The sequence below is a fragment of the Populus alba genome, chromosome 9 (assembly GCF_005239225.2).
Source record: "Populus alba chromosome 9, ASM523922v2, whole genome shotgun sequence".
NCBI lineage: Eukaryota > Viridiplantae > Streptophyta > Magnoliopsida > Malpighiales > Salicaceae > Populus > Populus alba.
In genome coordinates, this window is record NC_133292.1 from 11750273 (window position 1) to 11821246 (window position 70974).

General features: G+C 33.4%; 8 protein-coding genes and 1 non-coding gene across 11 annotated transcripts; 4 read left to right on the forward strand and 5 right to left on the reverse strand.

Annotated features, from left to right (window-relative positions):
- Positions 1–4230: 4230 nt before the first annotated feature.
- Positions 4231–9695, reverse strand: LOC118045503 (uncharacterized). Of its 2 annotated transcripts, XM_035054162.2 has the most exons (19): positions 9418–9695; positions 9306–9343; positions 9182–9204; positions 8985–9091; positions 8850–8901; positions 8569–8653; positions 7726–7816; positions 7119–7157; positions 6913–6980; positions 6769–6831; positions 6582–6637; positions 6428–6501; positions 6082–6174; positions 5886–5987; positions 5614–5694; positions 5308–5399; positions 5160–5175; positions 4750–4860; positions 4231–4649 (listed from the first exon to the last, which is right to left on the reverse strand). In XM_035054162.2, the coding sequence occupies exons 1-19, from the start codon at positions 9529–9531 to the stop codon at positions 4548–4550; spliced, it is 1407 nt and encodes a 468-aa protein (XP_034910053.1). In that variant the 5' UTR covers positions 9532–9695; the 3' UTR covers positions 4231–4547. The 2 variants fall into 2 exon arrangements, with proteins under 2 accessions (XP_034910053.1, XP_073267597.1); XM_073411496.1 differs by lacking the exon at positions 9306–9343.
- Positions 9696–10267: 572 nt separating this feature from the next.
- On the reverse strand, positions 10268–11156 carry LOC118045504 (18.1 kDa class I heat shock protein). The gene has a single exon (XM_035054163.2). The coding sequence runs from the start codon at positions 10899–10901 to the stop codon at positions 10419–10421; it is 483 nt and encodes a 160-aa protein (XP_034910054.1). The 5' UTR covers positions 10902–11156; the 3' UTR covers positions 10268–10418.
- Positions 11157–12804: 1648 nt separating this feature from the next.
- On the reverse strand, positions 12805–13694 carry LOC118045505 (18.1 kDa class I heat shock protein). Its single transcript, XM_035054164.2, has one exon. It carries the CDS (start codon positions 13477–13479, stop codon positions 13003–13005), a length of 477 nt encoding a protein of 158 aa, XP_034910055.1. The 5' UTR covers positions 13480–13694; the 3' UTR covers positions 12805–13002.
- Positions 13695–18305: 4611 nt separating this feature from the next.
- On the forward strand, positions 18306–18950 carry LOC118045507 (stress-response A/B barrel domain-containing protein At5g22580). Its single transcript, XM_035054166.2, has 2 exons — positions 18306–18465; positions 18554–18950. Exons 1-2 carry the CDS (start codon positions 18332–18334, stop codon positions 18750–18752), a joined length of 333 nt encoding a protein of 110 aa, XP_034910057.1. The 5' UTR covers positions 18306–18331; the 3' UTR covers positions 18753–18950.
- A 9813-nt stretch (positions 18951–28763) lies between these two features.
- On the reverse strand, positions 28764–30100 carry LOC118045508 (uncharacterized). The gene has a single exon (XM_035054167.2). It carries the CDS (start codon positions 29853–29855, stop codon positions 28953–28955), a length of 903 nt encoding a protein of 300 aa, XP_034910058.1. The 5' UTR covers positions 29856–30100; the 3' UTR covers positions 28764–28952.
- Positions 30101–39319: 9219 nt separating this feature from the next.
- On the reverse strand, positions 39320–41572 carry LOC118045512 (probable ribosome biogenesis protein RLP24). 2 transcript variants are annotated; one of them, XM_035054170.2, is made up of 5 exons: positions 41419–41572; positions 41123–41213; positions 40121–40234; positions 39856–39992; positions 39320–39763 (listed from the first exon to the last, which is right to left on the reverse strand). In XM_035054170.2, exons 2-5 carry the CDS (start codon positions 41201–41203, stop codon positions 39589–39591), a joined length of 507 nt encoding a protein of 168 aa, XP_034910061.1. In that variant the 5' UTR covers positions 41204–41213; positions 41419–41572; the 3' UTR covers positions 39320–39588. The 2 variants fall into 2 exon arrangements, with proteins under 2 accessions (XP_034910061.1, XP_034910060.1); XM_035054169.2 differs by having other exon boundaries at positions 41123–41238; positions 41419–41567.
- A 5010-nt stretch (positions 41573–46582) lies between these two features.
- Positions 46583–55124, forward strand: LOC118045513 (nucleobase-ascorbate transporter 12). The gene is made up of 10 exons (XM_035054172.2): positions 46583–47399; positions 48116–48213; positions 48316–48486; positions 49212–49312; positions 50284–50419; positions 50563–50613; positions 51142–51429; positions 52674–52908; positions 53605–53891; positions 54509–55124. The coding sequence occupies exons 1-10, from the start codon at positions 46868–46870 to the stop codon at positions 54728–54730; spliced, it is 2121 nt and encodes a 706-aa protein (XP_034910063.1). The 5' UTR covers positions 46583–46867; the 3' UTR covers positions 54731–55124.
- Positions 55125–56223: 1099 nt separating this feature from the next.
- TRNAN-GUU (transfer RNA asparagine (anticodon GUU)) lies at positions 56224–56297 on the forward strand. Its single transcript has one exon. It is a non-coding gene; the product is annotated as a tRNA-Asn (tRNA).
- An 11733-nt stretch (positions 56298–68030) lies between these two features.
- Positions 68031–69710, forward strand: LOC118045514 (arogenate dehydratase 3). The gene has a single exon (XM_035054173.2). It carries the CDS (start codon positions 68171–68173, stop codon positions 69509–69511), a length of 1341 nt encoding a protein of 446 aa, XP_034910064.1. The 5' UTR covers positions 68031–68170; the 3' UTR covers positions 69512–69710.
- Positions 69711–70974: the final 1264 nt, after the last annotated feature.

Genomic DNA, 70974 nt, shown 5'->3' on the forward strand with positions numbered 1-70974 from the left:
AAACACTAAATTCTATATAAACGTTAATCGAAACTAAATCTAATTTCAAAATGATTTTAAATATACACCCCTTTAAGACGGCCTCGCAATTGGATTTGATGACCCCTTGTGTTTTTTTTTTTTTTTTTTTTTTTTGAACATACTCGGTCTTCACTGCATCCTCGTGGTATCAATAATTTTCCTGTTTTTGTGGCAGGGCAGCTTTATATATAGATAAGGAGTTTTTGTCAATGTTTTAAGGTGAAAAAATAGAAGGAACAAAACTTTCCTTTCGTATAAGGAAACGATGCATTATGCTGGCTACTAATGCTAGGGTAGTTGTGCACGCCATGGAAGGTTCATTACCTCACCCATTTGGCATTGATTAAGAAATATGAGTCATGACTCGGCCGAGGTCAACTCCAACAACACCCACTTCCATGGCATCTTGCCTAGCTATCAAGGAAGGCCAGCCGAAACCGCGTAGCAGCTACATTTTAATTAGGTTATGGGAGAGCTTGATTTTGCTGTTAACACGGGCCACAAAGGAAAGGTTGAAGAATTTAGCTGACTCGGTAGGTTGCCCAGTACTACAAGTTAACTACATAACTGCAATGAAATGAAGATATTTTATTTAATAAACAGCTTGATGTAATTGGTTTGTAATTGACACAATATTAAATCGATGCTTGTTGGTATTACAGTCAAGCCAAACTTGTAAAGATTTATGAATTTTTTTTTAGCTTTAATTTTTTTATTTTTTTATGTTTTTGAATTATTTTGATGTTCTGATATTAAAAATAAATCTAAATGTTTTAAAAAATATATTATTTTAATACATGAAAAAACACTTTAAAAAAATAATCTTTATCACATTTACAAACATATCTAAGCTTTGGTTCAGATGATTTCCATGTAATTTTTCACTCATTTCATTCTCAATCCCAGAGTTTAGCCAAATATATATAAACCTTGTCTTGCAGAATGTGAACAAGCAACAGGTTGAAAGATGCCTTTAATTTGTTTTGCAAGTACTGACACATAATTTTAAACCAAAAACTCTATTTTTTAGATTTAACAACTGAATTTTATATCGGAAATATTGCAGAAAAAATAATAATTTAAAGCTAAAATAAATCTAGAAATTTCCAAAATATGGTTGTGACGGAGCTTACAAAAGTAAAGTAGGAATTTAAGAAATTTCCGGTCCCTTGCCAAGAAGAAGCCAAATTCAAACACCACCAACTAGGTAAATGGCTCGGCCTTTGTATCCACGAAATGCAAGCACGAGTTGATTTTTTCCAAGGTCAACCCTCTCAATTTCATGTCATAAACAATGCTCCAGCCTCCGGTCTATACGCTTTGCTTATGCTCTACTTCTGCTCTAATCTCCAGTCAAAGGAAACAGCCATTTAATATATATATATATATGTTGGCAACCCCTTTGTCTTGGAACAAGTCTCAAAGCAAAGATCTGACTGTGTGGGAAATGGTTCGCCGTAGTCTTGGTGCCGGATAGGCTGTAGCGTCTACCAGGGACCAGAGAGTTGCATTCTTTCTGGGACATGGAAGTGCACCAGACGCTGATGAGGAGCCTAGCTCATCAAAACACGAGTTATTCAAGGTGAAAACTCTGGAATTGCGAGGTGCTGGTGGTGCTAAAGGTGGAGAGGGATTTTCTACTAACTGATGATCATCCTCCATTTGATTCCTATTCTCAAGGTCCAGGTATTGATGTATTTTCGCATGTGTTACTGTTTGGGTTCAATTTCCATGAATAAAAATTGTTAGGGTTCAGTTTGAATCCTATTTTTATAATAAATCTCCTTTTTCCATGTTCTGTTATCTATTTTTGCAGAAAGCGGAGAAAGATCTTCTCCTAATTTATATTCAGACTTCCATGAAAATTAATTTGTTACTCCAATGATGTGTTCGTGAATTTAGGTGTTTGTTTTCAAAGCTTTTGATTATTTGGAAAAATCTTAGTCTTCGATTAATACACAAACTAACTTGAAAATATCTTTATCATCAAACCAAAAGAAAAAAACCTTCAGAGCTATCTCAACTGTGTTTTACGATATATTTAAGAAGATGATCAATATCTCCTTCTGAAGGTAAATCCTTTACCCAGAGATTTTTTCTTGAAATATATTTCTCTTTAATATTATGATGTAACATTCGTTTGGAACATAATTCTTACACCAATAAGATCGTGACATATGTATATTGGTGGAATGGGAAGGAAATCAATTTAATTGGAAATCTATATCACTACTGCTGGATAATTTCTGATATATTTTTAAACAAAAGTGTGTTAGACGAAAGATGTATATTTCTTCCTATGCATAGGCATCGTTGAATAAGTATTTTTGGCGACGAAGCCTTATTCGCCACCAAAACCCTCTTCTCATCTTGTGAGTTCTTCTTCACCGAAGACTCCTATATTCAAGTTTCTCAAGGAGGCTCTTACTGACCAGATTTGTCTCCATAGAAACAAGGCCAAAAATAGTTGTCCTTGCGCTGTCCAACGGTGACCAAATTTGATTCATTGGCGATGGAGGTGATAAGATAAAAAATGAGGTTCCCTTTTTTAATTTAATTGTTATGGATTATGTAATCAAAGCAGGGATCCTCTTAATTGAATTTAATTTAGAAATTTTTATGAAATTTTGTATTTAAAACTATTTTGAGTGTTAAAAATTGAGTTTCAAATCACATTTCATCTCTAAAAATTATACAAAAACAAACAAGAGGTCAACCCTTCTAAGAAATTAATTAATGTTAAAAACTAGCTTCCAGGAAATATTCATATTTTTTTTCAGAAATATTTAAAGGAATAAGATGAAAATAATAAGATTAATATATATATATATATATATATATATATATATATAAACAAAATGAATTGAACAATTTGAACTTATTTATCAATTGAATCAAATTACAATAAAGAATTTATTTCAAACATGTAACATCAAAATTTAAACCTTGGCATATTTTAAACCAAAACTTGGATTTATATATTCATCTATATCCCACATGAAATTAATCCCTAATACTAATATGATTGAGCCTTAACTACTGTTGGAACTTGAGTTTTAATTAAACAGTGATGGATCCAAGTTTGAAATTAGATTAGATCTTCAAACTGAATGTATTAAAAGTTACATAAAATATTGGACCTAAAAATATGAAACCACCTTGATATCATCTAATTTGTATAATTAAGTAAGTAATTGAGTACATTATTATAAGAAGAAAAAACAGATGACCTAGTAAAAAACCTAAATTAAACCAATAAAATCCAGTCAATTAATCTGTCTACTTTTTTTACAGAACAAACTAATTTTGACCCATTTGTTTAAGAAAATAATTATGTTGACTTTCTTTTAAAAAACAAACTAGTTTTTACCCATTTGTTTAAGATAAAAAATTAAGTTGACCCGAGCCTTGCAGACCCTCAGTAACTTTCCCAAAATCTTTCTTTTTTAAAAAAAGAAAAAAAAGAAAATGATCATTACTCTTTTAACTATTTTATGTCTATTTAATTAATTCAGATTTAGAATTGTATTATAATTTCTATTAATAAAAAGATTAAACATAATCATATATTATTGCTATAAAACTGAGTTTAATTTTGTAAGTAATACCATGTGTGACAACGGGCCTCAAATTTGCTAGGATAACGATAAAGAATTTTCCACGTTCACAAAAATGGTTGCAGGCTGCATGCTATAATAAAGGAATGGAAATGACAATAACGCATGAATTCTTCTAATAAAGATAAAATAATAATTAAAATAATAAAGATTAAATTTTAAAAAAAAAAAAAAATTAAAATAATAATAATTAACATCTCATAAATTATATCAAATAAAATAAGTAACAATAAAAAAAATAAGGATCAAATATAATAGATAAAAAATTTCAATAAAAAAATGATAAGAAAAAAAGCAAATAACAAATATAAAAATAAAATAAAATTAATATAAAAATAAAATTTTAAAAGCTGAAAATTAAAAAATAAATATTTAAACAATAAAAAGTTTGAGGATCAAATTCGATATAATCAACAAATAATATGATATTTTTAAATTTTTTACAATTTCCAGGAAAGTGTTTTCCACCAAATTTTTTAGAAAAATACTTTTCTGAAAACCAAGTTAAAATTTTCTGATTGAAAAGTGTTTTCCATTAATTAATTTTTCTAACGGCAAACAAACACAGAAAAATAATTTTTCAGAAATTACATTCCAGAAAACAAATATAGATGCATCTTTAAATCACTTCGAGAAAGCAGTGTGAATGTTCAAGATGTTCAATGTGAGATACAATTCACCTCTCATCATGCTTCGTCTCTCTAATCCCTCCTACATTCGCAATGATGACAAGAACACCAGCTCAATCTCATGAAGATCATGCGGGTACAGGGATACCTGGATCTACACTGCTTTCCGCTATTAACCAGGTATATTATGTTCCCTCAAAATGTTGAAAAAAAGAAATCATCTTACATTCATTTTTCCTTGCTAGATAGAATGGACAGACAATCTACACTTTGTTAAACCTTACATTCGTCGTTTCTTCTTCTCTGGAGTTGCATGTACTTGCGCCTTAATCCCATACTTGTTTAGCTGGAAGTTTTCAAAAGCCTCAGAGATTGCTCCTACCTGTTACATGATGTTCAGAAAAAGAAATGTTACTGGAAATAGTATGATATGGTTAGGCATCCATTTGCAATCAAACTACTATGTCATTTGGATCTCAAACCAGTTCAGGCTTTTTGGCGTAGACCCTGACTATCATATCTTGAAAGCATGTAGGCAGCAGGTGACTGATGCGATCATCAGGTATGGAAAACTTTTCTTCACTCTCATAATCCTAAACAGGAGAGAAGAAAAAGAAATAAAACCATGTGTAAAAAATTGAATATTGTATGGGTTCTGGCTTGAGCATATAATAATGTTGAGTTCCACTCTAATCCTCTCCTAAACGTTCATCTAATTCATTACTTTTAGATGATAAAAACTCCTGCAACTTTGATGACAGTGTGAAAATGCCATCAACTAGGCAGAATCGTGAACAAAAGTCAGATGGTCATTTTAGGGACCAGATAACATCCAAGTAAACTAAAACTAGAGTGCATGACAGATTGAGGTTAACAAAGTAGATTAGATTACCTTGAAAAAACTGATTCTGCAGAAGATTACAAGTACCAAACAAAGAGAAACAAAAATTAGTAGAATTTACTGTTCAACCCAAAATTACAACAAAAAAGTGATGCCGTGTTCAAATATAAAATAGTTTCCCTTGTACTTTGTCAAGTACCTTTCAAGAGGATTATGCCTTCCACGAGTCAAATCAATCCTCACATTGCTTACAGCAACATCCTCCTCCTTCAGTAGCACCCCGCCATTTTTCTGCCAAAAAAAAAATAGCCTATATAGTAAAAGTTGTGCTCGGCACACACAAGAAAGGGAAATTTGACATACCCAACCCCCCAAACACACACACACACACACACACGATAAATGGGGAAAGGAAGAAGCAGCAGCAAGCACACTCCCATATTGTATGGAAATGTTTGTGCGATGACCTTAATTCTCAAAGCATAAAATGAAAGGTGTGTAAAACCTGGGAACAAACAATATCCTGTGCAGTGACGTCTTTGAAATTTTCTATCTTGTCCCTTGGAACAGCATACTCATTGCAAAACTGCCACAAGGAAAAGGGAATTGCTTAAACTTCACCACCCACACACCGTATCTGAAACCGTAGTGTAAAAAGCATGCTAGCATCACATGCAAATACATGAATTACTATGCTTCCTTCAAAACAATTAACAACCAAAATAAAAGGCAAATTATATTATTTAAAGAAAGTGCTAAACAGCATAAATTCACTACCTGGTAAAGATTTCTCGTGCGTATGCGTCGGATCAAATTCCTGGATTCCCTTAGTTGTTGGTTTGGAGCTGTCTCGATAGTTTTGATTATTGAATCATCTAGCTGCATCCTCGATAACAAGCAAAGCACAACATTATCTTATAATAGGAAATAAAACTATTCACCCCAGCTTCTTATAGAAAACAGCTTTCATTACCTTCCAGTATTCTGAAGGATCTTCAATGAAAGATGAAATTTGCAGATAATCATTTGCTTCCACCAAGGCATCTACAATCATCAGCTCTATAGCCTGCAATAGCATTAACATCATAATAGCCGCTTTGATCTTCAAATCAAGTGAGGAAAATGAGCAATAGAACAAAAGGAAAAAAAATAATAACTTGACAGGTAAAGAAAAAGAAGGAAAGAAATGTCACAGGGAAAACATGTCAACATGACAGAAGCAGCTGAAGAATACTACACTTTTCTGTTCTTTTTTTTTTTTTTTTGAGATTAGAAGGGACGTGCCACCATAGAAGACAATAACCAATCCTAGTTTATACCTTTACTTTTGGGTGAACATAAACTGTGCGGTAAAGATCCGCACGAGTAGCAAACAACTTATGGACAGTGAGATCTGCCAAAATACCCAAAATTACGAAAATGACAATAAAGACCATAATTAAATTTCTTCATGGATGGATAGAAGATACTAACACTCCTTGGCGCGATAACAAATCTCATCACCCATAACTCGCATTGTCTGCATCAACCTACAAAATGAAGAGCATATAGCACTGGAAAACTATTCCAAAATATTACTGATGCTTTGCTAGGTAATAAATTGTATTAATGCACCAGCTGCAGAAAAAAAAAAAACTGACTTAGGGATATTAACAAAAACCTCTGAAACTCAAAACTGCATCCCAGACCGCAAGCTCGGCTGTCACGGACAATATAATCAAACCTGTATATCAACAGTATCATCAATCAAAAGATGAAATGTAGCACATAATTTAGTAATGGAAAATCCCTAAACTTCACTCACTTGTCCACATCAACTCCATTTCGACCATTCGCAACAATATCATACAAAAAGCGCTTCTCACCTGCATCCTGCACATCAAAGCAAACCCATAAATGTTGAAAATAAAACTAAGATGATAAAAAAACAATATGTTTCAACAAGTTTCTTTCACCCCCATTTTATCAATATTTTGCAACATGATGGAGCACCTAGAAAAAAGACCTTACATTTTTTCGTCCTGATCCTGAGCTAGCTAGTATCATCTCCTGTAAATAAATGCAAAGTATATATAAAAATCATGACAAAAAGAAAAAAACTCACAAATTTTTTTTGTTTTTCATCCTACAAAGTCCATGAACCACGTTACTTTATCAAAATGATAAGGAAATGTAGGAAATGTGATGAGAACATACAAGGATCAGATTACAAGATGGATGTCTAGATGAGAAAAAATGGAAGGCCCAAACTATCATCACAGGTGCACATACGAGCCTATAAATTAGTGTAGCATGACCTTACACGCATATTATAATTTGAACTGTGGGCATAGCTTCCATGCATGTGATCTAGAAATACGTAGAGGAGCTTCCAAACATGTTAAGAGATTAGAATAATATGATATACAGTATATATGGCTCAAATTACTGTTGAAGCATCAATTAGAGAGCGAAAGACCCTTTATAAGATCCATTGTTTCTTTCAAAAAGTCAATCCACACCTTGTCTTTTGATTTTACTTCACATGATTCATTGAACCTGTAGCTTGCATGTGAATGCTGGTCATGTATTCACAAAAGATAATGTGAATTAGAATTTCCAAAAAATATCAAATTACCTTAACTTTTCTCATCATTTCAGAGTCAACGTCTATATTGTGCTTATCAACAATATGATCAACCATTTTTGTTGACATTTGCTCATGTGACCTGGTAAGTATAACAATGTCATAAACAGATATTGAAATGATTTTTGAAATAATATATAAGAAAAGAAGAAGAAGAAGCAAACACATTCAAGCTTTGTTACCTTTTTATCTATTAAGAAACAATATTTTAAACACTAAGATTCAGGAGAACAAATTCACACAAAGAAAAGCAAGCAAAAGACCTAAAGACCCATTCAGATTTGTTATTTTGGAGTATAGGTTCAGTATTTAACATATAGTGGTTGGATAAAGCTTAAAAGGCAGTAAAGTTATTGATTAGGAAAAAAAACACTCAAGTGGACTGGTTTAGCTATATATCTCTTAGGAGTTTTTGCAACTACCTTTTCATAAGAAGATTAAAGGAATTTATGGTAAATAAAACGTGACAATTCAATACATCCAATTTTATTAGAGTTATAATATGAGGAAAATAAAAACAATGTGAAGAACATTCATGAGGGAGAGTTAAATGTTTAATGTTAGTACCTTCATTAATTAGTAGATTCCAAGTGGCAACATCTCCCTGGGTTCATTTTAACACTTGTCGAGTTCTGATTGGCTAATATGGTGACTTGACAACAATTAATCCATTGGATTGATTTAGTCTTGCACCTATATAGATAGATTTCTGGAATGGAGGTCGTTTCTCAAAAATTAACCCCTCAAATTTAGGCTTCTAATTCTAAGGCATCCATCCAACAATTGATTTGTATAATCACAACACACACACGCTTTCTAAGATGTAAAATGTACCATTCCGTGCCCTTCATAACCAGAGGGAGAAACTCGGATTGAAACAAGTGACTGAAGGGACCGTGACCCACATCATGTAGAAGTCCTACAAATTGAATAAAAAAATTACAAAACAAAAAACCTTAACACCAGCTAACATTAAAGAGAAGCACTTGCCTTGCATTTGGTTAGTGTCCTATAACAAAACAAACAGGATAGAAACATGTTTGGTTGGGAAGACAAAGATATGAAAATAAATCTTTCTCCGGGGCAACAACGCTATATATAACATGTTGAACTACCTGCAAGTTTCACCGTCTGAATATCAAAATTATCAATACCTAGCTCCAAACCCTGCAATCATCAGTAGCAAATATGAAAAATAAAAACACTGCAATTAAGAGGATAGGTGCTAGGTAGGTGTATGACTCTATTACCTGGTACTTTTTGAGCATTTGAACAGCTTCACCAGCAAGCCAATACACGCCGAGAGAGTGTTCGAACCTGGTATGCACAGCCCCAGGATAAACCATATGCGCAGCACCTGAGACACCCGGAAACCGTAACTAATTTTCATAATTAAAAAATAATTAAATAAGAAAGTTAATTTTCAGGAAAAGAACACAGAACTCACCAAGTTGTTTAAGGTCCCGCAGCCTGTAACAAATAAATAAATAAATAGACAAGCATTAAGTGAAATTGCATAATTCAGGAAAGAAATTATATATGAAAAAACAAAAATAAATAAAAAGCAAAACCTTTGAAACTGCTCTGTATCAATGAACTTTAAAGAGAGCTGCAGTCCAGGGAAAAAAAATTAAAAAAAATGAAAAAAAAATAATTACAGAGAGAGAAAGGTAGTAAGGGTACCGGATCGAGGTAAATGTTGCCGTGGACATTATCGTGGACGTGTTTGGATAGTCGGGTATTTGAAAAATCGGAAACTGGAGGCAGTGGGAGTTCTTCGTTGCTATAAGCTCCCATTTTCTTCAGTGGAAATAAGTGGTGGATTTTTTTATTTTTTTGGAATGTAAAGCCTAAAGAGATGAAGCCCTGCAGAATTTAATTTTATACCCTGACAGTCCGAGACAGATGGGAATTTATTAATGGAGAGTTCGCTTGCTTACGAGGGTTTTCTTTAAAAAAAAAAGGGAGGAGGTTTTGTTTATATTCCAGGAAAAAGGATTTGTTGGGTAGGAGGCCGTAGCTGCCTCGCTAGTGACATTTTGGGCCCTTTGCTACACTTGTAACGAAATCCAGCACATGGGCTGGTATACTAGACGTCAGTGGTAGGTACAAGACGGAGAATCGTGTAATTTGGACCATAAAAAAAGAAAAGCTAAAATTGGTGATTTTTCTTCACCTTTTGAAGTCCAAGAAATATCCAATTTACCTGTTTAAGGTGGAGATGTAACTTATTTTTTATTAAAAGAATTTTAAAAAATCATTCATTAATTTTCTGAAAATATTTATAATTCGAAAATATAAATTTGTTTTGTCTTATTATTAACATTTTATTGTTCAGCAATAAGACACAAGCTTGATTCAAATTATTTGTAACGAAAAATGGCACTTCTTTCGTTCCCAGCTGGTTCTCCAAGTATTTATTGCCCTTTTGGCTGATGAATTTGTCCTATCAAACAGGAGCTCATGTTATTGCCGTCAATGTATCCAGATCACGGGTTAATCATGTAAATCAATAATCTCAAAGTTCAGAAAATCACAAGGAAGACAGGAAATTTGATTAACAAAACTGTAATCTTACATTGCAATACACTGAAGGCATGTGAATGCTAACATGGAGACCAAGATTCCTAGTATAGTTTATAAAGAACAACACATACAGATGTTACAAGTAAGGATTGATTGTCTCATTCAGAGATTTCAACAGTCTTGACATCATGTTTCTCGACTTCATCCTTAGGCACGGTGACAGTAAGAACCCCATTCTCCATTGAAGCCTTAATTTGGTCCATCTTGGCATTCTCAGGCAGCCGAAACCTCCTCGAGAACTTGCCACTGCTACGCTCCACACGATGCCATGTGTCGTTCTTGTCTTCCTTCTCCACGTTCCTCTGTCCGCTAATCTGGAGCACTCTGTCATCTTCAATTTCTACCTTTACCTCCTCCTTTTTAAGCCCCGGAAGATCTGCCTTGAAGACATGGGCTTCTGGGGTCTCTCTCCAATCAATGCGGGTGTTGACAAAAGCTGGATTTTCACCAGAAAGGAGAGAGTTTGAAGAGGAAATGAAAGGGGTTAAGTCCTTGAATGGATCCCAGATGTCTAATGATGAGAATGGATCGAAGATGCTGCTGACTCGTTGGTTGTCAAAGAAGTTTGGAATCAATGCCATCTCTCTCTTCTTTCTTTGTCGGATACAATCTTTTGGTTTGATGACTAGCTGGGGAATTCTCGATTGCCTCTTGTTCTCAGATTTTTCTTGATGATGTGAGAACGATGAGACAGGTCTGGTATACTTATAAGACGTAAAGGAGGAATCTGGTTTGTTCTGGACAATGGAGTGAGAACTGATTGTGGAACATTCTGGGTCCAACGTCGGATTAAGAACTGGAAGTTCGATGAGCTTTCTAGTAAATTCTTCATCTTTACGGCCGTGGATTGAAATTTATGGACTTGTTCGATAGGGTTTTGAACCTCCAATGGGCTCAAACCCATGTCTCCCTTATTTTGCTTTTAGGCCCCTATAATCTACATGACATTAATTGAGGTTTTTTTATTAAAAAAAATAGAGTTAACTGACTAGCATAAAGTCAATTTAAATTCAAAATATTGAATCTAACAAAGTTGTTGATGATTCCATTTTAGTTTTTGTTTTTTTTTTATTAGTTTTCGTTATTGATAAATAACCTTTTAAAACTATTCATCATATATTTTTCTCAAATCATTTTATTTAAGATTATAATTCAATTTTTAAAAATTAAAAATTTAATTTAAGTTTAATGATTGTTTTGAAGATATACTATCAACGTTGTTAATTTATCAAGTTAAATTAGATTAAACGAAGTTGTTAATGATCTTATTTTAATTGCTTTTTTTTTCTAGGATTAGTTGTCATTATTGATAAATAACTTTTTAAAATTATTCATCATATTTTTTTCTCACTTCATTCTATTTAAGATTATAATTCAAATCTTAAAACTTAAAAAAATCTTTAAGTTTGATGATTATTTTGAAAATATAATATCAACATTTTTTATCATTAAACAATGTTTAATATTGCGTTTTGAAAGTTTTTTTTTAAAAAAAATTATTTTAAATTAATATATTTTTGATGTATTTATATTATGTGTAATATTAAAAATATATTTTTTAAAAAAATATATTATTTTAATATATTTTAATTAAAATATTACAACAAATGTTATCGCTGGCGTGTGGAAACGTTTTGGAAATCTGGTATTTGCAAAATAGGAAATTGGAGATAAAGATGGTCTTTCATTTCCGTAAGCTCCCATTTACAAGACGTAAACCTTCTGGTCAAGGAATTAAATAACCATGAAAATATTGGGTATGTCATTTATCTCTACCATCCCGATGAGTTGGTAGTGGAAACCTAGAAGAGGATTTTCCATGATTAACAATGACATCGCATGGGTTGAGATATAAATTTTCTAGTGGATGTGATCACAAATTTGTAAGAATAACTTGAAAACGTCAAGAAAAAAAACTTCTCACTACCGTCTGCGTTCTTCAAGGTGAAAACTCCAGATTTAAGAGGAGGGGGAGACGGAAATGGTGGCACGCAGGGGGGAGCAGGCTCTCCATTGTTAACTGGTAAAATCTGCATTAATTCAATATTTTCTGATGGGCGTCAACCTGAATGCAAATTGTGAGTGTGATGAAGCGTCTGTTAGTTTTACTTTGTACAAGCAATAAAAACAAATCTGTAGTTTTGTTGATTGGCTTCGAACTTGGTCCCGTTATGTTGAATATATCCGTTCGAAATATATTCCATTTTTGTTTTGAATTACCAATTTTACATCATAAAAACAAAAATAGACATTTCAAAGAGGAAAATTGTCAAATCTGTCCGAGAATTAATCCAGGAAAAGGCCTCGTTCGAATTTGAATCAAATCACTAAAATCATGAATTGTACCATATCAATACCTAAACTAAATCAATTAAAAATTCAATTAAGCTAGAGTTTCGAGTCTTAAATTTGTAGGATTAAGCTGGTAGACCGGATTGGGTTAACAAATATGCTTCACGGAAGTGAAAGAGTGAACATGAAAAAGAAAAGAAAGAAACACATCGGGATGAAAAATTTTATTAGCAAAATTGTTGTGTTATGTAATACATTGAACACTTTTGTGCATGTTAACAGGGAGACCAGAACTTCCAACTACTTGAGAAAAACAAACACACAAAAGAACCATAATTCTTACAAACAGGGGATATTAACCAATAGGTATCCAATAGGCATCTGTCTCCTTCAACCAAAGATTTCAATTGCCTTGACTTCAGGTTTCTTGACTTCCTCTTTAGGCACGGTGACAGTAAGAACCCCATTCTCCATTGAAGCCTTAACCTGATCCATCTTGGCATTCTCAGGCAACCTAAACCTCCTCGAGAACTTGCCACTACTACGCTCCGCACGATGCCATGTGTCGTTCTTGTCTTCCTTCTCCACGCTCCTCTCTCCGCTAATCTGGAGGACTCTGCCATCTTCAATCTCAACCTTCACCTCCTCCTTCTTAAGCCCTGGAAGATCTGCCTTGAAGACATGGGCTTCTGGGGTCTCTTTCCAATCAATGCGGGTGTTAACAAAAGCTGAATTTTCACGAGAGATGAGGGAATTAGAGGAAGTGAAAGGGAAGTCCTCGAGTGGATTCCAAGTGTCGAAAGCAGAGAATGGGTCCAAAACGATACCGCCTCGTCGATTATTAAAGAAGCTTGGAACCATTGCCATCTTCTTTTTCAGAGAATCAATATCTGCTGGGTTGCTGCTAATATTTTGATTGCTTCTTCTAGTTCTTGATTTTTACGTGAGAGAGACAGTTACAGAACAAGTCGGGTATTTATAAGAAGTAAAGGAGGCATCTGGTTTGTTCTGGACGATCGAAGTTGTACGCCGATGAAGAAAGATTCTCGAGGGCAACCAAAAACATCAGATAAAAATTAGAAGATTGACGAACTTTCTCGTAAATTCCAGAATCCTCTCGGGTGTGAATTGAAATGTGTGGATTTGGTATTCAATTGGGTCTGACTTATTAATGGGCCGAAAGCCTTTGTTTTTCTTTTTTTGGTCTACTAATCATATAAATGTTGTTCCGTAAGGACCCAATCGATGGCCCAAGGTAGTCATGAAATAATGAGGTCCAAGTCAACATGGCCGAGAAACTCACACGACTCAGAGCCCAAAACATATCAGGGAATTTTCCTAAGCAGCTATAATTGTCTTCTTCTGTAATCAGAAAATAATTACATTTGAAGTATACTCTATATTGAAGTTCAAACTTCGAAATGAGCAAGAATCTACAAAATATACTACAGGGAAGCCGAGTTAAAAAGAAACATGATAGGGGCAGTGTCTGGATTGCAGTTAGATTGTGATTTAGAGAATTTTTTAATTAATTGTTGTTTGAAATTAATTTTTATATTGTTTTTATGTGTGTTTTTAATATATTTTTATTATTTTAATATATTTTAAAACAAAAAACATTTTAAAAAGTAATTTTACTACACCTCAAACAGATAAATTGGGTTGTGTTCCTGATTTTTATTTTAAATTGTTACTCATACTGCATTTCATACGTGACACATGAAGGAGAGAGGTGAAAGCAGAAGATGCAAATTCCAATTGATTATGCATCTATCTAAGGTTGATATTATAGTTAGTCATATAATTTATTACCTTCGCAAATTGTAGAATGTCAGTCCATTTACACCGACATCTAAATAAATAAATTACATTGGAAAAGAAGCCAAAAAAAAATAAAAATATTCTAGAAATCTATGGTTTTGATTTTTCCTTCAATTTCTCAGAGACCAAACACAATATGTCGAATATTTTTGAATGTGCGTGAAGTTTGGTGCAGTGGTTAAAAACTGGGAGGAAGAAGGAATTTACTTGCCTGGACAAATACGCCAGAACGATGTCGCATGACATCTGGGCCGGTGCTAGAATTTTTTTTATTTTTATCGTAAATCCAAGCAGAGGGCCTGAAAACACAGATCACAGAGTCCAAGCAACAGTATTGGAGCCCGTCCAAGGTTCAATTAATTGAAGGGAAATAAACAAATTTATTTTGACGTCGGCTAACTATGTTTTTGTTTTTTTTATTCGATGATGAAAAGTATTGTCAGAGCAGTTAAAATTAATTTTTTAAAAAATAATTCTATGACACATCATTTATATCGACTTAGTGTATTAAAATAACCCGGATGCTATCCTAAGATTTGAATTAAAGATTTAGAAGAATAAAACATATATTTTTTATATTGACTTTATGTATTAAAATAACCCGGAAGGAAGGGGACACCAAAACTGCATTTTTCTGGGCACATTTGCCTGTTCTTTTAGGACCCAAACGTACGAGGGCTTCAAGAGTGTCCTTATTCAAGTTGTCCTTAAGTCCGTGTCCTAAAACCTACTGTCCCAGTCCTAAATGGAGCAGCAGGCAACCGCACTCGATAGGATGTGGAGCCTTATTTTTTAACCTTGACTAAATACCAACAACTCTTGTTAACGTTTGGGACGTACAAACAAGAAGACGTGTACTCAACAATTATTCCCTGCACGAAGGATTTGCTCTTTCTGTCGGTAGGGTAAAATAAGCAACAGGGTGAATTCATAAACCTAGAATCGGAAAAGACAAAAAAAATAGATGCCATCTCCTCCAGAGTAAATAATTGATAGTTATGATCAAAATACAAGTAAATTTGTGTTTATTTTTATATTTTAAAAATATTAAAATTGATTTTTTTTTTATTTTTTTTAAATTAATTTTTTATATATTTTTAGATTATTTTAATGCGCTAATGTCAAAAATAATTTTAAAAAAATAAAAAATATATTATTTTAATACATTTTTAAATAAAAATTATTTTAAAAAATAATCATAACCACACTCAAAGACACATACTCTAATATCTCCTGTGTGTGGATTTTTTTAACTGCAGCATTGGTTTTTTATTTGTTACAGCTAATCTTAGGGTTATTTAAAAAAAAATCATTGGATTATTAAATCTTTATTTTTTTTAAAAACCTTGAAATTAACATAGTTTGGTTTAGACCGGAGTTCGGTCAACCGAGATTCATCGTTCATTTCCTTTTTTTATTTAGCTTGAAACAAACCCATCTCATGTAATGAATTGTAAGTTTTCTGCGTCAACCAGCTGCACCAAGTTTTTTAAACTATAATTGATTTAGATACAATATGAAGGATAAGAAGAAATTATGAAATTACCAACAACTTTAATTTTTGATTAATCCCTACGTACGTGCGAGCATAGTTTTGTTACAAAAATTATAACCCATCAAGCATCCTTTCAGAACCGAACAAAGAAAATCTAGCCGGCCAATAACCCATCAATTGAACCAGTGACAAGGTGATGAGCTTCCTCAATCTATTGTATAGTCATCGATCAAACTGTTTTTTGGTCCCACGAATTTTGGTACATGATTTAATTTTTTTTTGTATCTTCATGTCATCAGAGGCCCTCCATGGAGTATTTCACAGCAGAATTATTTTGCAGACAATTTTTCTACTGCATCACTTCTAAGCCATGCCATGGCCTCGTTAATTTGAGTTTAACAGTAAGGTGTTCAAGATTAACTAAGGAGTTCACCACCCTGTTCAGGATTTGATCACTTAATTAACCAGAAACTACTGAGCTTGTTGCTAAGATGATGTCAAATAATTCAGGACAAAAAGGTGATGACAGTAATTAATCACGATCAACTTACCAGATTAAGCTAGAAATGACGGGGGGTAATGCCCAGCATTTTCTGTCAATTTGAAGCCAAATCTACGAGGAACTTTCAGTTAAACCTGATTTACTTTTTCTCTCTTGATTTCTATATTGGCTATTAAGCTAGCTAATGACATTGTAAACAGAGGTGGTCAAGATCTTGATGGAGTCATGTGGGCATGCTTACTCAATAATTAAAGAAGATTACTAGTTCGGAGTGTCCACTGTCTGTGGTTTAACCGGCAACTCCAACCAAAAAGTAAGAAAACTACCCATCAATGTTCAGATTTGAATCAACACGTCAAGACCACTCTATCTCTTGTGTGGATATGCTAATATTTCTCTAAAGCATAGATGCCAATATGTCAGCCAAAAAAAAAAAATGAAAAGCTTGTAGATCATTGCTAAACTGAGAATCTAAACAAATCCTTTTGAATTGACAGTGTCACATATTCGCCAAATGCCAGGGACAGATTTTTAAAGGAAACCATGATTTAGCCATTGACATATTATTCCATTATCAACTGAGTTATAAACCTTTTAGTTTTATCAATTTCATCCCAAACACAATCAGCACACTGCAACAATTGTTACATGAAAAAACCATATTATTTGGATGGAATATAATTTTATATTGAATTTCAGTGTATCGAACCCTAACTAGATCTCAAATCCTCTTCTCTTATCTCTGTCTCTTAGTGAAGGTTATCCTGGATATGTAAAATTAGAACTTGATTATATATATATACACATGTCAGGTGATGTGTTTTTGTTAGTTTTGACGGTGAAAACATGACAGGATGACGGGTTAGATAACATATAAGAACAGATCTATATAACTCTTAAAATATAATACATGTGGAGCCATTTCCCCTTGAAAGTTCTCTTTTGCCAGTGTTATAGATATAACTTTCCCTCAATACATATTAAAGCTTATTTTAAGTTTGAACGTCTTGGATGTATAGAGAGATAACATTATCTTATATCGGTTATGTTTTGGAGAAGATCTTGGTAGATTTTTTTATGAAAATAATCAAAAGGTTTAGGATTCAAATGATAAAGGAGTAATAGAATATCAGGGACTAAATTGAAGCTTCTCCAAATTTTAAACGAAATCAGACTAGTTATAAATTGTGCGGCAATGGTTAACATGCTTTTGGAAGGTGCCTGTAAACTAAAATGTCCAAAATCATGAAATGATCTTAATGATAGTAACCTTACAACTTCCCCTTTCTGTGAAAGGCCTGAATAAAGATTCCTTAAAGATAAGTAGGGATATGGCATCCATCTATGACGACCAAGGAAGGAGCACATGGGAAGGACATGGAGAAAAGTTCAGCAGAAACAATTGTATGCTTGAGTTTCAGACAGGAGTAGTGCTAAAACAAAAGTGCTCTCCCTCAAGAATTATTCCACACACATCAAAAAGAAAGAGAACAAAAGGCCTGTCATATGTGATGATCATGTCCATGGAAAAAAAAAACTAAGATCACACTGGAAATTTCAAATTTCAAGAAATAATACATGGCACTAAACCATCAAGGACCCCATTCATGTGCAAAAGCAAAAAGGTTAAGACAACGGAGACTGGACAATTTTGCTGAGAGTTGGAGCAAAGAAATTACTGACTAGTGGGTCAATAGGCCATGCAATGCATTTAATTTATTGTACTTTTCCAGATTTCAAGCTGCATTTGCTGTCCAAGAGATGGTGAAGATTTGCTAACCCTAGTGGTGAAATGTGTCATGGGGTGTAACAGTGGACAGACAAGACTGTGGAAGTTGACACGTGAATACTATTTGTGTGTATATATACCAGGTTTTGGTTAACACATTTGGTGTTCATATATGGGTGCAGGAGCCATGGGAGAGATCAAGCACTTGGTGGTTGTTAAGTTCAAGGAAGGTGCTGTGGTCGAGGATATTGTAAAGGGGATGGAGAAGCTGGTTTCAGAGGTTGATCTTGTCAAGTCCTTTGAATGGTAAGTCTTTATTATTTTATCGAGCCCTTTGCTTCTGTAACTTACAAGTCAATTCAAGCACTACCATGTTGCATCTTGGTTTTGACAGGGGGCAGGATTCTGAAGGCCCAGAGATGCTTACACAAGGTTTTACTCATTCCTTCTCCATGACGTTTGACAAGAAGGAAGACTACGCTGCATTTCAGAGCCATCCTAACCATGTTGAATATTCTGCTACATTTTCAGCAGCTATTGAGAAAATTGTGGTGCTTTGTTTCCCATCTGTTTGTGTTAAGCCAGCGGTGTGATCTAGAACATCTCATGATAATAGAAGGCAAAAAAAAAAAAAAAAAATGGTGCTTGCATGTGTTTTATAAAGTTTGAAATCATTATGTGGTTGCTTTGTATAATTGTTAGTGGCTAGCTATTTCCTCTACTAGCTCGCCCTATGGATCTTCAACCTCTGTAATATGGAAATGTTTTATGATCATTTTGCTTTTTTATCATCTTTCTGATGAACAGACAGATTGCCCTGCTGTGAAATCTATACTTTTGAACCTTATGCTTGTTAGTCAAAAGGTGATTGAGCTACTCTCTTGACTTTGTTACAAAACCTTTATCTAATGTAATCAATGATCCATAAAACATTGGATTCTTAATCATGATCCCATCGCTCATGTTAGCAGAAAGCAACCCTTGTCTGCCTATCCGGCTCCTCGATCCCCAGTTCAAAAGGTAAACAAATAGTAAATAAACGGTGGAGTAAATTGTTCCATGACTGCTTCACTGTTCTGCCTTAATTTACTCTCAACTTGTATTGGCTCATAATCAGCTGTGTGTGAGAAAATGCACGAGCACAGTGAGATCAGCTAACCAGCAAGTGGGCTAATGCCCCATTAGTCACATATTCACATACCATCAGCTACTAGAAGAGCAAGAGCAAAGAGTCGAACAGAATCTTAAAAGCGACATCACACTGGAAAAAAGAGGGTTGCAGAAAGTAGAAAAGGGTCCCTGTGAGATTTCAAATTCTACAAAAAAGGGGAAGAAAAAGGAAAAGAAAAAATATTGAACCTATGGGAAACATAATGTGAATGAATGTTCTTCCATTTCGGTTTTCAAAGGTGCCATGCCAGTTGCTACCTAGGGATTAAAAAAAAAAAAGACTAGACAGAAGATAAGATACATTGCAAGGATAAAAGTAGATTCTCTTTGCTCGTGGTTTTTTATACTTGATGAATAGGAGCAGATTCTTCTTCATCTACTTTCATCTATTCATCAAGGACAGGAGCCTTGGAATTTTTCTTCACCTGTTCACCATTTCAAAGATCAACAAGCTTAGAAAAAGGAAAGGAAATGCATACATCTAAGAAACTCAACTTTTTCTATCCTCTTCTTCTCACCCTGATCAATTTCTTCTTCACTTCTTCCCTGTGCCAGCATACAGCTTCCACAAGCTTTTGTGGAAAAATCCAAATTCAAACTCCTTTTTGGAGTCCAAATTCGACTGCTAAATCCCCGTTAAACCGCATGATCCTATGCAGATCTCAGAAATTGTACTTTAGAACCTCTATGGGTCTTTTTCCAGTCTCTTCCATTAATTATGCAAGCAAAACACTTACCATTTCTCACTCTTCTTGTTCTTCTTCAAGGCACTATATCTCTCCTTCACTTCTATCTGCTGGTTTTCCTACTCCTCCACAGCCCAACTCACTTCTTCTCTTCAACTGCTTAAATAGGAACTCACCCATGCCATCATCTATGCTTAACTGCAGTCACTTGAATCCATGTGTAGCTTCTGCTAAAACTCAAAGGCAAAAACTTGAAGCCCCTTATTCCTGTTCACTTGTCGATGATCTTGAAAATCTTGATAAGGCTTTTCATCCAAAAGATTTGAATTGTTCCCATTACAGCCGGGTTTATAGAAGGTCTCTAGATGATGAAGACTACAAGGGATATGAATTAGGTACGAGGATATCATTTGACATTCCTGATCATGTGCCAGATATCTGTAATGAGTGCCAAAAATCTAATGGAAATTGTGGCGTTGGGCTGAAGTGCTTATGCCACCCTCAAGATTGTAGTAAGCATATATCCTCATCTGTGATCTCTTTGAATGTTTGGTATTTTGGTTGGTTTTCTTGTCCATCCAGTTTTTAACATTGGTTTCTGATTTTGCAGAAGACAAGGTCATTTCTATGGCAGGATCAACTAAGCCTGTTGGCAATGTCCTCTTATCTGTACTTTCTTTCTTTGTAGTGTTGGTTTTCTTCTTCCATTGTTGATGCAAGAGAACTTAAAACTGTATACACAGTTCTTGATTTCTTTTCACATTCCTGTTGCAATAAACATCTAGTACTTGCCTCTCTATATCCTTCCTCTTGCATGTTTAAATTGCGCTTAATCATAGCATTTCCCCTGGCTGCATAATTCAAGATGGGGAAACGGACAAGGGGATCTGGAAGTGACTAGAGGAGAGGAGATGACAAATGATGTAACAAATCAACATTAAAGGCATGCTTAGTGCTAAATGAACTGATTAAATTAAGAAATAAATAGACCATGTAGCTGGCCCCAAGTGTCAAAAATGGCTTTAGGTGCAGCTTAGAATGTTAGATTGGAAGAGAGAAGTTAGAGAGCTGTTTTCATTAATTACTTGCTGCATCGTAATCAATGGCAGCTTAACTTGTCAGGAGTCATTAGCACCTCCCTTGCTAAAGAAGATGATATTTTGAAATAGTGTCATTTTGTCCTGGCCTCTTATATGCTATCTGTAAGTACTGCCAGACCATTGAAAGCTGGTTAATGATGTCGTGTTCGTGACGGTGTTAGATTTTCATGATTTTTTCTAAAATATTTATTTTTAAAACTGTTTCTAAAATATTTATTTTTCAAATAATTTTTATTTATTTATTCTTAACAATTTAGCCACGTAAAGAAATATTATCCACTGAGAGATTCTAGATTTTGCTTCTCATGTATTATTTTCAGAAACAGCTCTTAAATTTTTCAAAATCGATTTATAGATTATTTGGTTATGGTTATGTTTCGCATATCTTATGAAAAATAATTTTTAGCTTTAAATTATATTTCAATTAAAATATTAAAAAAAATGTAGTACGCGTTAGAAACAACAAGTTAAGGGTTAAAAATCATAACATTTAATTGAATCAAAACTTAAACTCAAATCTGTAATAAACTTTTATTTAAGTAAATATCTATTTTAACTAGAATTTAAAGTTAAAAGATAATAATTTTTTTATATATATAAAAAAAAAAAAACAATTCAATCGGGATCGTGAATATCCGACGGGAGTGCTTTTAAACCATGTCGTAGGGTTCTGGACCACGCAGATAAGCTATAACTAGGTCTTGGATGAGGTTCCATTGATTCAAATAATGCGGCAAGCAGATCCAGCCAAATAGTTATAAACAAGATATTTAACAAAAACAAGTATAAATTTTAATTTAAATACTGGACCCAAATGAAATTTAATTAGCATGCTCTCCATAGTTAGTTCTATAAATAATCAATTAGCTGTAATTAATTGAGATTGAGAATATATTCAAATTAGGTTTAGAAGATGTTGTTTGCTATTTTTGTTCTTCCCTAGCTATTACTTTTCTAATTAGATTTTAGAATTTTTAGTTTAATTTAGTTTTAACTAGTTAAATCATTTTAGTCACTATTTATTTAAATAGTTTTGTAGGTTCTTTATCAAAAAAACAAAGTTAAATTGAGTATTGTTAAAAGACTTGTTCACATTTTTTTAATTCAAGATTTTCTTTATGATTTGATGTTGTAACGTTAGAGTTTGACTTTTTTACATTTTCACGTAACTCATTTCTTGTAAATATTAAAAAAAATCACTAATAATCTACTTTTAAAAAACTTGCACGCGTGCATAAAACGACACACAAACCACATAAGTCATGAGGGTACTGACACACGCGCGCTCGCATGTATATATGTATATTGAAAGGACCACTTGAAATGAATACATCCAACAGAAAGAAACAACTTTTGAGCTGTGCAGGATTATCCAAGCATGCAATGCAATGCACAATATATGCTGAAATTTGTGTCGCGACTTATGCAAACGCAGCAGCATATTGTAGGCTTTTTATAATGACAGCCTAGAAAGATAGAAACTGTTTCAACAAGCAACGGAGCAGAAACTGTTCCAGCCTAAAAAATCAGGAGACGGTTTTTAAAGATGTAAGAAAAAATATAATCAGTTTAGAATTTGATTAATTTGATAATATGATAAAAAAAAAGCTAAATAATAATAACAAGAAGTAAATTAAAAGAAAAAAAATATTGTTCAAAGTAAAAATGTGTTAACACTTGTGGCTTGACATGTAAAATTATGATGTAGAAAGATAGCATCACTAAAATTCAACTATAAAAAACATATAAAAAATATATAATCCAACTAGGTCTATTTTTTCGAAGTTGTGATAAAAAATATTAACAAAATCATGATTAATAAAATATTGAGGGGTAAAATTAAAAAAAAATAGAAAAAAATTAAATAAAAATAATAAAATAAAATAAACCATGGATGCATTTACAAAAATTATCTAGAATGATATAACATTGATGGGAGGCATGCAGAGAAGGATGGCTGTGCATATTTGAACACGTGTCTTGTGATTTGTTTATTGTTCTTTCTCTTGCAATATTTACGCATTTGTGGCTACCGTCTCCGGAGAGAACACAATATAGTTTTTTTTTTTTTTTTTGCCATAACTTCTGTATTTAATTGTTTTTAAAAAGATATTAAAGTAATGTTTATTTTGGTTTTTTTTTTCATAATTTTAACGTATTAGTATAAAAAATAAAAAAATTTGAAAAAAAAATATTTTAGTATATTTTTAAATGAAGAGTTGTTTTTAAAAACATCATATACCATAATCATAAACACCTTTGATGACTATTTTTTTTTTATTTCAAAAATTTTATTATTCTTTTTTGAATATTCCAAACCCTTTGAAGATTTTAATGATGTATTAAGATGATTAAACATAAATTAAATCTTATTGTTGTTTTTGTATTATTTGGAGTCATTTTAAAAATAAATTTCAATGAGAAAAAAAATCTCATAAATTAATCAAGATAAATTAAGAGATTTTTAGAATTTATAAAAAATTATCAATTTAATACAACTATAAAAATAATATTCCCTACTAATTAATTATATAAAAAATGAAAAAATAATATTCGTTCCCACAGTAATTTAGAACACCTGGGCATTTTACTATCACTAGCTATTAACCAATAAGCCCAGTGTCTTTATCAAAAAAAAAAAAAAAACAGGCATTCCATAAGCCCAAGATTGCTCTAATCTGGGCTGGCAAGCCAGCCATTCTCCTAACAAAAAACCGAAAAAAAAAAAAAAAAAAGCCCATTCACTCCCAGGTTTCGTTTTTTTCTCTTAAAAAAACAAAACACTATTTGGGCATTCTGTGGAGGTGCCTCTGCTGAGGAGTCAAATTCCTCAAGTTCCAAAATTCAAACTGAGTGGACTTGCGACGGTGTTTGCGATTTGATTATATAATTGAAGAACATGGAGACAGCAAGTAGGCAGAAGACAACTAGTTTAGGATCAAATTTGGTGGCCAAAAACACTAAGGACCAAATTCGAGAAAATGAGAGGATCTTTCCATCCCTTAATTTAAACTTTCCTCTTTCTTTTTTCTACTAATCAAGGGGTCCATTTGGTTTTGAATAACACAATTTGAGAGCAGGAATTTCAGATTTTATAGCTTTCATTTTAAAATCATCAAACTATTATAACCATTGCTTGCTTGCTTGCTTGTCAATGAATGATATTAAGTTATTTATTTTCAATAGCTCTAAAATTAAAAACACCAACTTGGAAATTGATTTAGAAAATGATTTTAATTTTTAAATCACCAACTTAATCTGTAACAATTATTTTTATTAAAAATAATTTAAAATTGTTTTATTTTTTTAATAATACGGGTGTGGATTATAGACCCTTAAGTTAATGACTACGTAAGTTTTATTGGTTTTGTGATTTGTAAGATTCAAATTGAAGATTTATAAAAAATAAACCCAGGAATTCATAGAATTTTAAATTGTTTTATTTTTTTAATTCATTTGGAAGCAAACCAGCTAAGTTTATCAATTGAAGTGGATGGCCTCTGAACTAGTAAATATAGTGGTCCTAAAGAGGGGGGGAAAGCCTGTCGATTGTTCTCGAAGACAGGTATGGTCTTAAGTTGCAAGGTTAGGAGTTAGGGCGGGAACCAACAATCTAGACACATGCCATGGATTGACCGGCACTCTGTTTGCTCAAGTTTTCCTTGCCAGAATGGCAGAGGTCGTGCTCTTAATGACTCTACACATGCAGGTGTCCCAGGTTACTTCAACAAAACCATAGAGGTCTTGCCTAATAATTGACACAACAGTCAGGCCAATAACGATGGGGCATCACGACATGATTTTCCTTGGATCTCGTTTTGTGCTGGAGGACCTAACATCATTGTATCTGGATAGCATGCATGGAGAGTTTGAGTAAATAAAGCTAACCAAGGACCCAATTACCAGAACTCTAACAATGGCGAGAAGGAAGGATCTTCAAGCCTCGGATTGAGTTTGAATTAGTGATTGGGAAATGCTTTCGGTCCACTGTGTCTGCGATTCTCACCGCATTTTCTATTAGATTTCTAGCATTTGCAAGTCTTGTTTTCCGTCTCCCACTGCAGTAGTGTGACGGATCCACACACACACACACACACACACACACACACACACACATATATATATATATATAATTTAATTAATTTTATGGATTTTAAAATTAATAATTATATAAATATTTAATGACTTAAAAATTTTTTAATTTTTAATTATTAAAAAATAAATTTAAAATCTAACCAGGAAGGACTGATTTTATCAATGCAGGGAGAGCAGGAAAAAGAAACGATGCGTGTCTGGAGAAGAAATGAAAAGGAAGGTTAAGGCCTTATTTGTTTCTAGAATTCACTTTCCTGGAAACCATTTTCCTCACTTTCCCATGTTTGGCAATACATGGAAAGTGAGTCAAAGGAAATGTAATTCCAGTCAAAGGAAAATGTTAAGTTTAAGATAAGGAAAGTGTTTTCCGCTTTTAATTCTCGGAAAACACTTTCCTGACGTGGGCCAGTGCTGTGTTGTCTTGTTTTTTCTGTAACTGCTCATGTTAATTGCACTGTTCAATGAACACTGCAATTAACATGAACAGTGTATTGCATACACTGTTCACTAAAAAATAGTGAACAGTGCAGGTTTAGTGCACTGTTCACTGCCTGCGGGGACTTTTTTTTTTTTTTTTAAGCGTGTTATTTTTTTAATATTTTTAAAAAAATAGTTTAGAGTGAATTTTATACCTTAATATTTTATCCAATTTTATTACATGCTAAAAATATTATTAAAACTATAGTTTTTGTCGGATGTATTTCGTACGTAATGAAATTATAAATGGTTTCATAGAATAGCAAAAAATATTTCACAAGCTTATTTCTTTATAATATGATATGATATATATAGTTATATTTTATAAAATAAGCTATGTATGAATATAGAATATAATAAAAAAAAAATTCATCATTATACATTTTAGATTTTTTTTTATTGTAAGTGATTAAATATTTTATATATATTAGATAAATTTGAAAAAAAAATTAATTTATTAATAAATTATTTTTCAATTTATTTTCCATAACACAACCAAACACTGGAAAATGTTTTCCATAACACTACCATACATTGAAAAATATTTTCCCGGAATTTACTTTCCAGGAATTCACTTTTTCCGGAATTCATTTTTCAAAAGAAATTCACTTTCCTGCAAACAAACGGGGCCTAAGACAATTCTAGAAATACAATTACAATCCAATGGCTGATAATCATGTTGGGAGACAGCTGGAAGATAGCTAGGCAGCATTGAAATCTTTTAGACAACGTTTAAAATTTCTGTTATTAGAATCCACTTCAAAAATTGAAAAGATTTCTTCTTAAGTCGTGACTCGTGATGACTCTTTAAACGGGGCACATCAATTTAGAAAGGGACATGGGAGAATTTAATTAAATTGGACCTGGTCCTCCGGGTGGCCCAGCCATATAAACTTGGCTACCAAATATTTCATTTCTTTAATTCAATCCATATTATTATTTTCAATTCGATAAAAAATACCAGACCAATTTCAGTCCCAAACTTTACAAGTTTGCAATCTAATCACTAAGCCTTTCCAGACTATTCAAGTTCCTTTCAAGAAACTTCTGCTTTTCAGTTTTATTTTATTTTTCTAAAAAATAACAAATTGATATTGTTTAGATTTTCTTTATAGTTTTGATATGTTAATATTAAAAATAAAAAACATATTGCTTTGATGTATTTTTTAAAAAAACATTGCACTACATTACCAAATATACATTTAAATTAATATCATTTTAGAAAATTTTTGAGCATTTTTATGAATATAAACACATGCTCAAGGTTAAAGTTTATTTAAACTTTATAAATCATGTTTTAAATCTCATCTTTAATTTTTAATTCGATAATTCTTATATTAACATGATAGTATCCCAATCCGATTCAAACTGATATATAAATGCATGGAAATTTGTTTTTGCCCTTTTCAGCTAATACCAGATATTTCAAGAAAACTGGGACGAAAAGGCAGGGCATTGGCAATCCACCCGCTGACAGCGTTTCTTCCTGGCAGCAGCCGCTTGACAGTTTTGGCTAAGGTGGCAGTTCCTCCATCCAAACACCGAAATGCGGTGGAAGTTCGTGCTATTCGGAACTTGGAAGCGCCCTCGAGCTCGAGCAAATTCTTGCATGCCTGATGTGATAACCACAGTACTGTGCTCTGAGATGCTCTCATTAAATCAAAGAGTAGTGGCATTTACTGTCAGTAAGAAAATACGACATCGTAGAGAGATTCAAGAACACCTGGACCTTCCCTGACACTAACTTGCAATCAGAATCAGCCTCGCAAGGGAATACAAGAAAGTTAGTGGAAGCAACGTGAAGATGAATCTCACAAAGCAAGTCTAGCCTCCAACCTAGCTACCATTCTCGTCTTCACAAACTTTTCATGATTCATCTTATTATATTAACACTTTAAAACTATATATAAAAAATCAATTTAATATTTTTTAAAAAAGTTAAAATCACTTTTTAAAATTATCCAAAAACAAAAGGTTTCGTAAACACGCCTACTAACCTGTTTGGAATAAATACAAGTTTGGAGGTTGAAATTAATTGAAGTACAGTGTCACAAGCTTGAATTGAATTTGTGGGCCAAAGCTCTTTTGGATCAAAATTGAAATAAGTTGACTCATGCCTAGAGATCACAAGCTTGTTCATACTTGGCTTAATTGCACGGCGCCAGCTTTAATTTTTCAAAGCCTCAACCGCTTCAACATCTATATAATAAAAATGTTGATCCAGAGCATAAAATCTAGAGAGGTAAAAGAGTAATAATTTCCCGGTCTAGTTTTGAATTGTGAGAAAACATGGTTCAACCTCTATTCTGGTGGAGCAATGCCCCGGGGGCTTGCAAGTGTCAGCCAAAAACAAGGAGGACGTTCTCCGAAGTCAGACAATCATGCACATCCTCTTGGAATTCTTTGGAACAACAGTCCCAACAGCAGTTAAAATTACTGAATTGTCACAACCTTGAGAGTTCACATATTTATTTGAAAAAGATAAATATTAACACATTTAATTGGTAAAATTCTCTAAAGTAAACACTTATTATGTTATTTTATTTTTTCAAAATGAGATAGGATAAGGGGATTTAGGGATTGGAAATAGGCAGTCTAAAATTCACTGTGCCTCCAGTTGTAAAGAAAGAAAGAAATAAATAAATGCTGGCAAACACCTAACAGAGATTTTTTAATGACCTTGGAAAAATTGTCTAGCAAAAACATAAGATGTTTTCCTTGAACTATAAGAAAACAAAAAGGAAAAAAAATCCATAATTGGTAAAAATGTAGTGATCAATGTCATGATATTCAACTTTATTTTGTCCTTTTCAAGCCAAAAAAAGCAATCTTCATTGTGATCCTTCACAATCTTCCTCACCCTGGCCTTTTTGTCAAACCTTCATTGATACTCTTCAAAATCCCTAAAAGCTTGTTAGGGTATCTTTTGTTTCCCCTTTTAGCTAATTTGAACATCGCCAAATAATCCCACTCACTAGCCCTTCAAATTTTAGATATCAAAGTAATAATTTGGTAAAAAAAATTCAATTTCATCCTAGCCTAGAAAAAAAAACTGAGAAAGAGAAACGGAGAGATATAAATCAAGCAACAACTAATTAAATGTTATATCTGAATTTCAGATTTCTGCTTCTGAACAACTAAATTATTTCTTATATGATCACAAGAATTCAAGTATCTATGCCTTTCAAGATGAAAGGAAAACAAGAAAAAAATGGCACTTAAAATCAAAGGAAAAAAAAAACATGAATAAAGTTAGTAATTTTCTTCAAGGGCTCTTACTGGCATAAATCAACAAAGAGAATTCGACCCTTTCTTGCTCTTTCTGCACCAATTTCTCCTCCAACCACAGCCTGCTATCCATTCCACTTCTTGTCCTGAACATGAAGACAGCATAGCCGGAACCAGGATTAAAGAACCAGTCATGGACATCCCAAAGCAGATCAACAAGCAATCCATCAAGAAACACTGTCTGGTTGCCTCTAAAATTCCATTGCAGCCTCTTTACACGAATCACCGTCTTCTTATCAATATATACAGATAATACAGGATGCTTCAAGCCGTCAGTTTCTCCACTACATTTGATCACAATGTCATGTTGAATTCCTGTTTCACAAAACTGTGCCTTTGTCGCATAAATAGTATTGCCTGAACAATGCTCTTGCCTTGAAACAAGACTGACTTTAGCAACTGAGGTACTGCTAGTTTTGAACTTCTTGGTCAAAGTTTCTTCTCCTATATCACCCAGTACGAGGCCTATTTCTGAATCAACCATGACCAGGACATAAAACCCTTCAACAGGTTCAGGTCCTAACTCATATTTAGCAGAAGAAAGATCCCAGAAGACTTCAATCTTTGAAGTGTCAGATTCAATCAATTTGTTGCCTTTCAGCTTTCTAAAGAACCTGGTATGAGTGCCGAGTTTGAAAGAAGTTGAAGGGTCATTGCCAAATTTAATGCTAAGGCCTTGATTGGTGTGGTTTTTGGACCAAGAAACAGTGGCCAGGAGTTGTTTTTGAGTTGAGAGGATGATTTTATAGAAACAAGAGACTGCGTTTTGGACAGACGGGGTTAGACCTGGAGAGATACAAGCATTGTGTGAAAAACTAGAACATGAAGGATGCGACACATCTATGGCGTTTTCACTAAAACAAGATACTATATCTCTCATTGTAAAGAACAAGAACAATTCTTTTGATGAAGATATGGAATAAACTTCGATTGGGTTCTTCAGTATGGAGAGAGAGACAGAGAAAGAGAGAGAGAGATCTGAGTGTTAAGGGAGATGGGAGTCTCTCTTTTGGCTTTTGGCTTATAGCAAGAAGAAAATGTATAGTTTAATTTAAACTTTAAAGGCTGGCCAGGGTAGGTGCCTTTGGAACTCTCTTTTTAATAATTTTTTTTTTACAAAGGAAATTCATATTACAAGGAGAGAAATAAGGAGAGAGCAGGCAAGGAAATCTATTTTCCTGACAGCCCGTTTGTATTTAACATGATTCTCTCTCTCACACACCTTAAATTATGCATCTTATAAGAAGGAAAAGAATAGAAGATTGTAAAAAAATAAATAGAAGATTGAGCTGCCAGTTCATGTTAAAAAAAACAATTTTAAATAAAGACGGGGAGAAAAAGAGGGCAAGGGCATAAAAGAGGTCGGACCTCCGGCATCATTTTCGAGTTTGTGACATGATCATGTTTTGCCTTTAATTCCATTCCTTGGCTTCGGTGAGTAATATAAAGAGAGAAGAATAATTGAAGGAGCAAAATGGGTGATGGGATTTTCGTTGATTGCTCTTTTAAGGAATGGGGATTAATTTATTTTTAGTTACTTCTTTTGATTATAGACAAAACCGACTCAGCGGATCGACCCGATCCACCAAGACCTAGACCAGGACAATTGAGTTAAAAATCTAGGAATTCAAGGTTTTTTTTAATGAAAATTTAGGTTAATAGATAGCAAGCTGACTGATTTATGATTCAGGTCTTGGGTTGGGTCTAACCCAACCCGAGACAGTTCTATAGTGAGATTAATCATTAAGGATAAGGTAAGAAAGTTGGGGAAAAAAATTGAGAACAGCTATATAAGACATGGAGGAGTGTGACAAGATGTCTTGGGTATTATACGATAGAACAAAACTTGTGTGTGAATTTCCGCTACAGACATGATTTATGATAGTGAAATTTGGACCCCACAAAATAAATTGTCTGAAGAGCCAGTGACCCACGAACTGCTACTCCCAACACACCAAGGGATAATGAGAGCAAGAAAGTTGCCTTTGTTCCCCCCCTTTTTTTTTTTTTTTATTATTATTACTTTCATTTGACTCTCGCCTCGGAATAAAAATTAGGAATAATTAAAAAAGATTATATAATTTGATCTAATTTTTTTTATATTTTCATAAATTATATTTTCTATTTTATGATATATATATATATATATATATATATATATATATATTCAATAACAGTTTCCATCTTCAATATTATATTTTATTTGAATCTTTTACTTAATTGGGCGTGTAATTAAAGTATAATTTATGAAAGTATAGAGAAAATAAAATTTAGATTAAATCATATGAGATTTTTTTATAATATCCATTAAAATTAAAATAATTATGGAGTAATATACTATATAATTAACTATTATATGAAATAATGTTTTTTAATTAGTGATGATCTTGCAGGCACACAACCTTTAATAAAAAAATATCATGTGGTTGCAGTTGGGAAGGATGACCTTTAAAATAAATGCAACCTAGAAACTAACTAATCATCCATAGTGACATATATTTTATTTTTAAATTCTTGGTCAATAAGCTCCTCCTATCAAATGAGGTTTATTATTTCCAAATTTATTTTTATAGAAGGTGGAAAAATAGATGATATGTTTAGTTCATGGAATTTAAATTTATTATTAAAATTAATAGTCTAAAAAAAGGATGTCTCAACTCTCAATAAATAAATAAATATAAAATACGAAGTCCACAACATATAAAAAATCAAATAAAAAAATCAAGAATACAAATTGCCATGTAAAAAACAAACATGAAATCAAGATTAATTGTGATGCATGAGATATTTTAGGAAAATATATATTTTTCTTTGTTAATTTTATTTTTTTCTATTTTTATTTTTCTATTCTATATTATGGTGCCTTTTTAGTTATTTTTTTATTTGAAGAGAACTGTTTTCCTTTTTTTATTTTCTTTTTATATAAAAAGTCGTAATAATTTTTTGACAGATAATAATATAAATTAAACAAAAAATTGAATATTTTGACTATCTTCCTATATTTTTGATGTTTTTAGTCTTTTAAAGATTTCTACTTGTAACAAAATCCTTTATTCTTTGTTTCCATGTAATTCAAATTATGAATAAATCCTCTTTATAAAAGTATAAAGTATTCCAAAAGAATCCCCTCCCCGTCTCTCCCAAACTCTCCGAAGAAAAGATAGATACACATTAATTAGCTGTTTGAATTTGTTTATCTTAGAGGTCCAGCAAGAGTAAAGCAAAGCTCTAGTATTTTGGGTCAAAAAGTTGCATAAATAGGAGAAAAGAAAAAAGAAAAAAAAGCTATGATTTAATACATTGAAAAGCTAAAAGCAGTGATTAAAAGGAAAGAAGAAAGGCATGCCTTGTGATTAGCACATGCAGGTGCTAATACTATCCTCATTGTTAATGAAGCATAATAATTAATGGGATGGGAAAAAGGAAGAAGAAGAAGAGGAAGGTTTTAAACGAGGAGAGGAATCCGAAACATAGAAAACAATCCAAGTAGAGCATTATGACTCCTCCTTGAGTATAAGTGAAGAGAGACGAGGCATGATTTTGTGTTATGGGCCACACGATGGTTTGGTCCTACACCAAGGGCATGTTCCCTCATTATGACCAAGCAAACTCTCATTTAGAGAGAGGATGTTTGGGAGTGTGGTAACGGTAAATAACCCAAAAGCATGCCAATATATATTTTTTATTATTTTTAATATATCAAAACGATTCAGAAAATACAAACGAACTAATTTTATAAAATAAAAAGCTGTTTGGATAAACAGCCTCTAAATCCATCCTCCAAAACTGTTTGATATATATATATTAGTTCCTAGGCATCATTAGTATTTTGATTTTTTTTTTACTATGAATATCCGGATCGATTTATGAGTACCTCAACTAATTTTTTATATTCTGAAATTAATAATTAGATAAATTTTTAATGATTCTAAAATTTATAACACTAAAATTAATAACTTTTAATAAATAAATTTAGAACATCATTGATATTTTTTTTTATAATTCATTTTAATTCAATTTCGGATGTTGATTGGCTTGGATTTAAAGGATGTTAAAGATAATCAATTGACTCAGAATACTAATTAGGAAAAAACCATCATTGTTAATTATTCAAGGTTGTTGTAGTGTTGTAAATCATCCTTTATTTATTCACAAATTCGTTACACATATGATAGCTTAGCAAGTTAATTAGACATCCTCATTTTCAATTGTGATTCATGGCACGTGTACTTTATTTTATCCATACTGAAATTACAAAATTCTCAAAAAAAAAAAAAAAAAACCAAGAATTGAAGCGTATTTTTTTTTCTTTCAATTTTCTATTGAAATTCAAATTGATAGATTACATTCCAATTATTTTCTGATACTTTTTATATAAAAAAAAACTCGAGATAAATATGATTTCTCTATTTTTCATGTACATCGATTTAAGAAGGTTTGGCACTCAAAAACTATCTTAAATATAAAGAGAAAATATTTCCAATCCCAGAAATCATAAACCTGATATTCTTACAAAAATTCCCACAAGACCACAACAGACGTAACAGGAGGATGGGAGAAGGAACCGAATCTGTGAAGAGTGCAACACCCTGAGCACAACTGGAATCCGTAATTCATAACAATGTTTCTATTTTATGGTCCTAAACACCTGGGAAAAAAAAAAGGGTTTTGTTAATTAGTACTTAATTAAAGCTGATTGATCTGTCATCATTAACTCATAATCCATGCGTGGCCAAAGCTTTGTATTTCTTGGTAAGGGAACAACTTTATTCTTGGTTTGGTTACCGAAAAATAAAAGTATTCCAACTTTCTTTGCTGTTCATACAGTATTTAACATTAGTCCCTGTGTTAGGTAGCTGTCGACAGCAGCTAAGATCATCAGGAAACGTGAGAGCAACAATCATAAAGAAAACAGAATCCTATCGGGAAGAAATTCTTCTCCTTTGGCTCTACTTGATTCCAAGAAATTCTCACCAACCCTAATCACCATTTGGCATCTTCCTTCACCAAAAAAAATTTACCAGCATTGAATTTTGTATAAACGTACCCACGTGAATATATATATATATATATATATATATATTCATTGAAAGGTTTATTGGGTTTTTTTATTTTATTTTTTGTAACTGATCTGTCTCTGCCATTCTCAGCAATGAGTAGAGCTTAACGACCACGTTTCATCAGCATATGATCTTTTCTTTATTTACATGTTCATCAGTGCTTTCAGATTGGCTTACACTTTATGAAACTTCCAGATATTATACATTAATAATGAAGGGAATTTCTAAAGAACACTTGGCTTGTAGCCAAGATTAGGCTTTGCCTATCAGCAAAATAACTTTTTGGTTATAGGGTAGAATACATGAATCTATTCTTGTCAGGAAAGCTAGCTAGTATCATGTCGTGCATGCTGCAACTTGCTAGTGAGGATAGTATAGAGGACCGAGTAATCAGTTAGAGCCACCTGTTTTCTTAAACAATTGGAGTCTGCAAGATTTGAGAGTTGAAGAAATCATAATACCGAGGAAAGTGTCAGAATAGACAGGAATTTAAATGCGACGGTTCGATTATGTCAAATTCCTGCTGATATCACTAGATGCCATCAATTTGCACATATATATAGACACACACACACACACACACTCTTTTTTCGTATAATATTCTCTCATTTATTAAAAGTTAATCGAATATATATATATATATATATATCATATTTTAAAAGTCAACGATGAAAATCGAATTTATAGTTGATAGGTTGAATGAATCTCTCCTTACCCCTTGAACCCATCATGGGACAGAACACCTATATATGCTTAATTAGCTACAATTTAAGCTCGTTGAAGGTCGAACCATTAATTCTAAACCCTCAAGTTAAACACCTCCCTGGCCTAAAAATGATTTCTTTTTCTTACCTCTTTTCTTTCCAAATATGCCAAATTAACTTCTAACGATCACCAAAAGGCACGTAGTCGTTGACTGTACAGTTGGAAGTAATTAGCAAGGCTCAGCATTTTGTCATAAAACATATCAAAAACAGGCACGGGAAAATGAATACGGAGTCAGAAGCGAACAGCATACAATAAATTTCTGTAAAACTAATAGAGTTGTTGCTGTCTCGCATTTGACTGTACTACTCAACTGCAAACAATTCCCTGAAACAAAGGGCCGATGTATTTTAATCTAAGCACACTGAAGGCTGACCATCACAAGAAGCCACTGCAAATTAAAAATAAAAATAAAAAATTGTATGACCATCGATCCCAAAAACACCCAGCAAATAAACAAGAAGAGTGTCAGCAACTTGCACGCTTTCCCTCTTCATTATCTTATTCAATCCACCGTATCCTCTCATTTATTATTTCCTTCTGGTAAATAAAAAAATAAAAAAAAAGACATTTTCGCCACTAAATTGCATGTGCAATTTCAGTTCTCCAAGCTAAGAGCATTGAAAATATGAATTATAATAATGTAGAGTGAAGAATGCATATTTGTATATCGGTAGTGTTGCGTGGCAACTGAGATCTGATAGGTTTGCTGCTTCTGGGAAGTTGTAAGCTCTATTTCCCAGGCAACAGAATTACAGAAACTAAGACCAACGAAAATGACACAACGTGTTCCGTATTAATTTTTTGCACCTGTTTTTTTTTTTTTTTTAACGTCATTATTGGATTAGCCAACTCTGTTGTTATTACATCTACATCGCTAAGTTGCTTACATCATGTTAAAACAACTATATTTTTTGCACGTGTTGTTAAAACAACTATATTATTTTAATTTTTAAAAAATAAAAATATATTGAAACTATATTATTTTAAATTGATCCAAATTAATCCGTTAATCCAATCAACTCGTGACCTATGCTTTCTAAAGCTAGTTCATTGGGACTTTGGTTTAACAAGTTGCACGTAAATTTAACAACTAGACCCGTATCTTTTCACCATACCCATACATGAGTTCGAAGAACCATAATATAACCTTTACTTAAGTAGCAGCGGAAAGTTGGTGGCTTGAAATTATTGACCATGAATCCACGACAATAAGTGACAGATGAAATGATATAACTCCAATTTTTATGCACAAAATAAAATAAACTAGGATATACTGCCCATGAAATATATCATTTTAAGACAAAAACAAATATGACGAAAATTGCACTGAACATAAAGTGGAATGCAACGCCGGACCCGCAAAAGCAAGTTAAAATGGCTTGAGTATGGGCGTTCTAGTTTGTGAGTTTGAGTTGTCAGAATATCAAAGATTGATTCTTAAGAACTCTTTACAGCAGCGAAACAAATTTAAGGCATTTCAATCATTTGAAAACAACTAAATCAAGAGAAATTACAGTGTTAGCTCAGTTCATATATATTGACTTGGCCAAACACCATTATCTGAACACATAAAATTAGCCACTCACAAGAATGGATTCTTCCGCATCAATCAATCAAACTGGCTTTCGTACATAGATTAAACTATGTAAGAATTTTCCTAGATCCAAATTAGTCCTTGGACATCCTCTAAGTCAAGCCTTTTAAAAAAAAATTTCTCCGGGTCCGCATATAAAACCCAGCAAACATTCAGAACTGAGATGTTTGGCCCAGATTCCAAATCTCTGCTAGATTTTCAAGGATAACGAGTAGAAAAGAACATCAAACCGTACAAATCAAATGAATCTCCAACATCTCATTTCCGATAAAACTCTCTGACCAAATGGCCATCCATTGATAGGTATAAAACATTCGCATTTTATGTCAAGCAGGTGAATAAAAATTACGTAACTCAGGAATATACAATATGGATGCCACCACCACAAGAATCTCTTCTCTATATGGATTTCCCAAAATTATTGATCTTTGTGGAAATTTCTAGTGCTGAAATTAACTACACAATCTCCACATGCGTACCATTTTATTCATGCACTAACTGGATACAAAAGTCAGTATCATAATCATATTCAGATACTGTTATCACCTCAGTGGAAATTTTAAATTCACAAATGATCAAAGGACATCGAGAATAAAATCATCCTGCCACTTATCACAAAACCAATTCATCACATGGTAGAGTAGAAGAATTTCATGAGATATCTCAAGACTTGACTATTAAATTAAAGGTAGGTAAACAAGCATGTTTAGCAGTTGACCTCAGGAAACTTGAATTTCAGTTTTGAAAAAACTGATTGCCATTCAACTATTCGTTCTTTGCCGCTGCAAGCACTGGCACTAGATGGGACTGATATAATTAGCAAATCTACCTGTAATCAAAGTATAAAAAAATAAATTGTCATAAAGCCCTATTCTTCAAGTGATCCAAAATGCAATTAGATATTTTAGCATGTAAACAAAAATTGGTGATAGCTATACCTTATATGGATTGCAAAAGCTGCTATACACAAATAGGAAAAACATTATTTTCAACTTGATTAAGTTCTAAACTAGTTGGAATTGCTTAGCTTTTCCTTCATTCAATTCTGTTAATAACGATTTATCTCTACTACTTAAAAGGTAAACAAATGGAAAGTACATTTCAGCGGGCAACATTGTATATTCAATAAACACAGACAACTCACACCCACAAACTAAAAGAATAATCCTTGCCAATCTTCCTTAAATCCAATACAAGTTCCTCAAATTTTCATCAGCACTTTTTCTAAATCAATTGAAGTAACCAAAGGATAGGCAAAAGGCAGAACTTGATAATCAAAATCAGGGTTAAGACATTCATCTTTGTTCCCAGGATATGCCTTTGATCTTTGCATCATGGAACCTTCCCAGTATCTAAAAATCCTTAGTACTAGCTAGAACAGAAAGCTTTCAGTAAAATCTGTTTTATACCGTTCTCATGATATCAAGCTGACTTAGGATTTCGCAACTGCACATTTCCCAAAAGTAATCTCACAAGCCCCTTGCCTCCTTCCTCTCCATTCATTCAAGACCGAATTCCCAGGACCGCTAGAGGAAAATTCATCTTTGAAAAGCAACTGGTGGGTGATACTTAGTTGCTCTTTAACCATTCTTCACAGTAGAACAATAAGCTCAAATTTTCACTTTCATAGAATGCTACAATCCCCCCTACAAGTTATCAAAATTGCAGAAGAACAAGCTCAAGGCAACAAATCTTCCAATTCTGACCAGTTGGGCCCTAAGAGAAGTACTCAAAGCTGCTTGACAGTGCCGGATTCATGGCAAATACGATTCCCAATTCCTTTTTCTTCAACCCATCTTCCCTTTACATTTAAATCACGAATAGTATTCAATATCATTTTGGATCATTAAAATGCCATTCATTTCATTTCAAAGATATAAAAGAGAGAAGGGGTTGAAAAGAAAGACCTTCAGAGGAGGTGCTGACTTCGCTTGGGAGTTTGGATACAAGGCAAGCAGAAGCAATGGCGCTGTGGACAGGAAGAAGCGAGCTCAATTCTCGACGCACCAATCTCGAAGACGAAATGCGGGAGTGACAATGGAGAGTCAAATTGGGAAGACGGATTGGAGAAGAAAATTGAGAAAGATAAACCCTAGCTGTTGGTGATGCTGATTTTTTTGTTGCTCTTAGTGCTGCTCGCATTATGTTGGAGGTAGACCTCCCTGCACTTGCCCAATTTGCCATTTCCAATCTCCTTTTCTTTCTCTCCTTCTTCAACCCTAAAACCTCTTTAAAACCTCAACACCTCTTTCTATTGATGATGGCGTTGGATTCTGGTCCATGGGCCCTCTCAATTTCACAAGGCCCATAATAACCACAAGTCCCACCCTTTGCGTTTTGCTGGGCTTGTATAGAGTTGCTAATTAGTGATAGATATATTTTTTAAAAGTATTTTTTAAAAAATATAATTAAAATAATTTTTAAAATTTTTATTTTATATTTTATCAGTGCATCGAAACCGAAAATATTAAAAAATATTAATTTAATATTTTTTAAAAATAAATATACTTTGTAAAACGTATAAAATCTAATACTAAAACAACAAATCTCTCTTTTCGACATAGTTATTAATCTAGCCAAATGGGTTGAGCTGCAATCTGACTCCGGCCACGTTTTATTTCTAACATAGTTCACACACTCTCTTGATATCGTTCCTTCTTATTCTTCTTGCTCGTGGGAATCTAAAGAATTGAAGGTGGAAGAAAAATGTTCTTCCAGTTAGCTTCCAAAGAGACAAATAAAAGACAAACCAATAACAAATCCCCATATGATCTCCGCTGTTCTTTTCGACCTAATCAAGGGGCTGAAAGTGAACCACAAACACAAAACTCACACAACCAAAAACAAAACGACAATCAAGCTCACTCTGTATAGGTATGCATTTGCCAGGCCGCAAGAAAAAGTTACGGAAATGAACAGTAATTGGAGGCAAAAAGTAATAGCTTAAACATGCAAAGATTCGATATAGCTGGAGTACAATTTTCAGTAATACTTGACTGTCATAGAAAAGAAATGAAAACTGAGCACAGTTCCTACCCCTCCATAAGCGACCTTAACAACAAATGAATGCATCAGCAGAAATGCTGAGGAACGACTTAACCAGGATTTCTCGAGAAGTAAAAGGAAAAAAAAAAGGAGAGAGAAATGCGGAGAATAGTGCAAAAATACAACCAAATAACTGGCTAACAAAATCACTCTTCCATTGCCTGATTTTGCTCGCTTTTTGGTTGGGAAACCTCGACTTTGATTTTGGGTAACGTGAGAGATTGATCTTGTCGAAGCACTTGAGGAGCCTTGACCAAGTGAATAGACTGCTCCAATTCTTTTTGTGCCTCCCTCCTCTCCTTGCCTTTCCTGACCTTCAACCTGCCAAAAATTTCAATTAATATCTATGGATTAAAAAAAAGTACATCTAATAATGCTGTCTCATAAAGGTGATGATAAGATGGATGTAGAACCTCTTCTCTATGTGGTTTGCTGCCCGGTCGGATCTGACCTTATCAATTTTCTTAATGGCCTTCAGAGTATTCTCAGCAAGATTCCGGTCATATCTCTCAGGCCTATTCCGCTTTCTCTCAAACTCGAAGGTCGAATCCTTTTCAAAAGAAGAGAATGAGCAACAGGACAAGCACGGTTATGAATTTGAAGGATTTAATTTTTGAATCCAAAGATGACAGTAGCTAAAGACACAAGTGAAAGTGAAAGTGAAAGGTGTCCCCTAACCTGGGTCATGTCCTTTCCATGCAATCTTCTATAGGCCTTGGTCCATTTTACTTTGCGAGGGTTCCTCTTCATTTTGAAGTTCTTGTGGCACTTGGATCTGCAAAATCGAAAAATCTGCAAAAAAGGCTTGACAGTTGAAAACTTGATGCCAACTTTTTTAAATGACAATATCATAAGTTAGATCAATAATATAAATCAGAAACTCACAACTGTATGAACTGTCAAGCAAAATTTCACTCGACAAACAATACAATGCATTACTGACTAGTACCCTTGATAACAAAACATAAAACAACCTCCAAAGTGATAGCCAAACTTAAACCAAAGAACAGAAATCTAATACCATTGCTGCAAGTTCAATCAATTACTATTAATCTTCAAAACCTTTGCATAATCACAAATTTTATTTTCAATCTCCGACCCCTAAATTCCTGAGGCTAGTGAACCAAGCCCTCAAGTACCCTTGACAACACAACAAAAAACAACCTCCAAAGTGATAGCCAAACTTAAACTAAAGAACGGAAATCTAATACCATTGCTGCAAGTTCAATCAATTATTATTAGTCTTCAAAACCTTTGCCTACTCACAAATTTTATTTTCAATCCCCAACCCCTAAATTATTGAGGCTAGCAGACCAAGCCTTGAGCTGATACAAAAACACACAACCTGAGATCACCACTGATTAAAAGGTCAGCAAAATGCAGACAAACTACATGCCAATCTGACATGTGAACAATAACAGATACAACAATACCAACTCTCCCAAACGCGGATGCAACTAATAAAAAGAAACTCGCTTAAACTACAATGAGCTCGCCAAATCAACAGTCAAAGAGAAACATCATCACTTCACTGAAATAGAAGTAACAATCTCATCCCCCCTAAGCATAGCCAACGACAATTTACATCTATAAACCCTTCACTCTAAAATTGATTCAACATATACCATTTGCATCCTATGTTAACAGCCGCAAGACAAATGACATAAACCAATATTTTACCTTAGCATCATTGCGGACAAACTGGATACCGTGTCCTGGGTATACCGTGGAGGAGCAGAACCAACACTTCTCCAACCTCATCGCGTCTCTTCTTTAAAAAAAAAAAAATCCAATTTCTGAAGTAGCAAACAAAACATGTAAGGAATAAACTAATTCCCAATAATCCGTTAACCACGATTAATTGTCACGGAACCTCGAATTGTTTGCAATTTACTTGCAGCAAGAAAATTAGGTGAAAATAATAAAAATCGATATCGACAAAAGTTAAGGTGTTCGAGTAGAGATTGGTGACTTACGGATTTTAAGACTTCGATTTGTTGTTGTTGTTGTTGTTTCCCACAGGATTACTGAGTGAGATGCCTTGATTCGAGAGGGGCGGGGGAGAGGGCAGGAAAACCCTGCAGATTAGGGTTTAAGACGGAATTTTTTCCTTGTTTATAACTGTCCCGGTTAGTTTATAAATTTACGAATTGACCCCGTTCAAAAATTTTATTTGTTAACCGCCGTATATAACATTTTGTTTTTGTTATGTCGGGCCACAACTTGCAGACAAAGTTACTTTATGGCATTGTAGTCTACATTTTTAAAAAATATATATTTTTTTTAGTTTTAAATAATTTTTTTTATTTTTATATGTCAATGTAAAAAATAAATTTAATATATATATATATATATATTATTTTGATGATTTTAAAAAATATATTTTAAAAATCAATTCCTGCCCCACTCTTAAATAGCTCTAATCTAAAAATAAATTTACTTATTGACGGATTAGTTTATTAGTCATTAAGGTAATTATTTTTATTAAAACTGTATTATTACATTTTTTCTGTTGATTTGATCAAATAAATGGAATGAGTAAAAATTTAATTAGATCAGCTAATTTTCACCAAAATAATATATGATATTTTGTTATATTCAACTAAAAACTCCTTTTGAATTAGGTTTTTTAGGTTAATTTATTAAGTTAAATCGGACCATGTTTGATATTTATGATTTTATTTTTCATTTTAGATATTAATATCTTGGTAATATTATAAAATGACATGATATTGTTTTTTTAATTTTATATTGTTTCCAGTTGTTTTTTATTACTGAATTCTACTTGGGTGTTTAATTTGATTTTACATGTCAGAATTTACTCAATTTGATAATTTTTACCTACTTTTTCACTCACCCCCGCAATTTATCTTTGCTTAAAGCCATGATATCTCTCGATTTGAAATGTATCACTTTTGGATGTGATATTCTTGGTTATGAGATTATTGTTAAGCATGGTCGGACTTTTTTTTTTTTTTAAAAAAAAAAAGCAAGCATACGTATTTTACCACTATATGAATAATATTTTTCACAAAAACAAGTGTGTTTTCATTTATTTATTTATTCTTGCTAAACAATTCATTTGTTTTATTCTTTTTCATTTTTTGATTTCGATAGTTCGTGCTATTGGATTTAATCCTTTCGGGCCTCTTGCTAACGATCTATTGTTCCATGCCAGGTATCTGGGCTTTCCATGGTTGAAAGGCCGAAGTGTTTTTTCTCCCCTTAATCCAATCCATTGAATCTTTGTCTTAGCTTACCCTATGACAATGCAAGAAAAGGTAAAACATTTATATCACGAATAAGGCAATCTCGGACAGTTTTTTTTTTTTTTTTTTTGTAAATTACCTCATTCAAATTTCATCTAGAGTTTTTATTAAAAAAAAAACCCAGCATCATCTTGGTATTTTAAACTTATAAAAATCTAATCATCCCTATTTTCATAGCTATAAAATTAAATATAGGATCTAATTTTATTCAAGCATGAGTCATTGGGTTATTAGATTAACCCATAAGTTATCTAGTCAATCTAAATCAATAATTTTATCTAAAATAATATCATTTTTAAAAAATAAAAAACATTTGATTTTAATTGGTTAAATCAATTAGATCACGGATCAACTTATCAGGTTACCGTATTTAACCTAAAAATATAAAAAGTAGTTAAAAATAGAACTAAACCTAAAACGAGCCTTGCGTCATTGACTTGGCCGGTAAACTGAAAGTAATAGAGATGTTTTTTTCTTCTTCCAGGCATGTATAAGAATAAAGTTAAATTCGAAAGAATTGCCATTGTACAGGACAAAAAAGAAACTGTTTGATTGCATCTCTACTTCCATTCATCAACGATTCAAGACAGACAAAAAACATGAAAGGAAGAAAATCAAGGAGATGATGGTTGATGAAAAAAAGACATGTGCAGTAGTAATCTGTGGCACCCATGCAAAAGCCGCTATAAACACAACCAAGTGTTAAGCACTTGGTAGGGTAAAGGGCACATCAAACACAACAAGGCAACAACTAACAATGAGCTTCGCACATTTAGATATGGTAGGGTCATTTCATTTCCAGACCAGCTGACACGTGTCTCTGTCAAACTCGAACGGCTAGCTGGTACGTACTTTGGTAACATATATACTACAACACTGCTGCACATCTGGCTCTCTGATCATGGCCTATGGTTCCTCTGAAGACAAAAGAGCCGTTGCTTTCTTCCTTTTTGAGCTATATCTTCTTCTTGCACTATCAAATTCCAGCTAGCAGCAGCAGCAGCAGCCCTTCTGTTTCTAGTTGTAGTTTCGTCAATTGCTTGTGGAATAAGGCTATCGTCAATTATTAATTATTATCTGCTGTACATGCCGCACATGGCTCTTTTAGCTGTGGACCATCTATCCATTTTGCCAGCTTGTTTCTTTAACTTGCCCCAGGAATCATTGTGACAGGCTCTGGTGGTTTGGTGGAAGAAATAAAGCTATGGTGGTGAGAGAGATGATCTTGTTATCAAGGGCTATCATATTCTCAGCCTGTTTTTCTGTCTCGATGTACTGTCATGTTCCCCGTTATCCATCTCAAGATTAGAAGATTGGTGTCAATTTACTCTATATACACGTCTTGGTTAGAATATTTATGCTAATTTGCTTTGTAAAACTCATTCCAGACTATAGTTTTATATATATATATATATATATATATATATATATATATATATATATATATATCTCAAGTCACATGTTCATGATCCATTGCTATTTTCTATGTAAATGATCAAGTTTTACACAGATAAATAATTAAATGGTCAAGCTTTTTAGAAGAATACAGGTAGAATATATATGAAAAAATGATACTAAACATGTGTGTGGATGTTTGACTCGATGAGGATTTGTGGTACGGTGGACATATAATTATGAGGTTGATATACTATAAATTGCATGGTGGCATGTTGTGATGATTTTTAAAGCTCCAACTTGGTAAACGGATTTGTTTTCTATATTATTATATTTTATGAAGTTATCTTGTAAACTCTCGAGTATGGTAATAACATATGAAACGACGAAATCCCCCACAAAAGCACATTAAAAAATATATATGTATATATTACCTTCGCTTTTTTTTATTGCATCTGTTTGAAAATGTGATTAATGTTATTTTTTAAAACATTTTTTTACTTAAAAATTTATTTTTTTTTTATTTTTAAAAAATTATTTTTAATATTAACACATGATCTAAAAATAAAATAAAAAAAATAAAAAATTTTAAAATATTTTTAAAATACAAAGTAAACATGATCAAAATCAAATCTTCTTCAGAGTCATTCATAATAATTTAAAATAAATTAATTTTTTTAATATACTTTCACGCACAAGGCCACGCCACTGATGATTCTCTGAGGAAAAGAGCCCGTTCTTTTGGAAGCAGCAGATTAGGGAGAAGAACTTTGATTGCTCCATGTTTAATTAATTGTCCTTTTCAAGGAACATTCAATGTCACCCTCACGAGTCACGACTAGTATTTAATACCAAAATAAAAAGCCTTCATGAAAGATTTCAAATCTTATTGGCTTCGAGATTTCAATCCATGTCAACTTCCGTGATACCCTTTTCTTTTGTCACCGGAAAACTATGCTGGACTTCACCACCACAAGTTGTGGCACTTCCTTCATTATAGGGATTTTATACCTGTCCTTTTTCCCTTACCAATCGGGTGAAAAAAGAGTTCATACTGGCACGCAAGGAATTAGTTAAAATGTAATTAAACACACACATGGGTTGTGATCTAGTAATTGAAGGGACTTGTTTTTTTTCTCCACACCAAGGTTCAGGCCCCACTTGTATACGTCTGTTACCCCCGCGGTGCCTTACATGTTCACTGGGCTTGCAGGATATTCAATGAGTCCGAGAATTAGTTGTGGTGCGCGCAAGCTGGCCCGGACAGCTCGGGTTACAAAAAAAAATGTAATTAAACATATTTTTATTTTTTAAACATGTTCATGCTGGCACGCATGATTTCAAATTTATTTTTTTATCCCAATCTTTATTCATGTAATTAAACATGTTTTTATTTTTTATATACTTGTTTCTTTTATCTTAAAACACCAGTTAAAAATTTATGATGTGTTGTTATTTTTTTATTTTTTGGTAACTCGGGGTGTCCGGGCCAGCTTGCACGCATCACAACTAATCCTCGGACTCACTGAACATCTTGTAATCCCAGTGAGCATGTAGGACACCGTGAGTGTGACAGACATACTAAATTATTTATTTATATTTGTATGGTTATTTTGTACTATCAATCATTTACTTGTGTGTGGTCGCAGAATTGAGCGTTGCAGCTAAAAGAGACCGGTGGAAAGGAAGAAATTCAATTATTTGTCAAAGTTGATGGGAATTAATTAGAATATGCATTGATCGATTCAGTCCAAATCTAACGTTAATGAATATCTCTTTTAGCAAATGCAGCATGCTTTGCTTAATTCTGACTCATGAAACTCCACGTCATGATTCGTAAATTGAGGATTGAAGGAGCAAGTTTAACACCACATTGGACTCCAATCATACTTCCATGTATTGACAATAAAATTAATACATGTTTATCGATATTTCACATAATCAGATATCCTTACCATTAATATCTTCATAATACCCAAGTCAGTCAATATTATCTTTGATAATTATATACATTTCATATCAACTTATTTAAAAACGACTAGAGTTAAATTATTTTTTGAATTAATTTTAATTTTAAATTTTTTTATGAAATAGTATAATTTTACAAGTTAATATATTAAAGTTTGTTTGGTATTATGTTTTAATTATATTTTTAAAAATTATTTTTTTAAATACAAATATTTAAAAAAAAATAAATAATCTTCACTGTAGTTTTTAATTATCAATCCTCGTCCTCAAGGCAAGTCTTGTACCTGTGACTTTGACTACGTGACTACTGTTACTTCAGTTACTAGTTACTACCACTTAACTAGGAAGTCTTCATTATTCAACAAAGTTGTTGGGAAATGACTTTGATTAGAACTTGAAATTGCCTGAAACACACGCAATGATTTAAATTAAAACAAAATCATACAACGGCTAATTAAAAGCCCTCCACGAGCCCTAACATTTTTATTACATCACTTCCTGTAATCTCGCATAAGAAACCAAACACGCAAATAAACAAATAAATAAACAAAACCAAACAACAAATAGCTGACGCGGTTTTATCTCCTTCACCACCACTTGCTTTTTTAGCTGTCTTCCTTTCTCTCTCTAAAGAAGCTCCAGTTTCTCTCTCTAAAAAGAGATACAACCTTTATCTCTAAAACCCTACCAAACACTCAAAACCCTTGCAACCCATTTCAGATCTACAATACATTTTATCCCTGTGCTATGCGATTTCGAGAGAGATTAAGAAGTTGAAGTGTTAAGGATAGAAATGTCTACCTCCGACCCGAAAGCCCGACCCATACCGGGGAAAAGACCACCGGCTCCGGAATCTGCTGCAATGCCGCCGTCTTCGTGGGCTAAAAAAACTGGTTTCAGGCCCAAATTTTCTGGCGAGACCAATGGAAGTGATTCTGGACAGATTTCACTCCCTCCGAGGCCAAAAGAGCAACGGGATGCCCAGCCGGATCTTGAAGCGGGTCGGGTCAAGGCAACACCACCACAGCCACTACCGGTGCCGCCACTGCCTGCAGTGAATGGGGCTGACACGGCGGTGGCTTTCCCTGCAGAGAATAAGGATCAGACGGTGGTGAAGAGGAGGAGGGACTCTGATGGTGGCAGCGGGGGAGCAAAGAAGGATGGTTCCGGTCACGGGGCAAATGGGGCGGGTACTAATGGGCCACCGTCGGGACCGAGAAGAGCAGCGGCGAGGAACGAGGAAGTGATTGACGTGGAGGATGGTGGCTTTGCTGGAGGGAGACACACACACATGAAGTATGAGCTAAGAGACACTCCCGGTCTTGGTGAGTGTTTTTTCCCCCGACTGATAGGTTTACTTACTGACTTTAGTTGCTTCGTAATTGGTAACAATTATGTTTGAGGGAAGTGGAAGTAGTGTGCTTTTGTTCTTTTTTAATTGGTAATTTGAACCGGGTTTTATTTGGTATTATAGTTTGTATGATTCCTTTTGGATTTTTTGCTAGGTTGAATTAAGTTTTCGTAGGTTGTTAGGTTTTGCGAGAAAAACAAAATGTTTTCAATTCATTTTTAGCAATGTTTTTAAATTGGGTTGTGCTGATTTTGAGCATGGAGGTTTGACTTTGTTAGGAATTGCAAGTAAACAAAATATTGTATTGGCTTGCTGGTAGTCTGAAATTATTGGGTGATTCTTTGAACAGATATATGATGCATGGGACTTGTTTATTTATTGGTGACGGTTAGATACCGTGGGGCAATAAAAAATGTTACCTTTTCTGTTGATTTTAGTTGTTATTTTAAAGCATTCATGATTTGTTTTTTGGTACAGTGCTTCAGGTTCTTTTTGTTTACTGGATATGATGGAAGAACTCTTTTTGTTGTTGGATTTGTTGGAAATTTAGAAGAGTTTTGTTTTTTGGTTTGATATTTGAAGTTTTTGTTGTTTATTGATTCAAAGTATAGATTGTAATGGTTAACTTGTGTTTTTTAATCGGTTTTTGTTGTTAGTTTTATTGGCTTATGGTTTTGTGTAATGTTTCAGTTCCCATTGGTCTATATGGGTTCCAGCATTACCTTTCAATGTTAGGTTCATTGATTCTCATTCCACTTGTCATAGTTCCTGCAATGGGTGGCACTTATGTGAGTAGTAGTGAATTATTTATTTAGCCTTGTTATGATTCTCATAGTCTGGTAGAAAATATATTGTGACTAGCTTTATCTGATTTGATCTAGTTGGTGTAGGAGGATACTTCAACGGTGGTGTCAACAGTGCTCTTTGTTTCAGGAGTCACCACGCTCTTGCATACATCATTTGGGTCAAGGTTGCCTCTGATACAAGGCCCATCATTTGTTTACCTTGCCCCAGCACTGGCAATAATCAATTCCCCAGAGTTTCAAGGACTAAATGGAAATGTATGTTCCTCTGTTCATTTTATGTTTACTTGAGATATACAGGTTAGTGGTTGTCTTTTTTGTGTTTGTCACCAGGCAACTGGGATAAAAAGTGAGCTTGCTGTGTTGTGCTTTTATACCCAAACACATGCCTCTTCTACATTAGGCTGTTGTTACGAATTTCGTCTTTTAATTCATTTGAATAATTAGGACACTTTGATGTGGAAAGCAGCCCTTTTGCCTTTTACCATTCCATGCATTACATTTACTTTTGTTTTATCTTCCATCATTCTCAGAAATGGTTTTAGTTATTTAGAGTATTCATCAGCTTGCGATTTTGAAAAAAAAGCAGTAGAATGCAGATGACTGGTGCTTTATCAAATCAGTTTTCCAACTAGCCTCCAACACTCTATGTTAGCTACATTAAACAGTAATCTGATAATATGAATTTACTTGGTGGAATCATACACTAGAATCTAGATATCATATAGGAACCGTTGCATGGCAGAGAGTTCTATGGCATATATATAGATACATACATACATATATACATACTTACACATGTATGTATGTATCTATCTATCTATATATATATATATATAGGAAGATAAATGTTGTTCTGAGATTTAAGTTCCATATGGTTGTAAACAAAGAAATAACAGATTAACTGCATAATTTTATTGTAATTTTGGCTACTGAGAAATTCATGTTCCTAACAAGATTTGTAAAAAAATATTCCTTTGCAGAATTTCAAGCATATAATGAAGGAGCTACAAGGAGCTATCATTATAGCTTCAGCTTTTCAAACAATACTTGGATATAGTGGACTGATGTCAGTTCTTTTGAGGTACATTTTCAGCATCTTTATTATTTTGCACTTTTTAACTTGGTCACTCCACCTTCACATCTTTGTATTCTGTCTAGAGAGCTACTCTAGGTTGAGTGGATTGAATTACATTGTTTCAATAATTGTATCATAATAATTGCTTAAATATAAAGTGGAGTCAATTTGTTGTTGGCAATTGATGTAGGACAGATAAACCATTGGGAAACATTGGCTGTCATTTAGAGTTTCATTAAGTATACTCTTCTTTTACATCCTGTTACCTTGTGAGTAAAATAGAAATTCATTCTTTATCTATGCATCAATTTTCAATTTTTTTTCTAAAGGGACAAATTCTTGCAATACTACCCTAAATTTTTTTACAGTTTCAATATTGCCCGTCCATTAACTTTTCTTAATGTCTGTTATGGAAACCAAAAATATGGGTGTTCAAGTCATGTGAATCCTCTTCTTTCCAACAAGCTAATAGTATACGCATTAATTTGCAACGAAATGCAATATAGTTTTATCCAAGCTTTTAAATTGAAAACTTCCAAATAAGTCTCTAACCAACACACCTTTATGCCACTTTTGTCAGTATCACTTCCTTGCTCCAATCCCACATCGGATAGGATTGAGGGCATGTGAGCACCCGAGTTGTGCACTACTGATAACTTGAAGTTTAAGCTTTTGGACTTTGTGAGGATAAGGCCCAATCCATTGTGTTATGTCGGGTCAATGACTACTTGGGGTGTTACCACCTTATTAGCCGCCCCAATTAAATTATTTATTTCAGTTTGTTCAAATCATATTTTGAATTTTGTTTTGTTTAGGTTTGAGATTTTTTTTTTTCTTATAGGAAAACATGATATGTGATGATATGTATTTTCCAAGAATGAGATAGTTCATTTTGCATGTTAAGAATGTATCCAACTCAGGCTTTTGCAGAAGATGCACATTAACTCAACCTCTGTTTGTCTCTGTTTAATTTTCAGGTTAATCAATCCAGTGGTTGTTGCCCCAACTATTGCTGCCGTTGGACTTTCTTTTTATAGTTATGGTTTTCCACGAGTTGGTACCTGTCTTGAGATTGGTGTGGTGCAGATATTGCTGGTTATTATGTTTTCTCTTGTAAGTTTGGTGAAGTTAAATTTTGCCTTGAATTATTATTCAGTTTCAATTTCTTTTAATTTAATTAAAAGAACCTTCATAAGATATCTGTTTTCAGTTGTGTGCCAAAACAACTAAAATAATGTTTTCTGTACTTTCTGCAGTACCTGCGTAAGATATCTGTTTTTGGTCATCGCATATTTCTAATTTATGCGGTAAGTTTTCTGCTGTATTAGCTTTCCATCAATATGTTTAGTTGCTGCTGCCTTGCCCTTCCTCACTTTTCCCATCATTCTGTTATTGTTGATTTTCCTTTGTATATCATGTAAGGTTTGTTAGAGCTTACCCAAATTACAAAATTTCTGGCATGAGACCATGTGCAAACTCATCAGCCACTACGATGAGGTCCTCTTCCACAAGCAGCAATAGACTTCTCAGTCTAAAACACTCACTTCTTGGCCCAATCCAACAGCACTGACAAAATAGAAGAAACAAAATGGGCGTTGGATAAGTTCAAACCAATGCTAAGCTTTAATATTGTTGACACAATATTTCAGTGCTCAAACCACACTGGCCTTCTGGTCTTGGTCTGAGTATTGGTGGTGGGGCTGAGGTGCACATGAGGGAGGGTATTGAGTTGAACATTGCACCCTGCTGTCGCAACTGAAACTATTTGACCATTACACTGTTAAAAATTATGTGCAGTTTGTGAGATAATGAGGTTATCACTTTTTCAATCCCAGGTTCCATTGGGTCTAGCAATCACATGGGCGGCTGCTTTCCTTCTTACTGAAGCAGGAGTCTATAGTTACAAAGGTTGTGATGCAAACGTTCCAGCATCAAACATTATATCTGACCACTGCAGAAAGCATGTTTCCAGGATAAAGCACTGTCGAGTTGATACTTCCCATGCACTGAAATCTTCCCCATGGTTTAGGTTTCCTTATCCATTACAATGGGGTACTCCTGTTTTTGAGTGGAAAATGGCTCTTGTTATGTGCGCGGTGTCCATCATCTCATCTGTAGATTCGGTTAGTTTCCCTTCAATGGTCATGATTGACACCTCTCTTGGAGATTAAGATTTTCTAACAATCTAATTTCCTATACGCCATTCATTTTTTTGTTTTACTTTAAGTTGAAGTCATTCATGTATTGATCATTATTATAAAAGATCCTTGATTTTCTGCACGCATAAAACCCAAATGTTTTAGTTTAAATAAATAAATGAAATATAATTGTAGGATTTTGCCCTAATTTACTGGGGAAAAAAGGGAAAAGAGGGAGTAAAATTCTGAATACACTGGTTGAATTGGTGAAATGTCTGAAGCTTGCTTGAGAAGCTAATACCAAGCATGCTATACATTCACTTGGATCGTTTTCCAAGCGTCAATCCAACTAAAGAGGTCGTGGTTGTCTAAATTAGGATCATAAGATATCTCATTTTAAAGTTGTGGAAATCGCTAAAAGTAATTTAGTAGGTGTCTAAATAGTACTTTGTGAATATTGCTAAACTTCATATCAATAGATATTAATGACAATGACCCTAACAACTTCGGCAACAATGACCCTAACAACTTCGGCTAATAGAGTGTCTTCTTTATTATTTATATATTTTGACCAATACTGGCCAATAGAGAGTTAACCCATAGTTGATTCATTTATATTTAGTTCTCGTAAAGATTCATGTCTAAATATATGTTAGCTAATATCTGTTAAAACAGCAGTTGGATTTTATAAAGAAAAGTTGCATTTATTACAATTGCAAATTTCTACTTCCAAGAAGTATTGTGGGGTGTGCGTGTTTCTGAATTTATCCATTCATAAGTGATTTTTTTCTTGAAGTTCTCTGGGAGAGTGCTTGTGTCCAGAAAAACATAAAATATATATGTTGTGCTTATGGAAGTATAGAGACATTGACATGTGGTCTCATGATTATAAAGTAAAACCATATATCCCTTTGGAAGTAATGCCTACATACATGAAAAAAAATAAGCATTTATTGTTGCATAAAGCTGCTAATATGATCTATTAAGAATTAAATGACTATATTCCTTATTTGGAAGTAATGCCCACATACATGAAAAAAAATAAGCATTTATTGTTACATAAAGCTGCTAATATGATCTATTAAGAATTAAATGACTATATTCCTTATTTGGAAGTAATGCCCACATACATGAAAAAAAATAAGCATTTATTGTTGCATAAAGCTGCTAATATGATCTATTAAGAATTAAATGACTATATTCCTTATTTGGATTTGGGTTTGAACCAGGTTGGCTCATATCATGCATCGTCATTGTTGGCGGCCTCTAGGCCTCCAACCCCAGGGGTTGTTAGTCGGGGGATTGGTCTTGAAGGCCTTTGTAGTGTCTTGGCTGGTCTATGGGGTACTGGAACTGGTTCTACTACTATAACTGAGAATGTGCACACTATTGCTGTGACTAAAATGGGGAGCCGCAGAGCAGTTGAATTAGGTGCCTGTGCTTTGATCCTCTTATCCCTTATAGGTAAGTCTTAAAGCTTACAGTTCACAGCTTCATTAATCAAAGCATGCGTTAGTTCAGATTTTTCCTGTAACTATTGCAATGTTTTCTTCATAACATGTTCATTGTATGTTTTGTATGGATTGTTTGATTAACTATGATGGTGGGCTTTTTTGGTGTGTCCAGGATGTTTTGCGGAACATTCAGCTCAAAATGTGTATTTGAGTGGTTTGTGGTTAAGTCTGTCATTCTGCAATTCTTACACGTGTTGTTTTAACATGCCGCAATCTTTGGCCTGCATTTACCTTGTAATGAAACCAAAAGGTCATTTAGTTCATCACCATGTCCTCTGTGATTGCAGTAGCTGTTAAAGTTGTGCCAGATAATTGTTGCAATCTTGAGAAACTTCTTAAAAGAAATAAAAGGAAGAAGACAAATTGCTTGCACCGCATGCATGTAATAGAGTGCCCATGGCAAGCTATGTGGCACATTTTGCTTTAGCTAAAAGGTTTTTGTTTTATTTATTTATTTATTGAATAGTAACAGCATTAGAATTTAGAAGCTTATGGCACTTGATCCAGTTCAGAGGCTCACAGTTTCTTTTCTAATCTTCTTATTGTTGTTCTGTACTAGTACTTGTATATCAGAACTTTGCTATTCAAACAGGTAAAGCATTTGTACTGGTGGTACTTATAGATCATAACTTTGCTATTCGAACAGGTAAAGTTGGAGGATTTATTGCCTCAATTCCTGAAGTCATGGTTGCTGCTCTCCTTTGCTTCATGTGGGCAATGCTTGCAGCATTGGGATTATCAAACCTGCGTTATAGTGAGGCAGGAAGCTCCCGGAATATAATCATAGTTGGTTTATCATTGTTTTTCTCCCTTTCAGTACCATCATACTTTCAGCAATATGGCATCTCTCCAAATACAAACTTGTCTGTCCCAAGTTATTTACAGCCATACATTGTGGCCACACATGGACCATTCCGCAGCAAATATGGAGGGGTATGCATCTTGTTAACTTCTATTCTTTTTTAATTTTTTTGGTTTGCATGTTAAAATCATCTAGACAATTTCCTAGCAAATGCTGTGCCTTTGTTCTCTATTAAAATTTTGGCGTGTTATTGGTTGGTAGCAAAATCACAAAACTAAAACTTAGAAACATAAATTAGAATTACTTACTGTGTTTCTGGCCAATTAAAATGTGTTGAAGCATTATTGCATCTATCCTCGAATTATTCATCATGATGGTGTCTAGGGTGGCCAGTACCTTCAGAGATCAAGGTTGTTCGGATAGATGCTTATACTATTATCTACATGATATCTCAAAGATCCATTATTCTATGTAATTGTTATCTTTTAATTAGTACATTTCCATTTAGCACTTCCTTTCATCTCAAAACCACAAATTGTTGGGCTCACCAACCCATTCTGAAAGCAAGCCTGAGATCCCGACTTCCCATGTTTCAACTCCTGTTTTATTGAAAGTCTCTGGTGACACTTGTGCTTCAAACCTGATCTTTCCTACGAGACCATGTCTCTCATATAAGTAAATTACCTTTGTGATATCATCGCAGATTCTCTTGACAGGTCTGTTAATCATGTTTTTTTTGTCCTTGCAGTTGAACTATTTTTTGAACACAGTACTATCCTTAAATATGGTGATCGCGTTCCTTGTTGCTGTTATCCTGGACAACACTGTGCCTGGCAGTCAACAAGAGCGCGGAGTCTATGTATGGTCCGAAACCGAGGCAGCAAGAAGGGAGCCTGCCATTACGAAAGACTATGAATTGCCCTTCAGAGTTGGCCGGATTTTCAGATGGGTAAAATGGGTTGGACTGTGAGACACAAGGCTTCATAGCTGGTACGTTGGCCACTGTCCCATTGTCAAAAGCTCATCAGTGGCAGCCCTCCAGATGGGATGATTGATAGAGCTGCCTTGTGATTCTAAATGAAAGTCCCTCTAGGCTCAAATCGGTAAATAGCAGGCAACAAACTGATTTTTCTTACACGGCTGAGCCTTCATGGGTCTTATAGAGATGAGTTATTTGTGTACATTTGAGGATCCAGACGGATCTCCTTGTGTTGTAACTTGAAATTATCAAGGATGTATCTAGTTTTGAATCATTGCCATTGAAATTTGTCTTAGAGGGACTTCTTATGTTTGAGAAAACATTGATAATCCACCCACATTATGTATATTTTATCCAATTATATTTCAATCACCTTCTTCCCCGAGTGCTGGATTTGAGATTATATACATCATATTTTTTTTTTCCTGCCTCTGAGGTTTAGTTTCACAGCTGCGTTGTCAAGACTGCGAAAGCTTTGCATAATCTGTGTCGACGTTTCTGAAAAATTAGTGACTGGTTCAATTATTGGTCTTTTTCTGGCCTTTTCTTGTTTGTATAATTTTCCTTCGAACATTTAATTTCTATGAGATTTTGTAGCGAATTAAATTTTATTCTTTGAATACTTTTGATATTAATTTACAAATACTCCAAAAACTGAAGGTTATTACTGTAGCTATATGCATCTTGGGTTACAGCAAAAAGATTATTTTACTCCTTTCCTTTTGATTTCTGACTTCTGAGGCTTAACATGAGGGTTGGATTGTAGTTTTCATGTGTGTTATAATGATATTACTATTTTATCCTCTACTCTTATTTTTGAAGTTTTGTTTGAGGATGCATGTCTTTTCACTTTTTGGCATGGTTAAATGCAATTTAACCTTCCAACCAAAAATTTATTTATTGTAACTTTTATTTTTTTGATTTTTTTTAAAGTTATTTTTCAATGCAATTTAACTTTCCAACTAAAAATTTTTATTTGCCCTCTAATTTTTTTTTTCGCTTTTAATTTTTTTTAGATCTTTTTATGTAATTAATTTTTTTTTCAAGTATTATCTTTTAACATTTGATTTGTTGGGAATTATAATTCATACAATTTTATCATTTTATATTAATTTTTTTTTATTTATATAAAAAACATATTAAAATATATATATATATATATATATATATATATATATTAAATTACAACCTGCAATGAAACGTGGGTTAAATGGTTAGATAATATCTACAACTTGTGCCTACCTCTCTACAATATTCATTAACACGTACAATGGACTAAATTTTGTCTAATGTTTCAATTTTCCTTTTCTGAGCAATTTTTTTAATTTAAAAGGCGATGAAACCAAAATCATTTGCCAAACTTGAAATAAAAAATGGTCCTCGCACGACTTGTTCTGAATGTTCTTGCAACTGACCATCGCATCTGGGTTTGATCTTGAAATTTAACTGGGATTTATAAGTATACATGTATAGCTATCAACAAAGCTGGAATAGCTCAGTTGGCTAGAGCGTGTGGCTGTTAACCACAAGGTCGGAGGTTCAAGCCCTCCTTCTAGCGCTGTGGATATTGTTTTCACTTTTTTTTTTTATATATATTTTCTTCGTACTAAAAAGAAGATCAGAAATCACACTTACAATAGCACGAACAAAGGGCCTTTTTTCCTAGCAAAGTTTTGCTACAGCATGGTGTTTATATTTACAATGAAATTCAGCTAGATCTGTAGATCTATAAATGAGGTTTGGAGTACTCTACTTTCTGTTTCTAGATACGTTTTAAAATATTAAATTAAAGTCTGGTGTTTAGTGCTGGCTATAATTATAGCCCACCCGATCACATTTCAAGGACCACCTCTCTGCTGTTCCCTTCACTAGTGATTAGGGTTGTTACGATCAGTTTGACATTGAGGAATATTTTTCCTGAAAATTCCATTGCTAACTGCAAGTCCTCTCTCGTTATTAGTACATTTGACAACATCTGTGCTCGCATGATTCCTTTCTATAAAAATCTTGAGAAAATGATAGGCATTATGTAATATTCATAGCCTTGATTTATTCCATTTTTTAAATTTAAGCTTATCATATTAGAATCTTTTGAATTTAAATTTATTTTTCTCTTCTATTTAAATAGAATTCTGAGCTATTAAAAAACTAGAAAAAACTTATGTTGATTTTCTATTAAATGAAAGGATTTAATAAACTCAAATATGTCCTTAGGACCTGAGAAACTTCAAATATGCTTAAAAATTATCTTTTGTTTTTTTTGTATTAGATTTTTGTAGTCATTTTCTTTTAATTCAATAAAATTGTTATTGTTATTAACCTGAATTATTAAATTTATTGCATATTAATCAAATCCCTTAGATCTTGTAGTCTCGTCTGACCCAAGACTAAATGTTTTGTATAAAGATCCAATTCTCATAAATCCTACGTTAGGATCCAAATGCTTTGGGTCTTGTAGCCCCGCCTGACCCAAAACTACGGGTCCTGTGTTAGGACCCAAGACTAACGGGTCATACATGAAAACCCAATTCTCCTGGGTGCGGCATCCAAACCCAATGTACTTGGGTTAGCCGTCTAATGAGCCTTGATGTCGGATCCAAGCGAATTAAATTTCCCATCACGATCTAATTTTCTTGGATTATGTGTTAAAATCTAATTTTTTTGAATCCAGCATCAAGATTCAAGGCTAATAAATCATGATATTAAGACTCAATCAAATCTAATAGGTACTATATTAAAACTCAATTATTTGAATTTTAGATTTTTATAATATTTTTTATAAAAATAAACCCGCGTGGCGAGAGCCAACAAACCAGTAGGAACTAAGATGGTCACAAAAGTGACAAAACTTGGGACCCCTCCACTATAAAAATAAGAAGAAGACAAAGTAGGAAAAGGGAAACGGAAGAAAAATAAAAGAGGGAAAAGAAAGAAAGAGACAGAAACTTAGGAAAGAAGGGGGGAAAGAAAGAAAATGAGAGGAACTTGCAAGCGAAGGGGAAAGGGAAAGTAAAAGAGGGGCACTTTCCAGAAAAAAAAAAAAAAAAAAAAAAAGGGGGGGGGTGGATGATATAAATGGGACTGCTCGATAAAGGGGAGGAAAATTTTCGGAGAGAGAAAATTACGGGAAGCAGCGGGAGAGAAATTTAGAACAAAAGAGAGAGAAAAAAAAAAAGAATTCTTACTCTCTCCCTTTTCCTTGCCGGAGCCTGGCAACACAGCAGCCACCATACCGATAGCCCTGACAGACCCACGCAGCCACCGTTCTCACCCGAACCGGTCCATGACAACAGCCCCTACGCATCACCACAACGCCATTCCAGTCCACACAGCCACCAATACGCCACCAGCAGCTGACCACCCACACCACCACTAAACAACCCCTGAGCCTCGATATCTAGTCAAGAGGCTATTAAGCCCACTAAAATGACGAGGCCTCAAAGTAAAGACAAAAATAAAATGGTCAGTCTTGGTCCGGTCACCTCTCAAATGGGAAAAGCCCCAGAGGCTAAAGAAGCTGCTAATGCTTCCTCAAGTATTAGACAGATCAAAGTTCAGCCCATTTATGACTTCAGAACAGTAAATACCTTTCGGCCCAAACCTACTGTAACCCAATCAAATTACCCTATTCTACAGGCCCATAACCCACATGACCAAAGAACCACTGGACACCGGTCGAATGCCACCGGAAAAATCGTAGACCAATTCATCGATCAACCGGTTCAAGAATCAGGCATGGATGAAGGGGAATCTCCTCTCCAGTTAAGACAAGAGAAAGTTCTTAACAATAGAGAAGAGAAAGAATCAACATCTTATCTCAAAAGAGAAAGATTCTTGTTAACCCCTAAAAACCTTAAGCGATGGAAGGTTTCAAAGAACTCCATTGTATCTGCTAATCAGAAAGAGATTCTTGACAATCTCTGGAATCACTCAAGAGCAGGAACAATGGCACCTTTTCCTCTAAGGCAGGTTGAGAGGGAGTTTACTCGCCTTAACAAAGGCAGGTCCATAGTTGGCCAGATAGCTAACAAAGCCAGGCAAGAAGAAGACTGGTGTTCCTACCAGCCACTCTATCCCTGGATCGAAGCAGATATAAGTGCCTACGACGAAAACGATCAACTGCCTCAAACAACCTACCGTGATCTAATCTTTAGAACATATTTTAGAGATTATGATTTATGGTTCATATCATACTGCCACCTCCAAGAAGGAAATGTGAAGGCGTACCTTTCCTTATTTGGAAATGAAGCAGCAGCTGAGGAAAGCAAGATTAAGTTCATTCGGCAAAAGCGAAGGGATAACAAAATAATGATTCTTGGAGTCATTAATCCTGATATACTTAATTTCTCACTGAACATGGGGCATGTCAAGTATCTGAAAATAGAATCAGAGAACCAGTTCTGCAATTCTCCTCCAATGTTCAGGAAATTTGCAAGGTTCCTCATCCAGCAAAATAATGGAGACTCAGCCAGGATATGGGTCAAAATTATTTCTGCAAGTCCTCTCCATAACAACAAGGAATGGAGAAACATTGCTGATATGAGAGCAAGGAAACCAGAATTTTTCCCCTCCATTCATGTAATCAGAGAAGAGGCTCCAGACAAGTCACAACACTGGATTTCCAAGGAAGACACCGGTCATGGAGGCCTAAATCCTGAAATAGTAAGCCAATCCAATATTCGTATGGAAGGCTTAGACAGGATTCAGCAAGCATTGTCAGATTATTCCTATCACTACATCTGGAGAGATTGTGGGAGATTTATCTTCCAAGCCTTGCAAGGAAACAACTTGCAAAATAGTATCTCAGATGCTATTATTGCAGGAGAATTAATGCCAGTTAAGTACTCCACTCAAATGGAATCCAAGGCAGTCCAAGAAGAAAAGGACAGCGCATGAGCAGAAGAATCTCATAGCAGGAAAGTCCAGCTCGGAAGAATTCTCTAGATTCTGCATCTGACTAAGGGGAAGGATTTTCATTATCTAGACGTTGAAAAAATCGAGAGTTATCACAGGTTTTCCATAGCATCTCCGATAACAAGCTTAGGTATGAGTGGCTAAAACACCACCCCTTCTGGGAAAACGATCCAGCCACCTCGATGTTGTATATCCTATAGATAAATAAAGCTCTTCTATTCTACCAGATATATCTGTTATTATGATGAAGTTCTTATTCTTTCCATCTTTTTGATATTCATCTTGCTTGCTATCCTATTGTATCAACATCGGATCTATTGACTGGTTGACAATAGCAAAACTGAACCAAAGTGATGAAACGACACACAAAAGGCTTGAATGTTCACAGAAAGCTGGTTTCCGAAATGCCTCCATGATTGAAGCCGTTTTTTTAGTACCCGTTGTTTAGCCGGGGAGGGCGTTGTCAGGGGAAGTTAGGCGATGCACGAAGGAGCTGGAGGAGGAACTGTAGCCTGAGCACTAACCCTGCGCTGTCACTCCTGATTAATGGTAAAGATAAATCAACAAAACAGCTTAAGCTAAGTTATTAAAACAGGCCAGCAGAGTGCTATTGCTTCAGTTTTACGAGATTCTTTGTTCGAAAAAGACTAACTTTTGCCACCAGATACGCATTGATTGGCAAATCGAAGTTTATCCTACAAAATTAAAGCTCATTATTTTGATTCCTCATTTAAAGAAACGGGTGAGGTTTCATATCAATAAATGGGATAGCTATACCCCACTGGTGTCGTATTGGGAAAACACAAGCACGCACGCACTCTTTTAGAACTAAGTCTTGGATTATTGTCACTTTAAAAAAGACATAGTTTAGGGATTAAAAAAATTAATATAATATTGTTTTTTATAAAATAAAATAAAAAACAAAATTAACGCAGATGAAGTTCTAAATTGACTGGTTAAATTATTCCAAGGTTAATAACCTTGTATTGAACTTCTCCTTGCTGATAATAACCTCTTTAATTTTTACTTACGTTACCTCTCAAGCATTACGGTATGCTTTAGCTTGGGTGTTCCAATAGTTTATGATGTTGTGTTTGTTTTTACGTAGAGTACAATCTTATGTACGTAATTGCCTCAATTTTTGAAGAAAAAGAAGCTTCGAAGCGAGCAATCAACTAAACTCGGCCCGGTAATTAGCCCAGCCCAAAAGCCCTTAAAAGAGTTGCTGTCCAAATTACATTTTCATTTTCGCAAGTTCAAAAAATTCAAGAGAACTGGTTGGAGGCCTATTAGTAGTTAGCCTATCAGAATCAACTTTGTCGATGAACTTTGTAGCTCAAGTGATTATCAGAATCTTCTTTCTAATAAGAGATTATTTATGAATAAATTTATCTTAATGATAATAATTTATAAATCTCACAAAAATATTATAGTGAAAATAATAATCTCTTATATACAGATATGCACTTTTAAAAGCATATTAGCGTGGAGATAACCAAATGGGTGTTTATTAAGCCGGATTGGGATGGAATTCCAAGGATGAATCTAGCTAGAAGTGTAATACTTGAAGGGCCATTTTGTAAGAATATCCTATGAATCAACAAGTTCAGATGTTAGAGCTTTAGAGGGCCAAGCCAGCGTGAATCCATCCTTGCCCATTGCCATCTCTATTTAAACGTAATTACACGTTTTCCTCTATTAGCCGATGTGACGATGAAATGAGGAAGACGATGTCCAAGCTAGAGATAACCTCTTTCAAGAATCAAAATCAATTCTTATTGCTGGCTGCGACTTATCGTTGATTCGAGCCCATGGTGCATGGAGCACAAATCATATAAAAGGGTAACACAAAAAATTATCAGATAGCATAAAGATTGTAATCGAATGGCTTTGGATTCTCTTATTTTACATTTTAAAAATGTTTTTTAAAAAATATATATTTTTTAATTTAAATTAATATTTTTTTTTTGTGTTTTTAGATCATTTTGATACGTTATTGTCAAAAATAATTTTTTAAAAATTAAAAAAAAAATTATTTTAATATATTTTTTAATAAAATATACTTTAAAAACAACTAATTACATTCCCAAACAAATTAACTCTTCGACAACAATGCCAATTAAATTTGAAACAAAGACAAACAACCTTGTATTTGCTTTGATGATGCTGCAAAGTTATTAAATCTAATATGGATTTGGTGAGTTGATGAATTAATTTAAAATGGTGCTATTTAAAGAGTTGTTTTGAAATTAAAAAAAATATTAAAAGTTAAATTGAGTTTTTATCATATTACAAGATAACTTCTCCAATTTATCTTGTTTAACTAGTAGTTAAAAAATTTATGAAGAAGTCAAATCGAGTTTTTTATCAAGTTCAATTATTTAAATTAATTAGATTTTATTATATTAATTTAAATTTAAGATTCAACCTAAATATTCTAGTCAATAGTTTTCATATCACCCCTAGTTTAATAAAACGGGATTCCAAGCGTCAAAAATTGACCAAGTCTTCTTCATTTAGACAAAAAGCACGAGACCCTGTTGTTATTGAGAGTTGAGCACGTGTGGTATAGGCATCACGAGCATGGCGAACGTGTTATATCGTAACTTTGTAGTCTAAAATTTTTCTCCGCGGTAGTTGGGGGAAGCAAATTTTGTCTCTTATGTTTCTCAACCATAACTTATGATAGAAAAGAAAAGGGGTTTAGAAATATAATAATGTTATTTTTTATTTAAAATAATTAAAATAATTTTTTTAAAAAATATTTTTATGTATCAACATATCACTTAAAAATAAATAAAAAATTAAAATTCAATAACAAGCGGTTTATAGCGAAACACCAAAGACCCTCTTGGTCAAAGGAAAACCTGTACGTGATAGTTGTTGAATTTAGAGGTCGAAAAGGAGGAGTTCGGTAAAGAAAAAAACAATAATGAAGAGAGAGGAATCAAACCTTTTTACGCTGTGGATTTGAGATGCTTCTAGTCGGGTCAAATTAATATTATCCGGGATGCGACTTTACGGCATGAATTGTGTCCAAATTAAATGGATGCTAAACCACTTAAAACTTGTTTGTGGATCGATTTATTTAAATAATCACAACAGAGCAAGCCACGAGTGCGTGTTCTTGATCACCTTGCTTATTAAGCTTTGTTTCTTAGTTCTTAATTAATTCTTTTTCTTCCCTGGCCTAAAATGGCATAGGCACTTCATCTTAGAGCAATTTGTGAAGGATTTAAGACGATTCAGGCAGGGATTTTTAGTTAAAGGTTACAAGTTTTAGCGGTTCCAATTATATTGTACAAGAAAAAAAAATAACTGTGATCGTTCTTAATTGATAATGGTAGTAGTTCGTGTTGGGGGCATGCAATTCTGCTAAAAATTAATAAGTTTATGGATAAGTACTGTTTATTTTAATTAATAAAGTTGTTTTAAGAAATATTTTTATGATGTTGGGTTTGTTGTGTTTGGACTTGCTCCACATCTGTTAGTGCTAGTTTCTTTAATTGAAAATATTATTCATTTATAGATGGTAATTTGACCAAGTTATAGCTGGAAAAAATTGGAGTGGATTATTATTTGTCTTGTTAACTATTTAATTTTTATTTATTAAGGTTATTTGTTTCATGAAAAGTGATTTTCTGAATATTATTTTTAAAATTTTCATGTGTTTATTTATCGTCAGAAAAATTAATCAACGAGAAACACTTTCCAGTCAAAGCAAAATTTGACTTGATTTCTAGAAATGTTGTGAAAAATTTTAAAATATCATATTATTTGTTAATTATATCAAATTTGATCCTCAAACTTTTGATTGCTATATATTTTTGTTTTGAATATTTCATTTTCAATTACATCCCTTATAATTTAATTTGATTTAATTTTTATATTAACTTTGATTCTTATTTTCATAATTCTTATTTGTTTTTTTATTATTTTTTTAGTTAAATTTTTTTATTTATCACATTTGGTTCTTATTTTTTTTATTATTATTTATTTTATTTGAAATAATTTATGAAATTATTATTATTATTTTAATTCCATCATCTTTCAACTTTTTTATTTGTTAGATTTACTCTCTATTATTTTAATAATTATTTATTTCATTTGAGATTATTTATTAATTTTTTTTTTCAATTTCATCATAATTTTACTTTTTAATCAATAAGATTTATTTCTTATTTTTTTAATAAACTTGAAAAAGAAATATTAATAACTTATTTTTCATAGTATAATTAAATATTGAAAAATATTTTCAATTTATTTTTAATAACATTAACAAATATTATAAAATAATTTATTTTATAAAAACCTATTTTAAATAAAAATTACTTTTTAAAAATAACTAGCTTTCAACAAATAAACAAACAAACAAACAGTCATTTAATCGTATCAACATTGCCAGCTACATGTGTTTTGCACAAGACAGGTAGCCCTTTGACCATAGTGGATGAATGGATGTCGGGCAATGATCAGTTAATGGAAAGGACAAATGTTGTTTTGTTGGGAAAGAAGTGCATGTTTGGGAAAACGTGTCCATTTTTTTTTTTTTTTTTTAAAAAAGAACTATTTTTTTAATAATTCTATGTAAAAAATATATAAATAAATTATTATTTAGAAACATTTTCAAGCAAATGACAGTACCAAATACGCTGTTACTAAACTTTGTTACTTTGATTTGTTTCAAAAATGAAAGCTGTAGCGTGTAGATTGGTCACTTGTTATATATTGGGTGTGAAAGCCTGTATATTCCACCCCCATGAACGAGTGGCGATGCATTTGTAAAAAGAGAGAGGGAAAAAAAATCACGCCAAGCCTTTCCTACCAACCATCGTTGCACATGGATTATCAGGAAAATTTGTTTTTATTAAAAAAATATTATTTTAAAAAGAAAAATTGATGTTGTTAGCCTTTATCGAGTTTAATCGATTCACTAAAACTTTTATTTTTATCATATACCATATAATAATTAAAAAAAAAAAAACATAATTAGGGTTATTCCATTTTTTATTTTTTTTACTATTACCCCGCTCTATTCAAAATACTCATTTTCTATGATTTTTAAAAGATTTATTACCCACGAGGAAGACTTGTTTTATAGTATTTTAGTCATCCCAACCTTTTGACAATCTTCCGTAGCTAAGTATATTACTATTTAGAACGAAAAATATCTTGAGACCTCTGGAAAAGAAGAAAAGATAATCACCACGACACGAAATTTGAGGGGATAGAATTCTCCGTCAAACCTCTTGTGTAAACTAGCAATTGCCAGCCCAGTGGATCTAACAGAGTATGGATGGATCATGGATGGAGGTTTTTGAAGAGCCTGGAGAAGGAAGAGAAAGAAGGAGATGCTCCCCTCCCCGGGGTACGATAAAAGGCTGTCCATCTAACAGAGCGGAGGAGTTTTGACTGTAAGATGGGTAGTTGAATTGAAGGACCACGATAGCATTACATTATTGATACTAGGTTGATTTTAGGCTTTCGTGGGCAAAGTGTCGTGCTTTAGGTACAGTAGTATTATTGTTCTATTTTTCATGGGATATTTTGGTCATTGCATGGAAGGAAGCGGCTGGATGATAATTCCGTGTTTTTTTTTTTTGCACAAGTAAGTTTGAAAATTAAAAAAAATTGTTTTTCACTTAATGGCTCTTTTATCTTTTACATATGGTTGTTTGGTAATTATTGGTGTCAATAAAGGGCAGCAGAATAATTTGATAAATTAAAAAAAATAAAGAAATTAGTTGAACATTGTCAGTCGTCTTCAAACGATGTGTACGGCATCGTCTGGTGGTTAAAATTGTGATTCCAGTTCGGTTTCCTAAGCATCTCGGTGCCCCTCTATTGATTAGCAGAGTATGTAGCACTATAGCGGCTGGTGTAGTATGTCTAACATTTTATTTTATTTTTCTCTCTCCTACTTGATTTTTATGTTGTAATTAAAAGTAAAAAACAAATAAGCCTCTTGTATTTAAGATTTTATTATATTCTCTTTATCACAGTTCTTAAATTTTAAAATATTTTGTGGAATTAAAGGTCTTTTTCAATTTCATCAATGTTTTTTGTTGTTGTAATTTTTTACATTTAGAATAGTTTATTAAATTAAGAATTGCTTTCAATTTCATCCACAATTGATATTACTATTTTTTTTAAAACTCCTAGCATTAAAATATGAAATTGTGTGGGTGATACACAAAAATAATATTATCTCTGCGATATCTTTATTTCTATTGATAAAAGGTGGTCATACCAAAACTAGAAAATTTTCATTTATCTTGAAATTTTCAATGAAACATTTTTTTTCCATTGATAAAAGGTGCTCCTATCTTGGTTTATTTAGAGATTCAATGAGTATTGGAATGTGCAATTTTTCTTAAGTAGTCATCTCCCTTTACTCATAAATCCATTGAATTTGCTTTATTATTATTTTTTTATTCACATGCCAATAACTTTCTGAATGAGCTAGACAACATATAGATAAAACTTAACATGATACTCTGAGCACACAAAATAAAAAAATGGTTGGAAGCCTGGAAGAAGCATCCATGGAGGTCGAGTGCTTGTACATAGAAAAAAAAAAAAAAAAAAAAAGGACATCCTTTTCACGTGGAGATTGCATCAATTTATTTATTTACTTGATACAAGTCACCGGAGACTAGAGGTTCAAATTTATCTATCAACAATAAAAGTAATGGAGGAGAAGAGAATGATTGACACTGCTGTACTAATTGTTATTCAAATGCTTCTCTTTTTTTTTTTTTTCTGGAATTATATGAGAATAATATTTTATTTATTTTTAAAATTTTATTTTTAATATTAACATATTAAAATAATTTTAAAATCTAAAAAATAATAATATAAAATTTTAAAAAATATAAAAAATAATTGTTTTGAAAAGCGGAACTCGAAATGAAAGAAAGACGAGGCACATGATCTTGGGGTCCGGACCCTGTCGAAAGGACAGATCGAACACATTATTTTGCTTGCAGGGTTACTGGGGTCCTCGAAAGGACAGATCAAGCAGTAACTCTTTCTCTGTGCTTGGGATCAAATCAGAGAAACTACTGTATCTTAATGGGTACGTTTCAGCTTCCATAAAAAAAACGAGGTTGGTGAAGTGCGTGTCTGATATTTTTTTAATTAAAATTATATATTTTTTATTTTTAATACCAATATTTTAAAATTATACAAAAAGTTCAAAAAATCTTAATTTAATATTGTTTTAGATGAAATGCAATTTCAAAACATTTTAAAAATAATAAACGAAAATAAACACTAGCTTAAAAATATAATGTACTGTTTTGGATAAAAGGGCAAGAGACTATTCATTGATGCTGCCAACCACTAAAAGTTTGTTGTCATGGAGTTTTTTACTTTTTTTCTTTTTCTTTTTTTATCGTTTAGCTTTGTATAATTTATATATATTGCTTTAAGTTGGTTTTGACTTTTGACTGATTTATTATAACATGTTAGGTCAAGAATAACTTATATCTTAAATCAAGAGTTTGTTATAAAATCGAGTCCGAAATTCAATATAATTGAAATTTTTAATTTTTAACTTATAAATTGTAACTTGTACTAATTTATCCTTTACGAAATTATTTTAACTCGTCTCTGTCATAAATTATTTATAAAAGGCAGCTTTTGATGTTTGATTCAAGAGTAAAAAATAAAAATTTAAAAATAATGCAAACAAATTCTAAAATACCTCCATTTGAACCGAGTTTGAGCAAGAATTATGTTTGAATTCACACTGGAACAATAAAAAAAATAAAAAAATCACAGTCTATCAAAAGAAAAAAAGGCACAACAGAGTTGGTAAGAAAAAAAGTTTATCTTTCAAGATATCAACTGCCTTATATACGAGGAGATGGGTTTAATTAATATATATTATTAACGGATCTCATCTCAAAAAATATAATCAAAACACAAAACTCTTTAACCTTGCCCCTTCAATACAAGTTAAAAACCTATTATTCTAAGCAGATTTGTTGTTAAATTTAATTTAAAAACCGACCGGGACAATATCTAACTCAAATTAATTAATTTTTTAAAAATACCAAAATAAAATTGTTTTTTTTTTTAAGAAAAAAAGTTAATGGATTTGAACCATATTTAATTCTAATGGCCGGTTACAGGTTAACCCCGGGTCTTTAATTATGTTAAATTGGACAATTTCTTCCTTTATTTTATTTTCAAATCAGATTGGTTAAGATTTTGGGTTTTAAATACTTGAAATTCAAGTATATATAAGAATAAGTTAAATATCAATTAAAAATAATAATAATAATAACAATACAAGGATGAGAGAGAAGGGGTAGGGGGTAGGTGAAAGACTGCTCTTCTCTCTTCCCGTATAAAACCCCCCATGCCCCCTCCTATTTTTCCCAGCTTGACGTTCCCTTCTATAGAGAACAACAAGCTTAAACCTCTCTAATCCCATCAGAAAAAAATTAAAAATTATTCCTAACACCCTTCTTTCTGTAATCTCCATTTCCGATTTTTTAGAGATTCACTATGCAATCGCTTTCTACTCCGTCTCCGATCAAGTCCCTGATCCGGCCACGTCATCGAGTCACCCGAGCGAGTCCCAACAAACTCGTTCTCCAATGCATCTACCGTTCCGACTCGGTTTCTTTCCCGAACGGTGTCGGTTCGAACCGAGCCGATTGGCAAAGTTCTTGTGCTATATTGGCAAGCAAAGTGGTAGCTCAACAACAGCCAATAGATAAATCTATTAGTGGTGGCGATTCTGGCGGAGTAGCAGATCATGTGGCCGCTGTTAACGGCCACAAGACATCCGTGGACTTAAATCTAGTCCCGATAGAAAAAGCCACATCGAACTCGAACAACAGCAGCATTAAACCTCACCAGCCACAAAAACCGTTAACGATAACTGACTTATGTCCTGCCCCTACCCACGGGTCACAACTCCGAGTCGCGTATCAAGGAGTTCCCGGCGCGTACTCTGAAGCTGCTGCTGGAAAAGCTTATCCCAACTGTGAAGCGATTCCTTGTGACCAGTTTGAGGTTGCTTTTCAAGCTGTTGAGCTTTGGATTGCCGATCGTGCAGTTTTACCTGTCGAGAATTCTCTCGGTGGATCCATTCATCGGAATTATGACCTCCTCCTCCGTCACCGCCTCCATATCGTTGGTGAAGTTCAGTTACCGGTCCACCACTGCCTTCTTGCCCTTCCTGGAGTCCGAAAGGAGTATGTTAACCGAGTTATTTCGCACCCACAAGCTCTCGCTCAATGCGAATTAACTCTCACCAAACTCGGTCTCCAGGTGGTGCGTGAAGCAGTAGATGACACAGCAGGTGCTGCAGAGTATATCGCTGCCAACAACCTCCGTGACACAGCTGCGATTGCGAGTGCACGCGCGGCAGAGCTTTATGGGTTGCAGGTACTTGCTGATGGGATCCAGGATGATTCAAGTAATGTCACGCGCTTTGTGATGTTGGCGCGTGAACCGATTATACCGAGAACGGACAGGCCATTCAGGACAAGTATTGTGTTTGCTCATGATAAAGGAACGAGTGTGCTGTTTAAGGTGCTTTCAGCCTTTGCGTTTAGGAATATAAGTTTGACGAAGATTGAATCAAGGCCGCACAGGAACCGTCCGATCAGGCTGGTCGATGATGCAAACGTGGGGACAGCAAAGCATTTCGAGTACATGTTTTATGTTGATTTTGAAGCCTCGATGGCTGAGGTTAGAGCTCAGAATGCATTGGCTGAAGTTCAAGAATTCACATCTTTCTTGAGGGTGTTAGGGAGCTATCCAATGGACATGACACCGTGGTGTCCATCAAGAGGAGATGACGATGACGATGGTGGTAATGAGAAAAACCCATTTTAATTACAAGTTTTTTTTTTATATATATAAAGAAACCCTTTAAAAAGTGTTGTTATTTGCACGGAAATGAGGGTTTAATTTAGTTTTTCTTTGTTGGGAATTTTTAATTCGACCATGAGCAAGGAAATTGTAATGATATTATTGATGTTGTCGTTGTTACTGTTGAGGTAAATACTTTTATTGCAATAGTTCTGTTTTGTGACTTGTAATTTTGGCAAATACCAGTGATCTTTTTAATTTTCTGATTAATTGTTTTGTGGCTGGAAATAATTAACCACAAAGCTAGAAAAAAAAAATCAGTTATTTTATTTTTACCTGGGCGAATGCTGCAATGTTTCAATCAGGGAATGGTCATTTCTACCACGACGTGGGTGAAACTCAAGTCCAGGTGAAATCTCTCTTTTTTACTGCATGGGGGTTGTTGGGATCAATCAGGATTTAGTTGATTCTCCAAAGAGATGCAAAATTAGTTTATGGTCACGAAATACAACAAATCTATTTATTTCATGAATAAATAAAAAAATTAATTTAATAGGATTTGGATGGAAACATATTTGGAAATGTAGTTATGATTGTTTTTTGAAATGTTTTTTACTCAAAAATTTATTAAGATAATATTTTTTTTATTTTTAATATTAGCACATTAAAATAATCTAAAAATATAAAAAAATATTATTTAAAGTAAAAAAATTTAAAGCTTTTTTAAAAAAACTTTCAAAAGAAAAAATAGATAGAAAGTTAACCTCATTATTTAACCGTCATGGTAGCATTTAGGGCAGCTAATTTATTTTTACAAGTCATGATGGAATTCAGGACATCTTGATCTTAATTCTTCAAAAATTCTGCTCGGTTAAATTTAAGTATTTGCCCGTAAAAACAATCATTATAGGTTTGGCACCGGCACTCCACGGAATTTATTTATGCAAAACGTGCTTTTATCACAATTTGTAGATTCTTTTTAAAAGACTCCGATTCTGTGACTGGGCAGGTTTTGTCACGTAGTATTTGAATATTTATCTTTGAAAGCAGCGCGGACATGCCCGGCCAAAATGTAGGTGGTTGATCCCTGGCAGCAGGGAAAGTGAAATACCCCATACCATGTAGCTGCTGTCACAGAGATTTGAACTGGTGATCTGACGGCCAATATTTCAAAATGATTTTTTTCCCTTATAATTGCTTTTTTTTTTTTTCTTAATTAGGATATTTTAATGCCTTGTTTAGCTGTAATACCTGTTCTAATGGGATATCTGGTAACACAGTAGCAGTTTTTAAAATTATTTTGTATTTTAAAATATATTAAAATAATTTTATTTATTTTTTAAAATTTATTTTTAACATCAACATATTAAAATAATTTAAAAACAAATAAATTTCATGAAACTTCAATAGCTAATATTCCCGGACCTTTTAAACCAAGTCTCTCTCTTTTCTTTAAAAGAAAATTTTATATTTTTCATGTAAGTTAT

What these genes read in the sequence shown, in the direction of transcription:
- LOC118045503 (XM_035054162.2), bottom strand. Translation starts at nt 9,531, where the DNA reads ATGGGAGCTTATAGCAACGAAGAACTCCCACTGCCTCCAGTTTCCGAT. An exon ending in AAATGATGAGAAAAGTTAAG is followed by an intron (nt 7,158 to 7,725) that starts GTAATTTGATAT and finishes ATTTATTTACAG; the next exon opens with GAGATGATACTAGCTAGCTC. An exon ending in ATGTTCACCCAAAAGTAAAG is followed by an intron (nt 6,175 to 6,427) that starts GTATAAACTAGG and finishes ATGCTATTGCAG; the next exon opens with GCTATAGAGCTGATGATTGT.
- LOC118045504 (XM_035054163.2), bottom strand. Translation starts at nt 10,901, where the DNA reads ATGGCATTGATTCCAAACTTCTTTGACAACCAACGAGTCAGCAGCATC.
- LOC118045505 (XM_035054164.2), bottom strand. Translation starts at nt 13,479, where the DNA reads ATGGCAATGGTTCCAAGCTTCTTTAATAATCGACGAGGCGGTATCGTT.
- LOC118045507 (XM_035054166.2), top strand. Translation starts at nt 18,332, where the DNA reads ATGGGTGCAGGAGCCATGGGAGAGATCAAGCACTTGGTGGTTGTTAAG. An exon ending in CTTGTCAAGTCCTTTGAATG is followed by an intron (nt 18,466 to 18,553) that starts GTAAGTCTTTAT and finishes TGGTTTTGACAG; the next exon opens with GGGGCAGGATTCTGAAGGCC.
- LOC118045508 (XM_035054167.2), bottom strand. Translation starts at nt 29,855, where the DNA reads ATGAGAGATATAGTATCTTGTTTTAGTGAAAACGCCATAGATGTGTCG.
- LOC118045512 (XM_035054170.2), bottom strand. Translation starts at nt 41,203, where the DNA reads ATGAGGTTGGAGAAGTGTTGGTTCTGCTCCTCCACGGTATACCCAGGA. An exon ending in ATGGAAAGGACATGACCCAG is followed by an intron (nt 39,993 to 40,120) that starts GTTAGGGGACAC and finishes TCTTTTGAAAAG; the next exon opens with GATTCGACCTTCGAGTTTGA. An exon ending in GCAAACCACATAGAGAAGAG is followed by an intron (nt 39,764 to 39,855) that starts GTTCTACATCCA and finishes AATTTTTGGCAG; the next exon opens with GTTGAAGGTCAGGAAAGGCA.
- LOC118045513 (XM_035054172.2), top strand. Translation starts at nt 46,868, where the DNA reads ATGTCTACCTCCGACCCGAAAGCCCGACCCATACCGGGGAAAAGACCA. An exon ending in TTCAAGGACTAAATGGAAAT is followed by an intron (nt 48,487 to 49,211) that starts GTATGTTCCTCT and finishes ATTCCTTTGCAG; the next exon opens with AATTTCAAGCATATAATGAA. An exon ending in TCCGCAGCAAATATGGAGGG is followed by an intron (nt 53,892 to 54,508) that starts GTATGCATCTTG and finishes TTGTCCTTGCAG; the next exon opens with TTGAACTATTTTTTGAACAC.
- LOC118045514 (XM_035054173.2), top strand. Translation starts at nt 68,171, where the DNA reads ATGCAATCGCTTTCTACTCCGTCTCCGATCAAGTCCCTGATCCGGCCA.